We start from the raw sequence: 72,089 nt of genomic DNA, 5'->3' as shown, positions 1-72,089 counted from the left end.
TAACAGTAAATATACAATGTAATTGTGCTTAGATACAAGTGATGAAATTACCTTTTTAGACTTTCAGACACACTGCTGCACTTCAGTGTATAAAGATGATTGATAAAGTAAATACTTTCTTGTGAATGCCTTATTCAGGCAAAGCTAATTAAATTGCTGTTTAAGTGGGAAATGAAACAACATGCACACAGGAATTTTGTAACTAAGAGACCTAACAAACTCCTAATGGAACCTAAGTTCAGTGGCCTGGCACAACTGTTTCTATGATACAATGATTCTCACTGTGCTGGTCAGAATATTGAAGCTGTTTTTTTGGAGCTAACTGGAATCAGGCACCATGTGGGAACCTGAAGAGACCGACCATGCTAATATTCAAGCTGAGGTTGTTACAGGGGTCACAACATCAAACACTTGTGACATAGTGTCTATAGACAAAGAGGCTGTAGAACATCTGGAAGATGTACTGTACATTTCAAACACATTCATATGTAACAGAGGCTATGTCTGTACTTTATTACCCTGGTCATTGCATACCGGGTTACACTGGAAAGATATGAAGACATGTGGGATGGAGGAGGCACATTGGTCCATCCCATAATTCTGAAATCAGACGTGATATTTAATTATTGGAATCATATTGGTGATCTCAACCAAAAGTTTTCTATAAATGGGGACATAAATATTTTGAGAACATTTGCACCTAGGCTGCCATTTTCAACCCTGTTAGCTCTTTCCTGCTTTGGCTGACTGGGGCTGGGTCAGTTGTTTGTGATGTTTGTGATCGGGTGAGAACGCATGGAGCAGAGGTATTTTATCAGATTTAAGGGGTGTGAATATTCTGCCAAATGAAAGAAAATAGGATGTGTGAATATGTATATTATGTAGGCTAGACTCGCACATGGGTATGACATATATGAACGGAGCCGAAGTCTGAGACATTGAAACTGGCCCCACCGGAGTCCAAAGAGAACAATATTGAGGCTCAGCCCGACCTGAACTGACATATACAAAAACACGGCCTATAGGCTCTTTCTAATTGAATTGCTTGTGTCCCATGCACCCTGCTCGGAGGTTTTTTCTTTTTCTCTCTTTCTCTCATCACACACAATGTATCGCCTTACTCTCTGCCCAGAGAGTGTGCAAGCTATGGTTGCTTAGTAACTGCAATTCACATTACAAACTCCTAGGCGCTCTCTTCCACAGGCAACTGCAAGCAAGATAGCTAACTATTTCAATCACTTTTTGAAGTCCATAACACTTGCATTTCACATAGCTACTTGCATAGACTTGTAAACAAAACAGGCCACAATATAACAGAATGCATTTAATTGAAGATTTGCACAGAATTATAAATTGAATCCAAAATACAAACACAACCAGACAACCAATTCCCAGGGTTTGCATATTTATAATTAGAATGTTCAGGACATATAAATCGAAAACCTAGTTACATTCAGCTTAATTACAATAATAATATAATCATATGAATTTATCACGTGCAGGGTCGCCAACTCTCACGCTTTTGTTGTGAGACACTTTAAAACCCTGTCTGATGCTATCATGCTATCCAAACACGTCACATTTGTTTGGGTAGCATATTAAAGACATGATGTATCTGTTCGCTGGTTCATAAACATTACAGGGAAACTGCTGATTGGCTACCTATTTTTGACAGAACACCCCCCCCCCTCCTTTACATGCATCATCTTGAGAGTCCAGACAAACGTTTTTAGTTTGATGAATATTGATCAATCTATATTGAGTATATTGTACACTCAGGTTTTGATATATCACAACTTTTTAAATGTTTAGGACTGAAGGCCAACAGAAATGATCGTTTTCAGAAATTTAGGGGGACAACATGGGATCAAGTTTGACAATTACATTTCCATGTGTGGGATCAAATAAGTGTGACTCATCTCCCCATTAATCAACCGCAAATTGGTTTCATTGACATAAACACCATCCTGATTCCACTGACAGCTCATGACATGGAGACAGTAACTTTGGGACTAGAACTGACAAAATCAGTCCAGACTGTGTTAACAGTTTCAGAAAGAATATTGTCACATTATTAGGGCCTTCCATCAGTCAGTTTAGAAATGACTTTACAGGCATCATAATTATTTTGTTCAATGAATTTTGATCAAAGTATATATAAAGTTTCATGTCAATTTATCCGACTAAATGCCGCTGGACATTTTTGTACTCCCTGGTTTCAACATATCATTATACGTTTTTGTATGATTGGTAATGAAAATATGAGGATTTCAAAAATCATCTAGTTTTTTATCTTGTAACCCATGATTTAGGGGAAAATGTTGTGGGATCACAGGCGATTTCTGCTATTAACAAAAAGTGGGTGAAATTCCAAATCGGTGTACAAAAGATCTTTCACTTCAGTCAATATGTCATGAAAATTGCAGCTCTCTAGCCCAAAGTGTTTTGAGCTTATTCCCATTGTATACATTTTTTGAGTTTGGAAGGCACATATAGTGCCACCCTTTGATCAATCATGGTCTTATGAAATTATCTGGTGTGGAGTCATGCCTGTTTGTTGCTTGAAAGTTGCAACAGAAGTTTCAGGCCCTTGTGTTTTATATCATTGCATTCACATGCACATAAAATTTATTACAAGTCACTAATTGTAAATGCATAAACAATATGAGCTCAAAGGCCTGCCATTAATTTCAGTTTCAGCCAGTCAGATATGTCAAAATATGCATGGGAAAGTTAGCAGTACTAGCCTTTATGAAAGTCAAAACATGAAAACAAACCAGAGTTCACAAACCTAGCTAGCATTACATATTTCTCATGCCCATACAATTTTAGATCCAACATTAGTGGGCACGCTAGCAGGTGTAGGGCTCTATTTTCCGGCCGGTGCATTGCGTGCTGCGAGCCGTCACACTGGTGAAATGGCATTTCCGTCATAGATTATAATGCGCCTGAGCCGTTTGGTAATTCCAGACTTGCCATGCACTGAAGTGGGATAGTCGCTGCAATAAACGTAATATCAACACAAAACAAAATTGTAGAAATAATTAGCATTAGGGCTAAACAAGTAATACTTACAAATTCCTTCATGTACTCATTCACACCAACATAATTGAGCAATGTAACTTATCTTCCTGCTGGAAATTTTATAATTAGCTTCTACAAAAAATTATAATATTCGTGCAAAGAAAAAAGAACAATACTTTATTTATAACTACTGGTGGTCATAGAATGTCATTACCCACTCAAGAAGATATTTCAAATAGGGGAGTACTGGCAGAATTGTAACAATTTTCCTTTTTTACTGAAGTACTAATGCAATCAAAAACAGTGAAACAAAGTGCACTACAAGAGCGTACATTTGCTGCTACAATAAGACAAGCTAAGTTTGAGGTTATCACAAACAGGTTGTGTATAATAATGTTAGTAGTAGTCTGATGTTACAACTGGGAAATGTGTGCGGGACATGCACCAGAGGTACAGTACAATTGTAACAATGAAAAATAACAGCATAAATCCTTATATCTGCAATATTTACAGGACACATTTCTGTTGGTTCACAGGAGCACACTGTATGGATGTTAAACCCTTTAAGTTGCACCGGCCCGTGTTTTGGCTTGAGTGGGTTTATTTGCATTCATTTTGTTTTTTAACAGTGAAGTTTTCAATCAGTCTGTTCACACGATACACCACTTAAAAGTGTTAAAACTCAACTGTTATATCTCTCTATAAACTATTTTACAATGCCAATGTTTTAGTGATAATGGCTCCTTATTTTGGAACGTGGGATGGCAAAACCAGCTTGTGTCACATACGACACACATCATGATGATATTGGTATGATTGTCAAGAATCCAGCAAACATTCATAGTCATTTTTAATGCCAAAAACATGCATCTTGGAGAAACCTTGGCAGAATGTCCATTTTTCACTTTCAAATTCCCCAGAGAAATTATCATTGTTGCTTCACCGTTGTATACATGCCAAAAATATTGTGTACAAAATAATGTTATCTCTGGTTTGTATATATTCTCCAGAACAAAATGAGCCAACCCACAAGCTCTCTGACCAGTACTGGCCAAGCAGTCCTCAATATAGCCAATGGAACCTGCAACTACTCAACATGGGCAGTGTAACTTCTGCCCAGAACACTACCAGCGAGTGGCATGCTATTATAGTGACAACTGAGAAGAATTTTAGATTATGAAATTATGTTTCCGAAGGTATATCAGTTGTTTGGCTTGCATAAGCTTATGTAGGAAATGCTGTGTGCTGAAAAAAGATATGCTGAAAACATTAGACACGAGTCTCAACATTTTTGAGACTTTATGCCTACAAAGGTTATTTTACAACAAAACATTTTACAATACCTAAGTATAAACAGAAGACTCAGCCTTTTATATGTCTTGGAATAAATCAGTCATCTGAGTGAATATTTCTGAGGAGGACAGTGGAAATGGCTTTAACTCCACAGCATGTTCTCAAAATGAACTTCAATGTACCTCAATACATGTATTAGTAAACTAGATAGCTAATGTATTTATTTTCTACAATCTTGCAGACCTGCTGCTGCCAGAGGTTGTTAAATGAGAGAAAGGAGAGGGAGGTGGAGTGGGGGGGTCAGATGGAAGAAGGGACAGGGAGAGGAGGGTGGTATTATCAGTGGTATACTGGCTTGCGCACTGTATACCACCTGTTAAAAGGAACACCATGGCAATCTTTTGGTATATGTTATAATGTTGCAAGTTTTTAACTTATACAGTAATCCAAAGTGCCTAAATGGGGGTCACAAGTGTAGAGCTGCATCAATAATTCAATATGTTGCTTAGCTAACATTTGTGTTTTATTGTTAGCTCTTGCAAGCAGCTCTCTTACAAACTAATCAAGACCCCGCTCACTTGTGTTCAGAATTAACATTATTCGGAACAAACACAAAACTGATATTCTCCCCAAAAAATAACATACATAGTCTTCATACATTTCATGTTCACAGACTAATGTTAATGATACCACAGTTCTTACACTTGTAAGTTAACTTTTCCAACATTTTCCCGAGAAAGAAAGATGGTGTCAAGTAAAACGGAAGTCTTAGAACCAAATAGAACATTGCAATGCATTCTGGGCAATTTAACTTATCGAAGGTATGTTTTCTTGTTGGCTTTGTTGGAGGGTGGAGGTCTTGAGAGAGCATACATCATCCCTCTGCTTGCTTGAGCCAGAATGGAATCACCCTTCTGGTGGCGGCCATCAAACGTCTGGGTCTTTTTTGGGATTCTTCCTCCAAACGAGGGGGAGTGAGCATGATGAAGCAAGCATTTTTGCTGACTGGAACACAGGCCCTGTAGCCGGTCTTGCTCTTTCTGAGGGAAACCATGAACTAGGTATGGAGCATGCCCCACCAACGGTAGACAGGTGTCCATCAGTGAACTAGACAGTGCTGTTTTTGATCTGTCCTCCATCTGACACAGACTCGCATATTGGGTGCCTATTGGACATTTGTGAAAGTAATGTAAAAAAAAAAAAAAATCAAATACAACAGCAATCTGTCATTTTCCTAATTCTTATTGGCTCAAAATTACATCAAATACATTTAGTATCAGGGATGTAGTAAAGTGTGAATGAAGTTTACCCACATTTTAATGTTGCATTCATCATTTAGACACCTTTCTCGTAGTGTTTACACAGGGAAAACGCATAAAAAATAAAACCTCAATGGTCCAGTTTTATCTACCTCAACAAAAACTGTTTTCAATTTCAACTTATAAAAATGGCTTACCCACACATACAAAGCACCGTCTATAAGTATTTAATTAAAACTAGCAAAATCTAGGCCATTGAAATTGAAAGTATTGATATCAAAATGAGGCCAAGTTACAAAAAAAAAATTGCTGTCTTAACTCACACAAATTAAACAAGCTCTATTCCAAAGCAGTGCTACCCAATGTTTCCAACATTATTTCATGTAATTTGGCCCTATGCTTTTTCATCTTACCATCTGAAGAAATGTGGTCATTCAAACTTTATGTGTCAAACAAGTTTGGTGCTTTATTGTGTGGACATGTGAAGTTGTTTGTGAATTATGTCTGTTTACATGAGATCAAAAGGTACAGAAGTTAATGTTCTTAAGGGGTGAGAGTCTGTGGTCATTGTGGTTATTTCTGTAGGAAACCCTGAAGTGATAAACTCTCAGTGTTGTATAGGTATAGGGCATGTTGCCCCACCAAGCCGTAACTTGGTGGATGACATACCTGCCATCTCAATACCGATAAGCGCACAAAGTGCCTCTCGCCTGTTTATCTCTGGGAGTAAAGTCAAGGGTGCTGTTTTTTGTAGCTGTGCTTACCAAACTGTCTTATTTTTAATTGCCTAATCATGATGTTTATTTAAAAAATGCAACATGGCAGTGATTGTTATATACAGACTATAAAACCAGGCTAGAAGAGTGTTGAAGAGGGTGATCAACTGATTTAATAGATTTCTGTAAGCATTTTAGATAGATGACAACATCTTTCTAAAACAATAGCTGTCAAACATCATTAGCTCACTTTTTTATTGGCTAGATGACAAAAAAGTCTGCTATACTGTTATCATTTTGCTTCAGATCATACCAGCTTAAATAATGCTTAGTTAAAAAGATTTGTTTAATTACATGGCTGGTTGCCAGTGTTGTCTGGAATGTAGTTTGATCATTTTTTTTGGTTCACCTTCCAAGAAGACTCTGTTTTGAAGTTTTCTTTGGTTGACTGGATGTACACGATTGGTGCTTCTCAGAGGACCTGGCTGAAGCAAAAGAATCTATAACACAAGAGGTTTTTAATCTCAGAGAGTGAAACTTTTAATAAATAAGGGCGGTCAAAAGGTGGCATGACATTTTGCTGACATGTGTTTGCACAGGGACCAGTAATGCAGAAGCTGCTTTTCAAAAGATCCCCCACTGGACCCCACCTTGCTGGTTGAGCATGTGGCTGCATCCTAGAAAAGTGAAAGTAAGCTTCTGCTGAGAAATCTATAAATTTATAAACTGCTTACTTCTGTCGAGCAAAAAATAAGCACCATTCAATGCTTAGAATTTGTAGGACTCCCCTGCCCTGGTGATCAACTGACTTAATAGGTCCTGGATTACTGTAGCCATATAATATGATGTCTAGACTAACAAAGCTTATTTATTAATTCACATGCAGACATTCTTATTCAGAGTGATGACACATAAGTACATAAGAGCAGGTACAAAAAGGGCATGTGTACAGAACTGGAAATAGCAGCATGCATGCTCAACAAAACAATATCTATTCAGTGGCAATAGGTACTATAAAGCTACAAAACTTTTTACTGGGGGGGAACCATTCTTGAATTGTCAAGCGAAGTGCCAATTTTTACAACACAAGCAATTCTCAGATTTATAGTTTACAATAAACATTTCCCACTGTAGTTTGCATCAATTGGAAAACACATCCTAGTTGTCTGGAAAAGAAAAATGTCAAGTTACTGAATAAGACCAAATATATGACACTTGAAGCCGGTTGGTCTATGGAAGACCAGGGCCCCAGCAGGCCGATAATCTTCCCCTCCTCCCACCGCATTCATTAACGCCTCTCTGTGAAGAGTGCTTTTTTCCGGCCTTCTGGCAGGACCCGCAGATTTTGATGTATGCCCGTCTCCTGCAGATCCTATGGGCTTTGCAGGAGAGTGTCCCAGCACAGAGACGGAATGGATGGAATTAAAGCAAGGGCTTGTTTTTCAATGCATTACCAATTTCCTCTGGCCTTGGCATTGACACATTTATTTGAAGTGAAGGTGAACCCAGGCAGGGTGGGGGGGTTATAGCCAGCAAGATTAAGAGAAGTGCAACACACCCCCCCTACACACACTTCACAAAATCCCCTCTGCTTTCCACCCCAGATGCATTTCCATGACAGAGTGTCTAATTTAGTGTGTCTGAGAAGGAGTGGCGGGTAACAGGCATGCCTGGGAGTGAGAGTGAACAGATGATGTGAATTTCCCTGAATTGGCATTCTTTCTTGTAATGAAAGGCAGTGTAGTGAATCAGGCCAGTCAAACAGATCATGGCGGGTTTCTCAATACCTCTCTGTCACTCACGCCTTCTTCTTCTCCTCACACCCCCAACCTTTTTGGCGCTCTCCCTGCACATCCACCCCTCCAAATGAGAGAGAGGGAGGAGACGAGAGGTTTGTGTTGATCATTTTAATAGCACAAAAAAGAAAAGTAAACATGAACATCATAGTAACATGCACAATGCACATTTAATAGTAACACTATTAAACAATTGACATTTCACCTGAATGTAGATTTGAAACAAAAACGATTTAGAATAAGAAAAATAACCCCAGGTTATTTTCTTGTTAAATGACACTTCCACATCTGATTTATAACGACTTGGAATGTACAGCCAAAGACTGAATTTGTTTTTAAGAAAGAAACTACTAATTTCTTCAAAGAATTCTGATATATGGACTGTACTACACCCACGAAGACACAGAACAAGTGACAAGTGTATGTAGAATATAGTATGTTGCTATGATGACGGCTTCTGCCACATTGATACTTTGCTCTGAGTGACCTGACAGATTCATCATAATTGACAATTTTAATGACTTACATCGCTGCATATATATATTACATAAAACAGCAGAGTTGCCAATGAAGAGCTGAAATCATTTAGCTGTGTACCTGCTGAGTTGTATTTACAAATAGATATAAGACCAAATCTTAGCTATTGTAAACATCTGTGAATTTCAGTTAAAGTCTGCATCTAGGTGCACTATGATTTTATCTTTATTCCTTCCCCTCTTTCACAGGCATGCTTGTCATACTGTGAATAATACATTGATATGATAATGAGAAATATTATCAGAACCTTCTGATAAATGCATTAGGGATTTGACTTGGTCCACCTTACAGTGTAGCAATTAAAACTACCAATAATGATGCTCTTGATTCAAATTCCATTGCTGTTCAGTAGAGCCCTTGATTACAGATGACTTGCTAAAGATTTTGAAAACTGCTCTCTACAAAACAACAGTGGCTTTCATTCATTTTCTTTAAGTGGTATACATTTTACATAAGATTTACCTAAAATAAAATAAAATAAAACACATGATCATTAAGTTTGCACAACCGGATTTGTGAGAAAATCAAGATCCCTCCAAATTAGGGGGGGATATTTACCATATTGCCTCAGAGACAGTGTATCCCCATGCAAGATATTGCTGACTGGCAAAAACCATTTTCATGTGTCAAGTTGGGAATGAGGCCAGTCACTCTTGCACATAGTAAATGCGGTGTAGAGGTAATACACAGGACTTGTGTTGGCTGGAAGTACAGAGGAGACATTGTCTGCTGTCATGTTCCATCCTTCAGCATGTGTGCACACCATCAATGTAACACACTTTCATTCACTCTGGCAAATAGAAGGCCTACATGTTTGTGAAGGAGATTGCCCACTTTGTCCCCATAATTCAACAGAAACGTTGTCTCATCTCTGCATGAAGAAGAAATTTTGCATTTCTTCTCCCATGGATATAAATAGCTATGTTATGAAATTATTCTGGCTAAACCTGTACAATTGTCTGAGAGGATGTGAATTTGTTGGACAACAAATATGAGGAAAGTGTATATAAATGTAGGCAAGAAAGGATACTAGTGACTATTCTCTGTGATTTGTAGAGTTATTGTACAATATTGATGCAGCCACAATTAACTGACTGAATTTATATATATAAAAAAAAAAAAATTCTTCACTTTCAGAAGTTTTACTTTCATTTACGGAAAAAATGCATGCACCCCAAAATGTCCCAAAATGGCAACGGTTCTTAAAATTAAAGCACAAAAGCCTTAAAAGTGTACTGTTGATGGGAAAAATCAATTGCTGGACTTGAGCTGCTTGCAATTACATTGTCTTGGTGGTGTGGCATCATTGGGTGGGAGATACAATCTCATAGCGTAATAACTTAGCACTTCATCACCTGGCATGAAGTGCAGCCATGATGGATAACTATCCTTTGACCTGTACAAAAAGATTAACAGAGGTCTTGTGGATGTAGCAAGGGTGGTTTAGAGAGACTTTGCTGAAACAGGAAGCTGGGAGGACAAGGGGAGATTGATAATGCAGCCCAAGTCTTCTGCGCTGGCTTTCTGTTCAATCTTCACTCCAGGTTAGCCTCCCCTTTTGCAAGATGGGTTTTTTTTTTTTTTTTTTTAACGAGACACTACCCACCCCCTTTCTCTGCCAGCCCCACAAACACACTACATGCACATTTGCTCAAACACTGGTATTCCAGAATTTGTTTTCACATATTGGCAAGATAAATATTTAAAAGGCCCAGCGACTGTTGAAATAATTGAAAGCGTTTCTTCTGGAACTCAGTTATACCCCCTTGAGAAGTGTGACTAATGTTGCTCTGGTGTTTTTTAGAAAACGAAATGCTTACAGTAAGGACATTGGAAATCCAATGATGTCATCTCTGATTATGTTGCTTCTGGGCCTACTGAATTATTAAGATAGCTTATTTACATACTGGAAATGAATGTGGGCACACATTTCCACACCTATCAGAGGGCTGTGGGATTTTTGCAAATGTTTTTCTTCACAATTTGGGTTACTAATTTTTATTACCTATGACTATGCTTCAACATTTTGGGCTACATGAAAACCTGCAGAAAGAATTCAGGAGTGGATAAGGTAAAAGTAGTTTCATTTGGGAAATTGTGGCACTTTTACACTACTGAATCACCTTCCTTAAGCTGCAGCTGAGAAGGACCAGATCCATATTTGTATTTGCAAAGTGATGACTTTGGGCAAGACAGTGGTCACATGACAAATTATTACCCAGTAAGCAAAACCTGGAATCTAGGCATCTAGAGAGGTGGACATCTTGTTGAGAGACATTTTGACATAAGTGGTTAACCCTAATATATATCCAGTTGTACCCAGATATAGCCTGGCAGCATCCTACTTGGCCTGAAAACTTTCACTTTTTAATCAAATGTAGCCGGATTTCATCTGAATGCCTAGACAGCATCTCACTGACATTTTACTGAGTTTTTACCACAAAAATTTCAATTGGGTAAGATCAAGAGTTGGAAATGTGTTAGAAACTTGTTCTGCAAGTTAAAACAAACAAACAAACAAACAAAACAAAACAAAACAAAAAAAAAAAACACTGCAATCACTTTTGTCGATGTTAGGCTGTTGTGCAACTGAGGCAGCTGAAAGATAATATGAATGTGGCAATTGTCAACACAACATATAAAAGTTTGTGATAGTAATGTCCTTTTTTGGGAGAAAATGGCTGAAATTGTGAATGTGCAGTCTAAATGCTGGATGGACTCTTTTCCTCAGATTTGAAAAGATCCACCTCCTATCTTAACCCCTAAGCGCACATGCCAAATCTTGCCAATCCTTGCCCATTTAGGTGGTACCCTATTTAAAGCTTTATAACTCCAGACGTGAACACCACAGAGACTTGAAAAAAAATTTTGTACAAGATTTGTACAATTTACAATACTAACGCAGATTAGTTTATATTCATAATTTTGGAAGAAATAAAGTGCCACAAATGCAATTGTCTAGACAAAAAATCAAAGATGAATTCTGACTTTTTTAGTTTGCAATGAAATACTGAGAGATTGCATATATACAGCAGGTTAAACTATACATGTGCTGGATCAAAAACTTCTTGACCACAAGTTCATAAAATCTAAGTGTGGATATGTAGAACTACTATAGATAGGCTATATGAAGTAAAATCTAAGCAGTGCACCCAGCGTACTCCAAATCTATCCAAAATGTCAAAATTATGCATTGCTATAAATCACAACATTCACATATTTCACTACAAATCAACTGTTTTGACTCAAGAAACTCACTGTTGCATCATTTTCAAGTGGGAATTACAAGCTTTCCGTCAGTACAGTGGTCTAAAATATCTAGGGGTCCAGAAACATATCCAAAATCTCTCCAAAAATGAATAAATGCTTTTTGTCCATTATAAAGCATATAAATGAGCCCCTTATGAAGGTTAACGATGAAACATTGCTATCAGATTAAAACATAATGCAAAAACATTGTCACACAATGCGGTACATTACCTAAATGTGTAATAATTAACTCTTGTATGTTTTCTTGTATGGGGATGAGGCGACATGAAAACAATTTTCAACCGTGCACCACGTTTTGGCAATGTTCCAGCTCTCACGTCATCACTGTTGCATGCTTCACAAAAACTATTACAAAAATCATACCAGACTGTACTAACTAATGCTTGCATTACAGTGTGAAATATCCACATTATATAACACCACTAACCTATTTAAAGGCACTCAATTTAAAAAATAACGTATATAACCGAAATATTTTGAGCAGTAATACTTACATAGTAATGGTGAAATCTTATCTATGTTCATTAGATGGAGACAGAGACAGAAAATCTATGATACTGTTCTATTTTCTTCTGTTTTGCTCACGAAAACAATGTCAGCTAGGTCTATCAGCAAACATATGGCTTAACTATGCCCAGAAGTCCTCAATAATAATAGTATTTTCCAAGAAATTACAAAAAATCGTTGACCACGTGTGCAGCGTCTTTTACTGCTACCACAGAGTGAATGCATAAGTGAATGCGATGATAAGAAAATTTTGGTTACGCTGACCTAAAAACGCTATTCCAAAAGAAAAATTACCGTAATTTCCGGACTGTAAAGCGCACCTGAATATAAGCCGCACCAGCTAAATTTAGGGAAAAAAACAAATGTGTACATATACAAGCTGCACTAGACTATAAGCCGCAGGTGTTTTAATGTTTAATTACCATATGTAAGGGTTCGTGCACAGAGGGGATTGTCAGGAAAGAGATGGCTGTTTGGGGAAGCTTCCATTTTATTAACATTTCCTACAAACAAGTTGCATATTTGCATAACTTATTCAAGTGTTACCATTTAGTGCAATAGTACGGAACATGTACCGTGCTGTGTAAACTGTACTGTATCACATAGCGTTTCAAACACACAAACTTTCACAGCATTCGAAACGTATTTACTGTGCAAAAATAATAAACGGTGCGCTCCCAGCACACGTACCATAAACAAAGCTTACAGCGCTTGACGAGGCAATATCAATGGCTAAATTAAATGTGTTTTTTAAAAGTGCTAAATTAAAAGTGCCTGTAACACGGCAGTAGGCCTAAAGGTGCAGTAACACGGCTGCTTAAAATATAACCAGCTTACCAGAAAAGTCCAGTCCATTAATCCATTAATCCATTAATCCAGTAACACGGCTGTAACAAGAAAAGTCAGTCATTCATCCTCATCTTCGTCTTCTTCCTGCGTACTAAAACCACCAAAGTCCTCTTCTTCAGTGTCGGAAACGAACAGCCTCAGGGTGGCTTCGTCAGCCACTCTCCCAGTCTCTCCTTCGTCGCTCTCAAAACCAAAGAACTCCTTTTCGTCAGTGTCGGAATCGAATGTCCTCTTAAGGGCCTCAGCCGTGGCGGCGTCCTCCTCTTCATCACGCAGCAGTCTAGCCTTTCGAAACTCGTTGGTGATCGTGGATATTTTGACACTTCTCCACGCTGTCAGGATCCACTGGCAGACTTGAGCAAAAGTTGCTTTTCGCATGCAACCAGTTTTGGTGAATGATTTCTCGCCGCTAGTCATCCACGCCTCCCACTGAACGCGTAGTGCCACTTTGAACGCACGATTCACACTGATGTCGAGTGGCTGCAGATGCTTCGTTGTGCCCCCAGGAATCACAGCTGGAATTGAGTTTGTGCCCTTGATGGCTGCTTTCACAGAATCTGTTATATGGGCCCTCATGCTGTCCAAAAGGAGCAATGCTTTTTTTTGGCGAAAGAATCCTCCAGGTCGCTTCCCGTAGCACTCATTCAGCCACTCCTTCATTACGCTTTCCATCATCCACCCTTTCTTGTTGACTTTAACGGAGATGCCGTTCGGGATCTTTTCTTTTGGCATAGTCATCCACTTAAAAATCACCATTGGCGGAAGCTTTTTTCCGGATGCTGTGCAGCTCAGAACACAAGTGAAATTCGTTCTCTCATGGCCAGTGGTTCTCAACGTGATGGTCGATTCACCTGTCTTGTTAACAGTCCTAGTGAGAGGCAGGTCAAACGTCAAAGGCACTTCATCCATATTTATGATCTCGTCCGGTCCGATGGAATATTCGTCTATCTTTCTTTGTGTGAATTCGCGGAAGTTTGTTATTTTTTCCTCGTAGTCGGGAGGGAGTTGCTGACACACAGTCGTCTGCGTCCTGATGGACAGTCCTTTTCGTTTCATAAATCTGAGACACCAGGATGGTCCACCTCTAAAATCTTCATTTCGGTGGCGACTGTTTTGGCTTTCAGTCGGATCTGCACGGTGGAAACACCTCGGCCGTCTGCTCTCTGTGTGTTCAGCCAATCTTAAAGAAAGTCTTCAAGTTCGGGCCATCTGCTTTTGTTACCTCTGAAAGCTTTTTTCATCTTTTTGCATTGAGCCAGTTCTTCACGCTGGCGTCTCCAACGTCTCACCATTGATTCATTGATGCCAAGGGTACGTGCAGCAGCTCTATTTCCTTCTTTGACAGCCAGATCGATTGCCTTTAACTTAAAAGCTGCATCATATGCAATTCTTTGTTTCTTTTCCATAATGAGGGTTTGTGCATGAAAACTTCCTTTGCGCAAACTGTCTTGCTCTCGTAATGTCTGTCTTGCTCTCGTTCTGTCTCTCGTACTGCATTTGGTTCCACTTTTGCTTTCGTTGTTCGCGCGAACTGCCTGTCTCACTCTTTTCCGGTCTCCAGCATTTCCTGCTGGAGCCCGCCCCTTCAGGTGGGGGACGTGGACCGGCCATAGAGCCCATAGAGTTTAAAGGTGGTGGGCCCTAACCTGTAAAATCCATAGGTTGAGAAGGTCCCCTAGTGGCCGTTAGCTCTAAAAAACCATAGATTAGCCCCACCGTTGTATAAGCCGCAGGGTTCAAAGCATGGGGAAAAAGTAGCGGCTTAAAGTCCGGAAATTACGGTAGACATGTTGTACATCGTTAGAAAGCTTATACTTTCACCTACTGAATATATTAATTGTAAATCATACCAGATTGTACTAAAAAGGCGACAACGCCGTAAACAACACGTGTGGTATTACCAAAGACCATATAAAAATATGGACAAAGTGCTTCATGACGTCACCCACTGATTTGCTATGGTTAGTGCTCACTGGCGCATGAAACCCAAACTAGGGTGCAGCCACATTGCCCGTTGCAACCAATGCAAGCGCAGTGGAGCGAAAGCGTGGAGTCCAAGACTACAGGAAAATCCACCCCGACTACCTTACATGGTAATTAGACACACCCACGTCTGGACAACAAGTGTGGCCTTGCAACCACAGAACCGTACTGTCATAACATTTTAAAAAAAATTTAAATAGAAAAATAGATAAAATAGCTAGCTAGTTATATAGACAGATAGATAACAGAACTCTAGATAGCTAGACAGATATATCACGAGATAACTAGCTACCAAGTTAGCTAGATAAACATATAGATCGATAGCAAGACAGTAAGCTTTCTCCCCCTAGCTAAGTAAATCCCGCTAGCTTGTCTTCTTAAAGAAGCCTCAAAGCTGCTTACAAATCTGATTTCACCAACAACAGATACAAATTATAAAAGACGAGACTATGAGAATCAACTGAAACCCCTGAATGGCCAGAAATCGCATTTTGACATAGAACCTTGTTTATCTGAAAATGTCTCAAATGTATTAACCGAAAGAACTGGAGAGAAGAATCCTTAGAATAGCGGTTAGTATAGTTAAACGTAGCACACAACATTTTTGGACCTTGGACTTTTAAATGGTGAGATCGTATGTAGCTAGCTAATCGGAATAAAACAACACAGCATCACACCTGCCACTGAAGCACTCTGCCTGGCTGCGAGGATGGGGAAATCCGCATATGGTCATACGGTAGTAGGACAAGCCACATTGCACGCACTGAAATTAACCCAGATTTGGGAATTTTGGCAGAATTATTTTAAAAAATCAGACCTAGGGGAGACATTACAAGGGATGGGATTAACTAGTTAAACCATCATTTCTTGTGTAAAAAATTTATTGACCTTGTATTTCCTCATAGAAAATTGGCCTCTGTTCAGGCTTTCCCCATTGATTTAACATTGGGTGGGCGGGGTTTCAAGTTCTTTTTGCAACCAGGCGTTGCAGTTCACGCAGTAGCCACTGGGGTAAAATGGTTCACTCATAGAGGCGAGTTGTTGCCCCTTGGGTATTACGCACAGCTATTTTGGAAGGTACCCAGGCATCACAAATGCATGTATAAATGCATGTATATTTCACAAACTTGTCCAAGACAATATATGACCACTCAGTCTCAAAAGGGACATCTCTGGGGGGGGGGGGGGGGGGGGGGGGGGGTGCTTGTTAAATGAACGACCAGAGTGACAATGGTGGCGATGTGAAACTTCGTATTAGGCATAGTTGTCGTATATCGTCTACTAATGAAACTAAAACAACGTGTTTCTGTTTTTAACTCATACTTTGGTTGCAGTAGCACTGAAAGTCTGAGTTCAGCAATCTCGGCACACCGTCGTGCTGACCACTAGGGGCTTTGTGCTAAGAGGTTAAAAGCTCCAAGTTGAAAAATATACTTGTCAAGGGTGAATTCCACCATATTTTGAATTCATCTGTTTTTCTTTTGCAGGGATCCACCAAATCATCAGAAGACGGGCAAGGTATGTAGAAGAAGAAAAAACAGAGACTCTTTTTAAAAAAAATTACAATTCAGTAAAACAATACTACATATGCACAGCACAGTAACACTCTTCTTTACTCCCTCTTCTACTCACACCCGGCGATTCAGGGATTACGCAGACCACATGCTCTGCAAGAGGACACACAGCCATACACACAGACACATCCTAAAGAAAAATACAAAAAAAAAAAATAGCTGGGGGATGTAGCGTCGGCCTGTCCCACTTTGCCAGACCTAGAAAAATCCCAAACAAAAAGAAAACTCAGATCCGCTCCCCACGATCTCCACTGCTGATTTGCCTCCTCTCCAACTCCAAATCTTCCGTTTGGCTGCAGTCCCAACAATACTCAGGCAGAGGGAAGCAAACTGCTGTCAGCCTACAATCACCCCATCACCACACACACACAAAGGATTCTGGTCCAGGATTTCCCCATTGCCGTTCTTCACTACTGCAAACTGCTGGCCATGTTCATTCATTTTGTTTCATCTCTTTCCCCCCCCAGGTTTTCTGTCCATGCCTTGTCATATCCACAGGTTGGAGACCAGCTAAAATTCATCACACATTCACACCATTCACCCCTAGTTAAGAAGAGCATTGTGGGGTCATGTGATGGTGGCTTAGGTTGCACATTGTTTCTGTGGAGCTCCCTTGCCATTGGAGCAGTAATCTTTGATTTATTAGTGTTAACATGGTTTTATCTAATGAATTTGTCTATAAAACTTAATGTAGTATGTTCCTAGAAGCTTTCTGGTCAAAGTTATTTGCGAATATGATGAAGTCGTGGGTGAGAACTGACAAAAAAGAATGAGATTGTAGCCAGGAGCCAAAAATAGTTGAAGGACATGTAAATGAAGCAGAGGGCAGAATTCAGGCAGCTGAGGTCGCTACTGCTAGCTTAGACAGCCAGCTGAGTGCTCTGGGTGACCTTGAAAATCATGGGTGACGGAAAAAAAAAATCCATCTCATAGGATTAGCCAAAGACACAGAACAAACTTGTTCAAATGAATTATTTGAAACTTAGCTGCCAAAACTGGAAAGAGCTCATTGCACCCTAGCACCTAAACTTGGACTGAATGGAAGGCACACACCATTATACTGTGCTTCCACAACTTCCCTGACAATGTGAGGGTAATGGCAATGGTCAGGCATGAAGCCAGAGGGGGAGGTTCACCTACCTATGAGGGAAGCAGACTGCTCTTCTATCAACATTTCTTGGCATCGGTTGTGCAAGAGCGTAAAGAGTTTGACTAGAATCAACTGGGAACTAGGAGTACAGTACAGCATTATTTACCCAGCCAGGTTTTGGGTGATGGTTAAAAACTTATGAGTAACATCTGGACTGCACTATGGCAGGGTGAATTGAACTGTTTATTGTGTATCATTGTTAACTGTGAATATTTGTTACTATACTATCACCAGTCCACTCCTTGCAGATATTTCACTTGTTATTGTGGTTAGTGGTTGTGTAGAGTTCTGTAACTTTAGTTGTCATCACTGTACAGTTAACAAATTACCTGCTGAGAGAAACCCTTGTGAACTTATCATGCAAGAGTACTCTAGTGTTGTTTTGCAAAAAACTGTTTCCCTAAGAATTCAGGAAAAGCTTTTTTTTCTTTCTAACTTACTTTGTATTACAGTTATAATGCGTGTTTTTTGTATGTAAGCTGACAATTGTCTATCTCACAGGTATTGATGTTTTTCCATATTTTTGTATTGAGTGCAGCCTTTTGCCCTGGCTGAAAGGATCATGCCCATATTATTTAGCTGAGATATTAGCAGCATGCCATGCTCACTTTATGTACTTACCCATTCAATTATATGGCCCCTAGTCAGTTAAAGGCATGCATGTGGAATGTAATCTGTGGGTTATTAAAAAAAACTGAAGTTTTTATTTAAGCAAGAACAAATATTCCTTTTACAAGAATCTCATTTGGATGATGCAAAACATTAAACAATCCGACAGGGTTGGTTCAGACAAGTTTCTTTTCTTTCATGACTAGCAGTGGAGGCACAGGCATTTTGATTAATAAGAATCTGCCATTCAGACTACTGAACAGCATAAAAGTCAAGCATGGCAGATATCTTATGATTAAGGGGATTTCACATGAAGAAGAAATGTCAATATTTCCCCCTGTAAATGTTTTGCCTGTGATGCTTTTTCTGTGTTTGGTGAATCGGCAACAAAAATGGTCATTGTGCAGGGAGACTTTAACAGCTTGATGAATCCATCACTTGAATTACATCACACTCTTCCTGAAACTCTCCACTAAGTAGACAATCTATGGCTCTTGCTGCAGTTTGCGAAGAAATAGGTTGAATGTTAGACTGGATGTTTGGTGCATACTCCACCTAATGGATAAGGAGTTCATTTTCCACAAATTCCATACATTTCATTTTGTGGCTAAAAAGATAATTCCATCGGTACTATCATGTAAGATAGGCAACATTGTGGTGTCTGATCATGCCACTGTGTTTCTGGACATAAATCTAGGATGGAGCTCAGTAGGCGGTAGGCGTTGGCGGTTTAATGCAACACTTCTCAAAGATAGTAGTTTCATTTCCCACCTCACTTCTGAGCTGAGGGTGTTTCTCTCCATCAATTCTCAACCCACAGACAACCCCTCCCTTCTGTGGGAGACATACGAACCTTATACCAGGGGAATAATAATATCTTCTACTGCTAAGAAAAGACACAATTAGAGTTTCCTTGAAAAACAACTTGCGGATGCAAAAAAGGAGTTTTGTGCTATCCCTCCTTACTTGAAAAAATAACTTTTATGATCTGCTTTAGATTCTTTAACTAAAAAGGATACAACTGCTTGCTTTCAAGGCAGAAGTTATATCAGTATGGAGATAAGCCAAATGAATTCCTTGCCCTCTGTACTACAGTTAATATAGACCCTCTAATTATTGCGTTCTTTGCAAACACAAGTGGTACTAGATTTTTGGACACACAGTCTATAAATAACATTTCTAGAGTTTTAGTTAAATCTGAACAAAGCTTATAAACCAATAGATGCTAATGGACATATTTTGTTCTGGATTAACACTCCCTGCTATCTCAGATGATTTAAGGTTGGCTTTGAATACTTCAGTATGTAAGGATGAAGTGATTGCTGTCCTTCATACAATCAGGGAAAGCCCCAGGTCCTGACATACTGAGCTGTGAATTATATAAAGAATCCAACACATACTTATGGATCCCCTTCTTGATATATTTAATGATTCATTTGAAATTGGAAAGTCCTCAGTCTTTCCAAGAGGCTGCTATATTTTTCATCCTCAAAAAACAGAAGATGTCCTGAAGAATGCTTTGCGTTGTTGCCGTTCTCGTTGTGTTAGTGTTAATCAGTTTAACCTTCAGGGTCCAAGTTGAACTATGCGGTTGTTCCCTGCACTTGGACCGGTACTTCTCTCTAGGGGTTTCGACATACTTGTTCCTGGTTATGGTTATACACTTTGTTGTACGTCGCTCTGGATAAGAGCGTCTGCCAAATGCCTGTAATGTAATGTAATGTAATGCATCCTGAGGTAGCAGAACGGAGGGGTCTGGCTGGCATGTAGGGTTTGAATATCTTGTGGAGGTATGCTGGGGCTGATTCCTTGACTGCCTGGTATGCTAGGACCAATGTTTTAGATAACACTGTACACAGATAATGTCTTGAGTTCCCTAACTGAACCCAGGACATCTGTTGCATACTTTATTGAGACAATTAATCTGTTTGGCTCCTTTTCTGGTTACAGAAGGTCAAAATAAAGTCTCTCCCTTTCCATTCAGATGGTCAATATCAGGGTTTGTACCACATGTTTAAAGCCAACTTTGACCCACTTTTGGAGGCTATCAGGGTTTTGGTGGGTTAGGACCCTAGTGCAGAGTAAAACAGGAGACTCAAAAGGTAGGGTATAAACAAAGACTTTACTTTCAACAAAAAGCAAACACAAACAGGGAACAAACAAAAGGCGACAATGGGCAAAACCACAAACTCAAAACACTTGCAAAACTCTAAACGAGAAAACATGCAGAGGACTCAAGAAACACGGAACATAGGTAACTCGAAAAACTTGGAACTTGGGAATCACACAGAGGGCGGAAAACAGTGAACAGAAACAGTCAGACAGAATGCAGACAAGCAGAACACAGGCAGGTCAGAACACAGACAGGTAAAAACACAAGCAGAACACAAGGGACCAGCACCCAAGTATGAATGAACACAATAATACAAGCAAACGCAGGAGAAAGCAATGAGGAAAACAAACCAAAGAACAAGGATGAGAAATGCTTCCATCTGGCGGCCAAAAAAAAAAAAAACTGGAATAGAAGGCAGGATCCTGACAGGAGATCATATGTCAACAATTTGTTAAAGAAACCGGTTATTTGATCTAAAGATCTAAATACCTTCAAGAATCTCTGTGAAAACCCTATTACATGCACTACTGCCAAAAACATGTTTTTTTGTTTGTAACCTAGAAGGCAGAGTTAAATTGACTTCTCCTACAGGGTAACCCAGACGTATTACCTGGTATGGTAGATTTAATGTTTGGAGCTCGTATGGTTTACTGAGGCTAACCAACCTCTTTGAGACTTCCTCTTTATTGTCTTTTGAGCAGTTAGCCAGCAGCCATACCACCACGCACTCTGCTCCTGCCGACTGGCTGAAGCTAAGCAGGTGTGGGCTTGGTTAGTACTTAGATGGGAGACCACCAGGAAATACTGAGTTGCTGCTGGAAGTGGTGTTGGTGGGCCAGCTGGGGGCAATCTTCCCTCTGGTCAAATAAACCCCAATGCCCCAGTATAGTGATGGGGACACTGTGCTGTAGGAGATGCCGTCTTTTGGATGAGACGTTAAACCGAGGTCCTGACTCACTGTGGTCATTAAAGATCCCATGACACTATTCGCAAAGAGTAGGGGGTTCCCCGGTGTCCTCGCTAAAATCCCAGATCTGGCTCTCGCAAAAACTTGCCACCTAATCATCCCCTGATTTAATTGGCAAAAAAAAATGTTCCCTCCCTCCAGTGGAGCTGCTCAGTAGCCAACAACAGAGGATTGTGGTTGTACTGGGCAGATCCCAGGTGTGAATGTATATGAGTGTGAAGCAGGGCATTCCTGCAAAAGAGCATGCTCAGTGAACCTACCCAGGTTAAATAAAAAAATAAAAAAAGTTACAGCTAAAGTATACTCTATTCAGATTTGTTAGATTTATGCAGGCAAGGAAAACTAGTGTTTTATCATCAGAAGAACAACACTACTAAATGTGGATAATTCAATTTCTGAAGTAGATGGTGCTTCTGCTTGATTCCTCAAGGAAACTGGTCAGTCACTTTTATAGTATCTTGGGCTCAACCTCTAAAATTGACACAGGATATAAAACAAGCCTGGAAGAGAGATCTTATCATGGCCATTGATAATGAGGAGTGGGAGTCAATTTGGGAGAAAGGCAAACACATGTTGGTGTGTAACAGATCCAAATCAGCTTAACCTAGAATCCTGCATTGTCTTCATATTTACGTGTACCCAAGGTCTCAACATTATGTCTGCCCGAAACATTATGAAGCTCACTGTAAATGTCTTAAAACAGTTAAGAGTACAGTAAAAGTTTTTGAGACTGTTGGAAGATATTGTACATTATTTCAACACCTGGCAAGCCGCAACCTAAATATTTTTGACACAACAGATATTGAAAATGTTTACTTTCTAAAATGTGAAGTACTCAGGCTTTTATAATAGGAGGCTTTATGGAATATTTCATAATAACTTTGGACTTTATTGGGTGGGCTTGGGATCAGTCAATATGGGCCCATTCCCACCTGGGCCTTTGTGGCTGTGCCCCTGTTGTGATTATAAAAGATACTGGTAGGATTTTAGGTAGCTCTCTGGAGCTGGCCCCTTGTCTATACTGTTAGGACACCCAGCATTGAGCTTGGTGATGCAAAGTTGAATAGATTAGATAACATATTGTCTTATATGGCTAGAAAAAACATACTTTTTAAAACAAACATATCTGTGGGTAGCGAGAGGATAGAACTACCTGGCTAACTGCAACATCACTAGCTACTGTATGTCACTTGAAAGCTTGCTAAATGCTTTTCTGTAAATTAATTTTAAATTTACAATATCTCAAATACAGTGAGTTACCAGGAGGTAGCAAGCTGTCTTCCCTGCTGTTTTAATGTCACACTGTATGGCTAGGTAACTAGTCATCTCAGGTTACATTAATATTTTGGACAATATAAAATGCCAAGGTACAAAACATAGAAGGTTACATGAACCATCATGTGCATGCATCAATACTTGTAACCAAAAATCTTTAGCACTTTTGTGGGTTGTAGTGCCCCATCAAATATATATATTAAATAAACCGTTGTCTAACTATTTCCCACTAAGGCCAGACACTATACTTGCCTTTCCATGTTGAAATTATTTTCTTTCACATACAGTATAATACCACAGTCCTATATCATATGCTAAGTTGGCATGCTAATGCAGAATTCACACAAAAGCTGTGCCAGTTATGAATTATATTTTGCCAGCATGTGTGCTCTCCAGAAAATAGATTTCTCAGAAAAAATAAGCAAATCAAACATGAATTTTGACAGCATGACAGGAGGAATATCATGATGGGAAATCTTTTTGGCTTTGAAAGTTTCCTGTAACCACATTCCTGTCAAGACGCACAACAGGGTGTGTACGATGTTGACAATGAAAATGCGCATAAATTGCAAACAAAAAACATTATTTTGACTTTACTAGTATTGTGACTATTGGAGTTATACTGGGTCTGGGCATCATAATGTATATAACTGAAAGATGTATAGTTAAAGGAAGGGTTACAAATTAAGGAAGTGCTGCATGAGAATCAAGTAGAAGTGGGACAAAAGCAATTGTTCCATAATATGGATACATACTTATGTGTGCTCTCCCATTTTAATGGGATACGGAAGGTTGTTTGCTAATCATCACCTTTGCGTTGCTGTCCCAATTTGTTTGTGGCCTCTGCTGTTTATGGCGGGTACCAGTGAGGCGGCCTCGGCAAGTTCACTGGGCTTCAGGTGTCCTTAGTGCTCAAAGCCGTTAGAGGAACACACAAGCACATTATTCCCCACTGGCTTATTATCGTCATATTAGCAATTCAGATTTGTTTGAAGACTTCTGAAAATTTTAAGCACACTGAAGAGAGTTGAGATTAATGATCATCTAGGGGTTCACATCTGACATGAACTGCTTTGGAGTTTAATACAAATTGCAAATCAGGTTTTCCTTTGAGCCTAAATGTCACCTTTTAAAATGCACTTTGTTGGAAAGTTCTATCGGTTTTGTGCAAAGGAGAGAATAACATCATTTTAAGCATATATTTAAAGAAGGACAAAAATAAAAGGGAGAGGGGAAACTCACTCTTTAAAATGCATTTGATTTCACAAAAGTCCTGATTAGAATATTTCTACAAATCTTAATTGGGGACTTATAGGCCCTGCGGGCAGTGGTAGACATGAGATGCATAGCAACCTTCATCTGTTCACAAAACACTTCCTTCGTTTATACATACATAAGTGCTGTCCTTGGATGGAGTGTTTTGTATTTGAATAGGTCAACAGTCTAAACAGTAACAGCTTTGAGGAACTTTTTATAATTTAATGAAATAACAGCAATAGCAGAAGATATTTCAAGTCACTATCCTGAGGTCTATACTGTATACATACAGCTAATGGTAACAGATTCCTTAGCAGAATACTGATAGCATTTTCAAAAATATGCATTTGTTTGGTTACAAGCAGATGTTAGCAGAATCTGGCTCACCAATAAGGTAATTTGTTCTGTTTTTATGATTACTGTAAACATTAACAAAATACAAGTGCCTCTTTTTAGCTTTATTGATAGAGCGACATAAAATAAATAAACTTTCAAATGAGTGCATGAGACGCATTCTACTTTCACAACCATGTGCAACCAAACTGTTCTAAAAATATTGGTGTTTCTTAATTGTGAATATGCACTTGGAGAAAATTCTGGCTGTTTGGTCAAAAAGTCAACAGATGACTCAGTTCGAATGACACGGAATGACATAATTTGTGACCAATTTTTTTTTATTGCTTTGCCAAAACCAGAAATATTGTACAAAACGCCATCCAGTATATGGTACAATCAGTGCAGAGAAAAACCCCTCCCAAAATTATTTTGGAATAACACTGGTACAGAAAAAGTACAATTGCTGAACATTAAACATGCTTTATGAGATAGATATGACACAGGGTTTACATTGTCACTTATTCAAGACCTTTATGACCATTTTAGCAAGCATTGTCTATGAAAATTGGGTTTGTAATGGTTTGCTGTGCATCACATATTTCCCTCTATATTTTGTAGATAATCCACTTAACCAAAAACAAAAAAGATTCTGCTTTTTATTCCTTATATTTAGACATCTTACAAGAGAAAATACACATTCTCAGCTCATCTAAAGTCCGAGACTTATATTTTGGAGTACCAAACTACAGGCTTATTTATACTGTATACAAAATAACATGTCTGTAAATGGTTCCCATTGCTTCCCATGACAGTTTGTGGACTAAACATGCAAAAATGAGCAATGCGCATGAAATGTGCAGAGCAAGTTCAGTCAGGAAGCTCTTGCTGCAGCCAACCAACGATCGGTCTCAGAAATCACACACTCACGTGTTTCTATAATCAACCAATCACATACACACATTTTATCATACCCATCCAATCACATGCACACATAATGGAGCACCTTTTTTAAATCAGCAGTTAGACCTCTCCAGTGCTGCCAATTGCCTGCGCTGCTTTTGTAGGCTGCGCTTGCCCTGCACAGAGTTATGCTCAGAGTTATTGCTCTAACAATAGCTGCTTCAAATAATTATTGCTTTAATAATCGTTGCTCAAAAGTGTATGGACTACCTGTCGAGTTGTTGAGCGCTGTGTTCCCTTTTCCGTGGCATCTTATGCTTCTAAGTGATGCCAGCTTTCATGTCTTTCGGATATTGTTGCAGAACTTAACTCACTCTCCCTGACTATATAGCCTGCCAGTCAAAGGAAGGGAGCGTTATATATTCAAGTATTGTTTGGTTTTTAAAATTATAGGACAAATGGGTAACCCAGGTATTTATTTACCCCTTTTTTGGTTGTCATAGGACGATTTATTAGTAATCTTCCAGCCGGTTGTTATTAGCGAACATAGTTAGCACCCAATCACGATCTTGGTTTTTTAGTTACCTATCAATGCTGCTATCAGGGGTGTCAAACTGAATCCGAAGGGGGCCACTGTGTTCGCGGGTTTCTGTGGTTTCCTTTCAATCAGCTGCCGATTAGGGCCTTGAGAGCAAGGTGTGTGGATTTCTTAGCCAATCAATGACTTAAATGAAACACTTGTGCTGAGAACACCCCCAAAAACCAGCAGACACTGCGACCCTCCAGGACTGGAGTTTGACACCTGTGGTTTATATGAATCCTGGGGAAGCCTGACTTAATTTATGTACATTCAGTTTTTGACATTGGTAGCCTTTACATATCATTTGAATTGCTGATTCCCTTCGGAAAAAATACCAAAGAACAGGGCTTCAGTTTCTTGTTAGCTGATATGGTATCGGTGCTGGTAACTCTTGCCATGTTCCGTTTCAGTGCATCTGGAACATTGGAGTTCCACTTTGCCATTGCTAAAAAAAAAAACTAAAAAAAAAATTTGTTTTATTGAATTTGTATTTTTGTAGGAGGGAATTGTGTGGATTGTTTGTCTGAGCTGACAGAAAGATTCTTACAGAATATTTCTCTACATTCAGTTACGGAGATGTTCCATTAAAAGCAAAGTACTGAAAAAGTCAATGTTTTAACAGCAAATTTATCAATGTTGCTTGTTGCCCCACTGGACCAAATAACAGAGCAGTAATCTCAGTGTAATAATCCCAAGGCCTGTACTACCTACCTAGCTGAATTTGAAGAAAATTAGAAAAATCTTGAACATTTATCATTGCAAGGCTTCTTTCCCATTTGTTAAAGTTCTGTCTATTTGCATTTACTATTAGTATGACTTGTAATAGGCATTACTAATGCTACCAAGCCACTATGTTGGATTTTACCCAACACTTCCAAATGACCTTTTATGTGACATCCGCTTGATTATTTCTTAGTAGATTTCCTTATTTGGATCCTGTAGTTGCATTACTGCAGTCAAAAACATTTCCCAGGCTAAATGTACTATGGGTGTAAGACTTTAAGGCTGCTACCTCCCTTAGAGTTCCTCCGTCTTCTGTTAAATAGTAATCTCATACAAGCTTTCCTGCTCATAAAGAAACTCTCTCGCATGACTGACATGTTCTTTTTCATCAGAGCATTACCAAACGTAATTTTCTTCTCGGTTGGCCCATTTTAACTTTGCAATGACCGTAATTCAGTTTGCAAATGAATGAATGACTAATAATAATAATAATAATCCATCCTATTTTCTAATAAAGTGAAAGTGTCAGTCGTAACCACCCTGGTAGGGACTGAACAGCTGGACACACGGACATTCCAGATGACTTTACAAATGGAGAGAGAGAGAGAACAAGCAATTAAACAAAAAACAAATAAAAAACCTTCTCCTGCCACCCTGGTGGAGGAGGATAAAAATAAAAAACTAAAACAACAAAGAAAAAATAAATTTAACCAAAAACAGAAAACTTTTGCTTGCGGCATATTCTCTCTCAGAGCGGCATGGGATCCCCCGTCTCAGACGCCTACTATGGAAAGAAGAACACTTTTAAAACCTGGATTTATTCATAACACATTCCAGGTGTGTGTGTGTGTGTGTGCCTACTTAACCAGTCGGTGTGGTCCTCCAATTGCCCTGAATTCCTCTTGCAAATCGAGCCCTGCCACAGTGTCCTAATGTTCCACCTATGTGTGGCCTAGCGCACATGTCATCACTGTTGAAGGAAAAAGTCAGTGAAGCTCCCAAATATTCAGTCAGGTTATTCTGTATTAAACCTTTCTCTGGGAACCTATTTGTCTGCTGCAGCTAATTGCATAGGTCAGAGATAGTGAAGTTAACATTAAAGCCCCTTGACTCTGCCTGGTCATCCTATTTCAGTGCTGCCTTTCCTGTTTCACCTCTCCTGGTTAACATTCCCATAATATGCACTTTTATACCAAGTTAACTGCTTTCAGTCTTGTAAAATTCCGCTCTCTCAAAGTCATTATTGCAGGCATTCAATTTAATCTTCGCTATGCGGTTCCTCATAAGCCTGTGTTCAAGATAGATGCTAGCAATGCCTGTCCAACCCTTGGTTATGTACTAAATGCCATCTTCTCTTCCAAAGCAGAGGGCTGCCTCATAGCCACTTCAATTGCCACTCCTTTAAGATTGGTGCAGCTACCATGGCAGCTCTTAAAATTCCCATGGCTACACTCAAAAATCATGTCGAAAGTCATCTGCTGATTTTGAATGCTACACTAGTCTAAGTATCAAGAGTATCAGTCAAGCTCCAAATATAGCCATCTAGATATGCTTGCATCTGTTGCTAACATTTGCTAGTTGCTGCTTTTAGTATAATAATAATAATAATAATAATAATAATAATAATAATAATAATAATAATAATAATAAATAGCTTCAGGTAGTGCTGGGCACTGACTCATTTAAAAGTAGCATGTCCTTTTCTGATCCCGCTGTCACCAAGTTGCATCTGCAGTGCTTAACTGGGATATTGATTTGGACTTCCTAATTTTCAGGAAACAGAACATAGTTTTCTGTCACTATCACATAATGTTAGCATGTCCAAAGTCTGATCCATAATTGCAATTTGCATTCCACTTCTGTACTGGAGGGATATCTGTATGGTCTTCCTGAACGTTCAGGAAATGGCAGGTGCTCTGCTGTAGTTTTCTGTCACTATCACATAATGTTAGCATGGCCAAGGTATGGTCCAGGATGACAGTTTGTGTCTGACTCTGTGCTGGAGGGATATTGGTATGGGCATCCTGGTGCGTGCACTGTAGTACCTGAAGCAGATCCATGCAGCGCAAAGTGTACTTACATGCAAAAATGTACTTACATATCCATTATGATATTTAATTTAAATAATGTGTTGTTCTGACAGAAAAGAGATCAAAACCAAGCCATACACTTTTTGCTGCAATGCGACAATAACAACATGTGGACAGAAGCCCATTGTTAATCTTATATTACCTTGCAGTATCTTATATCTTTGGCTGGTACTTCTATTCATTTCATAATTTTAATTGTGTGTCTTCATTTTTTGTTCTTCAATTGTGTGTCTTCATTCAAATAAAGTTTGTCCTTAACTTTGAGTTACAACTAACTTCAGGTGGTGTTTTTTTCCTCAGCAAACACAGTTTGCTAAGTTCATTTTGGTGACCTTTGGATTCCTGCTTGCAGTCCAGTATTGAGGACAAAGGTCAGTTGACTTTTAGACAAAACAGGCTTCCCACAGAACAAGGTGTTATGTGTTATTTACAATGGATGCAACAGATACTAGACTAATACCCATTTAGTGTTTGAAACATAACTGTAGAGAAAATAGAATGAAAAAATAGAATGAAACCAAGCATTCATTTGGAGTTTGCAAGACATCAAGATGAGTAATACAATTATGTATTAATTATGGAAATGTTTTCTTTTGCATTGGAGAGCATCATTGTTTGCAATTGCATTTTCCCATGAGAAATATAATTAGCTCTTCAGGAGTTAATTGATTGTAAGTGCTTGATGCATTTCCCAAATGCAGGGATTTAATATATGTAACTGCAATTTGGTCAGTCTTTAATAGGCCTTAAAATAGCAATGTACCATTCAAAACAATATACAAAACATTACATTATATTATACTACATTTGCTTTAGTAATTGTGAAATCAGAATTGAACATTCTAAATTATATCTTCACCATCATAATAGTTGAGCTGTGATGTCTTATGTGCTTTAGTGTCAGGTAGAATTTTCCATCAGCTTTGAGAGCAAGGCAAAATAAATTTATATTTGACATGTTTGGCAGAAGTCAGTCAGTGGCCAGGCTTGTGGTTTGATGTCAGGTGGACGTGATCAACCAAGTGAGCACTTGCTGATATTTGTCAATGAAAGGTCATAAATTATTTGTTGGGAAATTTAGCTCAGAACAAACATGCCATGGAGCTACTCTAATACCTTGCACCACCTGTAAATATCAGAAAAGATCTGTCATGTCTGCTCCACAATAAGGCCGCCAGCCAGTGCAATAATGGAGCTACCTGTACTAAACAATCCATTGCCACCTGTCGCTGGTTGGATGACCACTCTGCATGTGGATGGGTTAAGGTACAGAAGGGGTTTACAATTATTTGTTTTAGAATTAAAAACCACTTTATGTCCCATCTAATCTCCAAGGGGGTCCTGACAAAATATGCGTTGCACAATGCATTTATGCATCATCTCTGTACAGAAGAATGGAAATAAAGAGAAAATAAAAAACTCACCTCAACCAGAGGCACCCAATTCCTGATTAATTTTCCATAATAGTTAGCAAGAGCAGTCTGTGGTAAGATAAGTTACAAGAGCATTTTTTAAATGTAGGAGGGGTTGATTTGTATATGCCTTAGGGAGTAATTAGCGATTAGTGGAATGAGAGTTCTTGTAAATAGATGGGGTAATTTAAGTGTATATACTTAAAAAGAGACTGGTACCAATGGAGCTGCCATCTATTTTGGAGCAATGGCCATTGAAGTTATTTGTACAATAAGCGATGTGTTCAAAAGGGCAAGAAAGAACAAATCCAATTAAATGATTGCAAAATAAATCCAAAGCTCCAATGATAATTTTGTCTTTGTGTTTTATTGGTCAATAATATCTCTATAATCAAGATTGGGTGACAACAATTGGGATATAAGATTTTTCCTTACATTCATAGTAAAGCATTGCTTTGACCCATACAATATTCTGACACAGCAGTTGATATTTTCACATAGATAGTCAATATGTTTCTTAAAAGACAGTCCTGGGTCAACCCACAGACCAAGATATTTTAAACAGTCAACATTATTTAGTAAAGTACCATCAATTATGTGAATTGCTCATTTTTAGGTAGCAGGCTTAAGCTTCATCTGGTCCAAAACAGCATATTGTAGAACTTTAAGGTTCTACAGTATACTGATTAAAATGACTAAGGACTAGTTTATTGCTAACAAACATGTTTTTTTGGATTGTTGAAGTAATTGTGGAAAGCTGTGATTAATTGACACATTTGTGTTGGCAGCATAGAATATGTCAGTCAGTGCATAAATGGACTGTATAGCTTTTACATAATGGGGTAAATTATTAATAAAAGCCTAAAATTAACGAGGTCCCGAGACTGCAACTTGTGGTACACCTTTACCAAACTCAAGAAGTTCAGACTAATGCCTTACAATGTATGCACATTGTTTCTTCTCACTAAGATCAGGGGCCTGTATCACAAAGCAGGATTACTAGATAACTGCACTGTGTAAAACCTGGAACCCTCCCAAATCTGGACTGCAGCAAAAAGAACTGTTCCAGGTTTTACTCAGTGCAGTTATCCAGCTAACTCAGTAATCCTGCTTCATGATACAGCCCCAGGTCACTGCACTCTGGGCAAAACCAGTGTTTCTGAATTTTTTGTAAAAATATATAAAGATCAACTTGATAAAATGTGTTTTGGCAGATTAATTACAAGTGCATTTGGTAATTTGCTATGATCTGAAGCAGAGGTCAAGACATTTATCATTCTCATTATCGTGGTAGCAGCGGAATTATTGGGTCTAAAGCAAAAAAAAGGTGATAATATTTCAAATTCCACGAGACAGTGGTGAAATTGGGTGTACACTAATTAAGACTGTAGATATTTTTATAATTATTGTAACACTTATTTGTGTCTACGATTTTTAAGATAAAGAGTGTTTCTACATTTGTATAGTTGAGTCACTCATATTTCCATATAATCAATCATTTTAGTCACAGCTGCTTGTAGTTTGAGCGAAGTGGTATTACTTCTTGAGCTGGGATAAGAAATAAAAAAAGAACATTCCATTCTCTTCATTCCATCCTGGCTCTTCCTTTACCCAGTATCCAACAAAAACAACCAGAAGAAACTAAGCCTAGTTGCTAAATTGAAAGCAAATGAGTGTCAGATGTGTTACTTCAGTGATGTCAGTGAATATCTCTGGTTGCCCTTTAGTCAAGTTATTACCCAATTAATGTCATTGCCTGACTGAACGCATAAGTGAAAGGCTGAATACTTGATTGGTGAAAATTTACAGGTGAGAAGAAATGAAGTGTAAGTAACTGAAAATTTGCTAACCTGATTTGTTAATCCGAACCTGCTTGGTCATAGTAAATTTGAGAGAAAGCCCCTCATGCTCTTTAAAAAAAAAGCTTCGGTGGCATAATTGGAACAGTTTATAATCTTCTTTGTTACAGCAAAGAATATTTTGCTCTTTTTAATTTTTTATTTTTTATTTTTTTAGTCACCTGCCAGTCATTATTCATGAGAATTTAGATCAGGTGCATCAATCTCCAGTTCTGGTGGGCAGCAGTGTCTGCCGGTATTTCTGGTTTCCTCTCAATCAGCAGCCAATTAAGGCCTTGTGAACAAGGTGTGTGGACTCTTTAGTCAGTCTATGACTTAAATTAATCTCTTGTGCTGAAGCACACTGAAAACCAGCAGACACTGTTTTGTCACCCTTGATTTAGATTACAGATTTCAAATCCCATAGTCCAAAAACATGCAAGTTAGGCTACTTGGAAAGTCGAAGGATGTTTCACACTTGGGGCCCTATTTGCTAAGGATTTAGGGGGCTTTCATAGATGCTAATGAGATAAATAGCATTTTTCCATATTTGGTAAGATGCCGCACCAGGGGTTTGTGCTGGTAAAATGATAAAGAAGCGCATTCCCTAAAATTAGTGTGTTTGCTCATGAGAAAAATTTTTGAATCACTTCTGCATGCTTTTGTCTCCCATACCCTATCCCCCATACACATGGGTTCAAGGGACCCATTCTTCTCCTCTCTCTCTCCGCTTCAAACAGCTCCACTGTCATTCCTTTGTGCACTACAATATTGTGGAGCATGCAGCAGACCATAGACACCGGTGCCCCTTTCTCTGGGTTGATCAACAGGGCTCCACCAGTAAGGTCCAGGCAACGAAATGGACCCTTAAGGATGCCAAATGTGCATTTCATCAAATTTTCTGGTCTGGATGTGCACCTCCTTGTAACACTCTGTCTTTGGTGAAGTCAGATGTTGGACAAGTGTGTGAAACCCTGCTCATAATCCAATGTTACAGCATTGAGGTCTGAGTTCTAAAGGAGTCATTGTGTGAAAAACAAGTGGTCTGAGATTTCATCAATGCTAAACTGGCCCAGAAAGAGAGCCTCTTTCAAGTCCACTTACAATGAGAACACACAAAAAAAAGACTTTTGCAAAGTTAATTTGGTAAAGGACTAATTTCTGTTCATTTAAACAGAGCTACTACTACTAGATACTATCCATGAAAACACCCATGATTGGTGTGACTGAATGGTGTGATTGACCTGCTTCTTGCTCAATGCATGCTGGGATAGGCTGCAACAAAATTCTGGCCAGGAACAAAGCAAGTTAAATAATGGTTGAATATCCTAATATCCTGATAAGTATATTTTGTGCACAATACAAAAACACCTCAGATGTTACAGACGCTCACACACGACACACATACACTCACACAAATAAAAAAGAAAAAAAAAATGAAATAAAACATAGCATATGACATGCGATTGTGTGAAAGAATTAATAGAACAAATAAGTTTTCACATTTTTTCCTTCACTCTCAAAACTATTGTTCTTTCACAATTTATTCAGTTTTCAGACAGTATTCAGACTTCAGTGATATTGAACTTGCCAAACTAAAATCAGAAGGGAAAAAATCTAACTCTTGTATTTATTTTAAAGACAGGGTTAAAGACAAATGATTGAATCCATGTCTCGTGAGTACATTCTCTTTTTTGTGAGTTATATTTACAGTTTTATTTTTGGTAGAGTGAGCTGTGAGTGAGGAAAGAGACTTAAAAAGGCCCCACAAAAACAACCGTGAGCTGAGAAAGTACAACCAGTGTTCTGAAAGTATGATGCAACTTACTAAAATTAACACACCCTAGCAGGAAGCACGGCGTGCCTCATCTGCATTGTACTGTTTATGCAAAACCAGTGCTGCTTCAGAAATGACCAGGGGAAGCCTTTCATTAAGGGGATGTGTCTGCCACTGTGTAGCATGTGGGAGATCCTCTACTGGCTGACAGTGCGGTTATACAGACAGATGGACGGTTAGATAAAGGCCGTTTCCCCACAACGGGGCCCTTTCTGCCCTCAGGCAGAGTGAGCACAATTCTCCAGATCCCCGCTGGCGATAGTGGACCGTTAGGGCGCATTTTCATAGAAACCAAGGGAGATAAAATAACCGACACTCTGTGTCCAAGTACAGAGGGCACAATGGCAGCCTATTCAAAGCAGCAGGCCGTTCCCACCTGCTCCTTTTGAACAGGAGGGAACATTCAAGCAAGACATTGCTGAACTTTTATTTTGGTGTACTGTGTTTGAAATGCTTATAGTGAAGGTGGCCATTCAAACTTTTTTCCTCAAAGTGTGGATGTAATTATAATTTCAGTACAGCGCTTGTATTGCATATCTGAAGAGCACTCCTGAAAGAGTAGCATGTGCAACAGTTCTGAAATGGCACTCTTGAGATATGGCACGTCTCATTTCCACAATACATACAATAACTGCTGTTTACATGGGCTAATTCTGTTTTGTTGTTTAGAATTGGAATATGTGGAGCCACAAAAGGAGTGCAAGAAATATAGAACTGTGATCATATAAAGATTCAATTAGCTTTTATCTGGCAGGCTCCTGAACAATATTGTATGTCTCTCCTCAGGGCCTTCAGATAACCATTAAAAATCACCTCTCAAATAGCAATAAAGCAGTCCAGGGAAACTTTACTTTTATTTTATTTAAAATAACAAATGGGTAATAAACAAGTGTAATCAGGAAGCCAATTTAAAAAGAACGAAATAGAATAGTGTGAAAAAATGCCTGACAATTTAATCATTGTAAAAAATAACAAAATGCAAACAAGATAAAACAAACAAACTGGGAATCAACATATTTAATATCGATATATTTGATATCATGATGATCCATATTTGATATAATCACAATATGGATTTTGTTACTTGTGGATATAGTAAGAGCACACATATGTAAGCTATTATGTTTGTTATGAAGACCCTCTTCATATTCAGCGTTTATTAAACTACAAGATAGATGTATACTTACATTTTAAAATTTATGTATAAATGTATGTATAAATGGGAAAATAGTAGTAGTAGTAGTTATAATAATAATAATAATTCCTTTGTATTCTGTATTGATATTCTGTATTGATATTCGTTTCAAATTCACTTTCCAATGGTAACCCACTAAACAGCTGCACACCTGATTGGCTAATGTAAATGTAAATGGCATGCTAATTACAAATATTCTTTTTAAATTCCCAGCACCGACTCCTCTTGTAATGAGCAGTATTAGAACTTGGTCTATTTTCAGGAGAGAAAAAAACATTCATTGAAATCTTCTAATGAATTGATATAAGGCTTTCTTTGGTTCATTATACCTATAAAAGGTAAGGTTTTAAACCGTGGTTAATTTATTTGTGTCCTCTTTCCTGCATCTTAGGGAATGTGCAGTACCATAGACGACATATGGGTGTGTAGCCTGTACGTGTGTCATGCCCTAAACTCATGTGGGTCTATTCTACAGCCAAGGTGGGACTCGGTGTGACAATGTTAAAAATGCTGTAACATTTTGTTTTGCTCACCACTTACTGTATTAGCTTGCTGGAAGGCATATATTCCACCAGCAATACTTGGTGTCCTAACAAGAATACAATACAAATTGATGGTCCATGCTAACTTTAGTTTTATATCAAATAAATTCCAGTAGCTTGATGGCTAAATCAGCTTAAATTTAATAATTCCAGTGCAAACATCAAACGTGAAAGTAATGACACTAATACTTTGCAATGTTCCTTGAAAGTTGGCTCACATATGAAGCTAGCTAGTAAGCTCACGGTACTTTCATTTGACATCAGTGTTCAAAGATCAGAAATATAGAAAGGATGAGAAGATGTGAATTACTGCTGAAAATGCTTGCAGCCAGTGAGTAGTGACAACACAGAATAATTGTAATCCTCGTATATTTCAGTCTGTTACCCAATGAATTACTGCCAACACGTTGCCTTCCTATAGTGTACAAAAACCAAACTTCCCTTTAATTATATTTAATAGGTTGTTTTTCTTTTTCAGAAATATGACAATAGTAGTGTGAAAAAACAAAAATTACTGCATTGGTTGCAAAAAAAAAAAAATTGCATTGCATTATTTTTGTTATTTTTGTCAGCAACATTGTTAACATTTTTCATTAACCGTATACAGTATATATAGTATTTTAATGTTGCTTACTATATATAATTGTTTATATGATGCTATAGAGTAATTTTACACATTATACAAATGGACTATGTTTGTAAAATTAAGGGGGGCTATGAAGCATTTTTGAAAAATGCACATCTAAATCAGACCAGGAAATGCTTTTCCTCCATGAAAATTCATATAACATTGAACAACTCCCACACACTCTTAACTTCAAAGAATGTCGACTTAATTGCAAATAAAAAAAATAAAATAAAAATTTAAAAAAATAGGCAGAAAATTGAAACAGGGTGGTCTTTTAAAAACTAGATTTGTTCTATTTAATATTGTATGTTTTTTGAGTTGTCATTATACTCCAGCCAGGTTTGAGTCCCAGAGAGTGTTCAAAACACAAAGCATCACATATTTAAGTATTTGTGAAAAATAAATAAATAAATACATACATATTTGAGAGATTGAAAGATTTGAGAGAAAGTCAAGCATAATTTAACATGGTAGATGAGTGCTGCACTGATATTTTGGAGAAAGCAATGTGGATGGTGGAAAATGGGATTTCCTGAGGCTGCTATTTTCATACTTGTTTTTAGCACTTTCAGTGAGGGGTGTGAGGGACAGCCAGTCAATGGCACAAATTCATGATGTAGAAGTACATTAATAATCTGGACACCGGTAATTCTAGAGCATTTTATGGGGGGCAATTATATCTGTTATAAGTAGGGCCAACATTTTGTCTCCCCTTGTTTTCTTTCATTGTATTTCAGTCTTCTGGCAGCTAGAGGTCGCAATAGCCTCTTTGTCAAGCCCGTTCTCAAACAATTACCCAATTTGTATCACCTCAATTATAAAAGTTGATAAAGTAATTGCCACTAATTGAGCACAGATTATGATTAACAGCGATGTTTGCAAGCAACACTCATGTTAGATTCAGTTCAATTACTTACTACCGTGGACATGCTGCAGTATTTCTAAATGTTGTACAGGCACATGAGGTTTGTTAAAAGCAGTAGGAAATGCCCACATTAAAAATGAGAGCAGTTAACTTACACAAAAAGTTAAAGGGACAATCTCGAAGATTTCAGTTCTGTTCTCTATGGCGGTGCCAATGGCGAGAAGTGGTAATTGCAGGTGTGTTTTTGGACCTCACTTCCCATAGATCCAACCGGATCCAACCAGTGTCGCCTGTGTGACGTCAGTCAGTTGGCACCACAACTATAACACTTACTATTTACTGAATAAAGAACGGTTGTTATAAAAGTAACGTTATGTACATACTTATTCGTTGTCTAACATTAGGCTAACTCAAGATGTCTTTACACTGCCGAGCCGGGTTAAAATGCCGTAGCAAACCTGGGGTAGAATTAGTGATGATCAATTTCTGCAAACGTTCTTTATCCACCTTTTGCCTGGTATGAACATCTTTACACTGCAGAGAAGAATTTGCGGGATTCGCTGTGGCTCGTGCAATTATGTATCTCGTGCACAATAAGCAGTCTTTTTCGTGAATGATTGTTGTGTGGTATTTTTGAAACAACTGCCTTGCAAAATGTTACCCCTGGTGTTTCTGGTTTTGCTAGCTAAACTGTTCGAGTATAAAGCTGAGCTGGGTGTTAAATTAGCAATCAGAACAAGAAGAATAAAACAAAAACAAAGGAGATTTCATCAAAAAGGGCATAAAGGCTGAAGGAACATATGAGGAAGCGTAATAAAATAATAACAATGCTAATCCATACTGCCGTATTCTTTTATTTAGTTTTCTCCTGCATGACGTCTTCAGAAATCAGACCCGGCTCTGCTCCACATACCCCGGCTTTATTCCGATCATTATAATATATTGATGAACTCGATGGCAATGTAAATAACGGTAACGTTAAGGCCAGTTCAGATCCATGATTCGCAACGAGGCGAAACGGTTTTACAATGTTGCAGAGAAAATTGCAGCGGTGTGAACTGGCTAGTAGCAGAGCCGTTGCCTGCCCTGAGGTTTTAAAAGACTGTCCTTGTCAAATCGCCAAGTGCAGTTTTAGAGCGTTTACAATCAGACGTCTTGGAATTTTGCAAGTTGCACCCAGTCTCGTTGCGAATCATTGATCTGAACTGGCCTTAAGTTAGCTACACTGCAACGTTGCAACAAGGTAGCATTGCATTCGAGAGACGGTTTGTGAGGTCGGTACCGGTACCTGATATGAGAGATTGATACTGTGCGCAACGTTGTCTAAACTAATGTTGTCTTTCTTGACATGGTCCGGTAGCTAGCGTTAGCTGTGCAAATAGCTATGTAATTTAGTAAAGTTACATTGTCATTAAATGTAATACGAAATCTACATCAACAAATAATATGATCTCTCATGTTACACAATAACTTTTTAGGGTTCCATAACTCCCCCAACCCCCCTTTCCCTGTTATTGTAACGCATGCAGACACCGGAAAAAACAGTACGCCGCTCACACACAAGTGAGTTAAAGAGCGAGCCTGTTGCATTAGTTCCGCCTACCCTCTCTGGCAGACCAACCACTGATGGGTGATGAAAAACGCGTCGCTAACTGTGCGCCGCTTGTGATTTTTTCCCAGGAATGTCGCCACAGACACCAAGTTTTTTAATCATGAATTATGATAATAATAATAGTATAAATTAATATAAAAATAGGCTCAATCACCATTGTGTTACCCAATGCAGCGATAGATAGTGACTTAAAATACATTTATTTTAATGAAAATCTTCGAGATTATTACTTTCATTTATTATTCAAGTAATCAAGACTTTAATCAGGTGTCTTCGTGCTGGGCTACAAAAAACCCTGCATACACACTTGCCCTTTTCAGATATGATTGGATACCCCTGCTTTATATGAATGCATTTTTCTTTTTACTACAGAAATACCCAGTCCTTGGCCTGGAGAGCCAAAAAGTCTGCTAGTTTTGTTTTTTCCTTAAGATTTGTGACTGATTCAGACCCAATAAACCAGGTGACTTTAGTGATCTGTGCAATCAACTGCTTTAACTGATCATTTGCTGTGCTATTCAAGTTCTGAGTAACAAAAGAAGCCACCAGACTCTATGGACGCTCTCCAGGAACAGGAGTGAGGATCACTGGCTCAAAGGCATGCTTTTCATAGCATTTAAGCTTCCAACCATGCTCACTTTCCTTCATGACTCTCCTTTTATTAATTATTAATTGTTTTTATAAATGCCTAAATTAGAAACTTAATCATACAAATTGCCACTTTACTGTGCTGTTGGAGTGTGTATTGGGACCCCTGGAGGATAACCATTGAAGTGCATGTTTAAATCCCTGCTGGTCACATGGTGGAGACAAACTGGTGGCCGGTGGAGTTATAATACTTATTTAATGTCTTTTTAGTGGTAAATGATTTCATGCCCAACACATTGACAACATGGGAAGATTAATAATGAAACATCTGTGGTCATCAGATAATGAATTGTTTAGAAGTCAGTTGCATCAGTGTTGTCCTGCATCACAATATTCAGATATTTTTGGTGTAAATACAAATCAAATCGGTCAAATATTGTCTCACAGAGACCCCCACAGCAACACCACAATACTCAACCAATGCATTTATTTAACCATAGCAATAACATGGCTGGTAATTCAAGTGTTCTTTTATGAGGAATGTTTAAATGTCTCCAGCTTGGCCACACACAGACCATCATGCCTTTCCATGTCCGCAAGTTTTTGAAAACTCTCTTTGTGTCAATACAGTCACAGCTTCTCCACTTCGTCAACTCTATAGTAGAAGCTATTATCTGAGCTTTTATCTGCCCACTTTCATCTTGTTGTATGTGCACTCTCTGTTAAAAGCAACTTGCACCATGTGTTTACCTATTGAAACACTTTAAAAGAAGAAAACATTAAAGCAAACCTCAAAATAGGGCCCTCAAGGTTTGTATGTGCAATCAGGGCTGGAAAACTCACAAATACAAGTGGTTGCCAAATCCAGCAGTCCATACACACAGATGCTGCATTGTTACTCTTTGTATATTTGTAAAGAATATATCATCATACATTTACTGAAAGCTTTAGTCACTCATTTTCAAGACATTAAAGTAAAGACAGGCAATTTTTCATTTGAAATTAATAAAAATGTGATGTGACAGCTATATTCTTGGTCAAGAAAGGCAAGCCAATGGAATTGGCATTCATAAAATGTAATCTGTTGGGACGTACAGGGCATACATGGAGGCTAAACAGTCTTAATATATGAATATTTCACATTTATGGAAATGGATATTTATGATTTAAGTGTATAGTTAATTGTTTAATATCCCTCTTTGGCTAGAGCTAAATAGCTAGCCAGTCTATTTGCTGGTCTTGCAAGAAAATGTGATGGCAAAGTAAGCAAAAAATAAATAAATACAATTTTATAAATATGATCAATGTCACAACCCAGCTCAAGGGACAAAGGAGGGAAACGACACCTGATTAAAGGAGTAAACTGAAGGTTTAACGATGAACTTGAAGTAGTAACCAAGACAAAAAAAAGGCATGAAGTGTGTAAGTCAGTAGGATCAGTAATGAAGGGAATGGTTAGTTGTGTGTACAAGTGCTGTCAGGTGTTGTAAGGTGTAAAACCAAAAGAACATTACAAAAGTCACACAATCCAGTACAGAACAACACACGCTAACGTGAAGAGTAGGTCAGAGAGAAAGAGGAGTTAACTTCGGCTGCTTTTATAGAGGTGAGTGGCACTGATTCCGCCCAGGTGTTACACATCACCACCAACAATCCCAATTTCAGGTAGGTGTTCTGTATCAGCATAATGAGCCCCCAGCAGGTAGGCAAGGAGACAGCACACACATGCAGCCAGAGGGCTGTCACAGTCAACCAAATAATCCACACCATTTCCATGCATAAGCTTGGCATTTCCTGATGGGAAGTCTTGAACAAAATGAGTTGTTGCATGTGGGTTATCTATTACATAAACCTGCTTAATCTGTGTAAAACTGAGAAAGAAACATCAGAATAACTAAGGTCCCTATGAGTTCATTTAGTTTCCTGAGAAATTTAAGTTTTTTTGGATTCAGATAGCTATATAATGTTTATGTAAAGCTTCATGTCTTTAATATGTTTCAGTGCTCTAGTGTGATTTCAGTATTTATTTAGGACCATTTCTTCCATGGATTTTTGGCAGTGGCCATAGTGACTTGATGGCATTCTGCCTATGCCAGTAGATATTGTGAGGTTACAAATGTTTATCTGAGTTTATATAAAGTTGGTTCACAAAATCCCTTACAAAACAACACCCTCTAAAAGAATAAGATTGTAAACTTTGTTAAAATCCTTACTTATGCACACAGCTGAATTTTGTGTTATTTTTTGTTTTATATATTTTTTCTATTTAACTAGCAACACTCCAAATCAGTTAATTATCCATCAGCATATTCAAGACTTGATTAAATAAAAGTATGCTAATTTATTAGTCATATGGAAGACAAAAAAAATACGAATTTTTACATAACGTTATAAATTTCACATCACTGAATCTTATGATGCAACACACGGCCAAGTGTGGCATAATGTGGACAGAGATTCTGGGCTGGTCGGAGCAGCAAGAAGAGAAGGATTTCTGCTGAAGTCAGGAACACACCCTGAATTTGAGGCAGCACATCTTATTGTGATTAAAATGGTTAACGAACTTCATATGCTGTGCCCCAACAGTCCTATCTGAGGTGCGCACGGGCTTGTGCACTCCCCTCTCCTTCAGGAAACCTTTCAAAATCAAAACTGAATGCTGAAACAAATCCTGCAGCTGTTACAGCTATCGTGAGTTTAATCGACATGGCTGAGGTTTTCTTAAGCCCTTCAAAATGGGAGGTTGCGTGACTCCATTGGGCACTTGGTGGCCCCCACCCCGAAACCCTCCCAGCTAATTTGTGAAATTGCAGCAATGCAGAAACAGACCCAGAGAATTTATTTAGGTTTCTGCCTGCCATGGAGACAGGCTTCCTTTCATCTTGGCACATGCTGGCAAAGAGGATCAGAGCAGGCGCTTGAAATGGTGGGGTTCTGGCTCCTTTCTTCTGCCGATGGTTACCCTCAAACTCTGTCTGTTTTGGTGCTAGTGAATAAACCATGAAAGCTAATGAAAGAGCTAATGATTTAATTTGTGTAGCTTGAAGGCAAAAGGGATCCAAAAACCGTTGTGACTAAACAGGATGCAGGCTTTGAACAGGATGTACATTTGGAAGGGGTCATGTACATAAAATTCACACATTAAAATCAAATGCAGGCATTACATGCAAAAACATCAAGGAAATATAGCTGTGGAATGACGAAACAAATAAACTTCTTAGAGCCACAGAAATGCCACATATAGAGTCTGATGTCTATTCAGTCAGTCAGCTATAAGCTGTTCAGCTATCGACTGTTGGTATGAGAGAGGGCACTAAAAAAGAAAACACAGAAGTACTCACATACTGTAGGAAAGCTCAAAACAATGAAGGCAATCATACACTTCTCAAACTGGGTATTAGATACACAACTGAGATGCTCATAACTGCTACACCAGGCATTAGTGAGCAGAAATATTCAGATGCTCTCAATTTAAGGTACTTCACTGGAGCTGTGACATGTCATGTGACTGGACAGGGTAGAGAGTGCCATCCATTTCACATTAATCTGAACCACTGGCTCACATTATCAGCAAAAAGCAGGACATATCAAGATATTTAAGAAGTTATTTTACTTGTCATCTCCTTATTTTCATAACATTTGAACACCACACTCAACTCTTGCAGTTGTCATATTAAAATAATTGTCAGAAATGTACGTTTCTCATTGAAAACACATGTAAGGCATACATATGCATGCTTTCTGAGAATGTGCTTCTTAATTTTTCGACACTTAGTACATAAATACAGAAGCCTGCCCATGACTACACATTGGCCCCATGCTTCTGATTGTTTTGAGCCACACCTGCTGTTTGATCAAAGTTTGGCATTCAGCACTACCCATTTTAAATTCATTTTCCCTAACACCATCAAGCCCCCATCAGACATTCACAATGAGGAAGGTGTGGTGTGAATTAGGAGATGTGGGGTGCAGTTTTGATCGCTTAGCTCCCTAATGGTGTCACACCTGGTGGCATATTCTGACTTCTCTTATGTGTGCTTTTCTGACATAGAGTGATTAAGTACTTTTCTTCTGGATGTTTGTATTTATATTTATTGAGTGGATAGGCTTCCACTTCACAGACCCAAACCTGAGCCAAGGTTTCATGAAAAAAAAAGGGGTGAAGCATCTGTGTTCCAGTGTTCTGTGTATTCTGATGTTGACCCCAGGACTGATTCCCTTGTGACCATGTTACGTGCCTTCGAAGGTGTAATAAGCAATGCTCAGATAAGCCTCTAGTGGATTCCCAGGTGGGAAAACTTAAACTATAATAGACACAAATGCTCCAAGGAAAGGTGTCAATGGTGGTTTTAAAAAGCAACTTACCCCCCAAGTTTGTCCTTTAGCCTTACTATAGCCTTGAGGGCAAGAGGGCAGGATCACAAAGGGGATCGGCAAGTCCATAAGCACGGCTGTGCTGGTGGGGTAGAGCGACTAGGTGTACCGAAATGGTGACCAGCAGGAAAGGCAGCCCGTCTGGTTGCAGCAGACGGAGACAGTGGGGAGGGAGCCGTGCGGCGCGCAGGAGAGAGGATAGTGGTCATCATACTGGATTGGGGAAGCTCTAGGACCCGGGTCCAGAGCAGTGAAGTCCAGCTTTCCAGTGGTAGGAGGAGCCACTGTCGTCCCATATTCTGCCTTCCAGCTCACCAATCCTTTCACTGAGGTGGATACAACTTGCGCAGTCACCACAAGCAGTAAGCAAATGCAAAGCTGGCTGGCAGGGTTCCACAATGAATTAATATAGCCACTTTTCTTTATGCTGCAGTTCTTTGAAGAGGCTGTTATTTCTATAATGTCAAAATCCTGATCATGGCATAATTGTAAAAAAAATATTATCCAGACAGCTTACTTTCTTTACATACAATCCATTATACAAATGGACATTCACTGAAGTAATGCAGGTTAAGTACGTTGCATTGACAGTCAAAATGTCATATTCATCATGTCATGGCCACTATAAATTTTGAAAGAAGCCTTCATCATCAGTGGTTTTCTTAAAAAGTAGAAATAAAAATTAAGAGCACCAACCCAAAAATCCTCCTTATATCTGCAATAATTAAGATATTTAATCAGCCAGTGAAGTGCTGGAAACTGGAGGAGCTTGATTATGTATTTTCTTCTTTTTGTAATTGAATTCTGCATGATTGTATTATATAACATGCCTAATACAGGCAACAAAAATGCAAAGAATTGCATGCATGTGAAATAATTTGCAGAAAGCTGTAAAACATTTCCTTTCTTTCTCTTTAAAATGTTCCATCCAAGCACACTATGTGAGAAAAAACAAGTTTATTGGCATGGAATAAGGTCTTAAATATGAAGTGGCTCATTTCAAAGTGCTTACATATACTGTAGGAAAACACTTGATTTATGAGCCTGTATTATGTACACACTGTTAGAAGCTTGAGCTTGGTGGTAATCCCCTTCAGTTACTGTTTTATTGCAAACCTTTATTTAACCAATGTGTGGGAACATTCTTATACATTATGGTTTATATGCTTCATTTCTGTCAAATCAAGAGGATTATAATAGTGTCTTGAAAAGAATGAAATTAAGAATCTCACATCAAAGACCATTCAAACCATTTGTTATGCCCCTTGAGCATACAGCACTACTTGATGCGGGTTCAATTAGAGGTTAATGTAAAAGGAGCTCGGTGTAAAACCTGGAGTTTGCAATCAGCACATGTTATGAGTGGTGTTTTCTGAAATGACCCACTACATTTTGAAGAGTTACCCCCTTAATTAAAGAGAAAGATGCATACCTTACTGTCAGGTTCATTGCTTTGTGCCTACTGCTTCATGATAATTCACATTTTTTAGACCCAGATCCGCTGAGCTACTCACCACAAATTATTTTATAAATTGAAGACATCTCGGGCCCAAGCCCACCTGGCTCGAGTATCCATAGCTCACTCCCTGTCAGCCATTAGCTTTGTTAGCTGAATAATGTTGATTAAATGTGGGTTGAGAATCACCCCCTGAGAGCTATTTAACAAAGACACTAATGATAAACTTAAAAAGAACACTTCATTATATGTCTGCTTGTGTAAATATACATCTATATATTCCTATATATAAAAATATAATAATATATTTATCAATGGAAAATATGCATTGTGTAGCTCACTTGCTGAATGTACTTCTGGCAGTACTACTTTTCAGGGTTTCCTGGTTGTTGTGTATGTAATGACCAATGCATTTTAATTTTGCTATGGGAGAATGGAAAACAGGAAACAAATTGTTAACCGGTTTCTGATTTGACGTCTAAAATTGAGAAAATGGGAAACAGGGTTTAAGGACATTTTTGTAGCGTATTTTTACACTAACTGTCCATTCAATACGATAGTACTCTACAGATAAGCTAAATTAACAGGGCTGGCTAATTTGCTTGTCTGCACGCACATACAGTTATCAAACTGGCTCATGTACAGTAGCCTAGTACAGTATAATAGTTATTAAAGCCTTACGTAACAACTAAGCCATTCAATTTTTATTATTCTTGTATTATATTTGCTACTTCCATTGCTATGGAATTGTACTATTACCACTAGCTAGAGTAGTAGTAGTAGTTGCTTTTAACCAAAATTGAATCTAGGCTATGATCTCCTATTACTGTATCCTGATTCCTGAACTGAAAGTGTATTACATTAATTAGCCTATCCAGCTTCTGCCTGTAATGTTGTCTACAGTATAGTACAGTATACAAAATTGTTATTAAAGCCTTACATTACAGCTAAGCTGTTAGATGTTTATTATTCTTTTATTATATTAGTAACCACTACTACTGCTACTTCTATTACTATGAAATATTACTACTAGCAGCAGTTTGCTTTTGCTTTTTTGTGTTGCTTTTTGACAGGTTTATCATATATCAGATGGATGTGTGTGTGTTTTCAAGTTCATTTCAAGACTGCACAAGCTACAGTTCATAAACAGGACAAATAAATCATTTTATGAACTTAATATTGCCTAAAGGGTTCTTTGCCATTTTACAATTTTTTACATCAAAAAGGAAATAGGATAACCATTGTTTCTCGTTTTACAACTTTATACGTCAAATCAGAAATCAAATAATGCGTCGTTTCCCGTTATCCATTTTCCCACTGAGAAACAAAAATTGATTGGTCATTACGTACACGGGTTTCTAAGCTCTGGCTTTCTCCATTCTGGAAAATCGGTCATGTGATCGGCCACTTCAGTCACCTGCAGACTAGTGATACTAGCACTTCTATGGAACAGGCGTGGAGCATGTATCAGGGAACCTGTTCAAATGGTTTGTTGTTTAGAGACAGTTGGCTTTCCCATCACAACCTGCAGGTTCACTGTTTTAAGGGATTATCAGGGTCGCTTTTTCTTAGTGTGGAGGGTGGATAGACTTCAGCTGACTTTATAACAGGTTGGACTCACATCTAAAATGGTGACAGAGGGTATATCCCAGTCTCAAAAGGGATTCCCCAAGTGAAGTTTTTGCGGGTTGACCGAAAACTGGATTGAGACTCAGCCATACTAAGCACACAACCTCATCTTTAGTTTGTTACCCATTAAGAATATATGTTAACAAAAGTATGACCCTGATTGATATATGCATATAATGAGTTTTTTCAAGATGTCATCTAAGTGTGAAAAAATGTTTAAAACCTTCCTTTTTGGTTTCAGTACATTGTGCACCAATGTCAAAATAGACAAGATACTAAACATTGTTGAAACAGCTGAAACAGTGATGGTTGAACTCTTTAAATTGTTACTTTGATCTGCTAGGAATGTATTTCAGTAAGAAAAGCATAATTTCTCAAAGCTTCGGCCAACCTTTACAATCCCAGAAACCACTGAAATGTTGATTTATTACCAATCCCAATGTGGCAAACTGCATCCTCACTGCTTATTTACCATTTACAACTTAAACTTTATGGGTGTAGTGGCATCTCTCAAGTCTTTAGCAGTCATTGTAACGATATGTATGCTATCATCCTATCAGGGCTTCTCTGATAAGATGCTAGCTGCATGTCTGCTGTAATTCCCCTGCAAGACACACTGATAGCTGAGGGAAAGAACACGGATGCTATATTTCTGCACAGTTGGCTCGGTTATACTTGTGTTAATAAAATCCCGACTCTCTTTTTCGTCACTGGTGATTTGCATGATAGGAATTGCTTTAATGACAAAAGAATTAACGAGGCTCATCGATTCCTTCACCCCCTGGTCACATCTAGTGTAGATCAGGGAATAGATAGTGAGGCACTACGGAGAAAAGTTGCGACCCCCCGAAGGTGTTGTGCCCTCAGACCAGAGTTTACTTTAATGGATTTTTTTGTGGGGGGGGGGGGGGGGGGGGCGTCAATCTACACTTGGAGTCTGCTGCCCACAGAGCACTGAAAAAGCTCAGATCAGTGCCAATTAACCAGCCCATGGAATCTGTCAAGAAAGCACCCCGTTTGCCTTCACAGCTAGCCGCTTGTTCGTTTAAGGGTCGCGGAGGACGCTCTCTGCTGTGTCGAACACGTGGGAGAGGAATTAAATCGCAACACCTCAGTGTGATACAGGAAGAGAGCCATCGAACCATATTCAAATCCTTACTGACGTCTAAAGCGGCGAACCGCTACGCCACAGTCTGTTTAAAACGGAAAAAAAGAATTGAGATTCTGCTCGGAGGCTTCTCGTTCACTCTGAGGTTCTTTCACACCACTTTGAAAACGCATGAGAAGGGTATATAAATTACAACTGCTAGAAGCTTAATCACAACAACAAGGAGAGCAGTCCTGCATTCCTCACTGTAACAAACAGGGCAAATCTTTACATAGCCCACCCAGAAGCACACATGGATATTCAATAGCAGTCTTCATTTGTGAGTGATTCTTACAGAATCATTTTTGCAGTGTTCAATAGTATTGTAAAGGATGCCTAAGCAAGGTTATACCAAATGATCATGCAATATTGATGCACATGAGGCACCATGATTTTAGAAGGAAACAGACTTCCATCCATCCATTATCTATACCTGCTTATCCTGAGGAGGGTCGCGGGGGATGCTGGAACCTATCACAGCGTGCATTGGGCGAGAGGCAGGACTACACATTGGGCAGGCCGCCAATCTATCGCAGGGCAAGGAAACACAAATTTTAAATAACATAAATCAATAATATTCATCTACTCACAATAATGTGATGCATTACACAGATAAAACCTTGAAGAGATGTTTTTTTCCCACCTTGCTCATTTACATAAGAGCTGGATGCATTTGATTTTTTTTTTTACGGTGATTCATTAACATTACAGTGACAACAAAACTAAAAAATTTGTTCAATTCTATTTTATTTGTATAGTGCTCTTTACAGAGAACTGTCACAAAGATGCTTTACAGAGTAACAAGTTGAAAAACAGAGCAAAAAGAGCAAACCGAGCAAACACCAGACCTGAACCCCCAAATAGCAAGTACATAAAAAGTCCCAGTGGGGAGAAAACCCTCAAACGGTGGCGAAAAAAAAAAAAAACTCCCCAATGGGAATAAATCTCGAGAGGAACCCAGATATAGAGGGGGAGCCCATCCTCCACTGGCCAGCCTGGTGTAAAAAGTTGGAAGTTACACAAGGCTTCGAAATGAAGAACACAGCAGTATACCCTGATAATAGTTGTACAGGTTTGCTGTGACCACTGTTCGGCATGCACATAGTGAACCTTGGTGAAAAAATGAAGAACACTGTGTTAAGTTATAATGGTGAAAAATGTATTTCAATGGATATACAGCAAAATATACAAGACTGCAGTCTTAACATCCAAACAGTGAAATAATCTTACATTTCTCCTTTTTCTTTTCAGGCAAATGAGAAATCTTCTTTTTTCTTTCACTGGAAAAATATATAGGAGTGTACTCTTGCATCCAAAAAGTGAAATTAAAGTAATACTCATAAATGTGTGCTTTTTCAATGCAGATGGATGAGAAATAATCTTCACTCAGCAAACTTGCTGAAATAAATGCATGGAAATGTGTTTGAAGACATTTTTGATTAAAAACCTATGTTTACATCAGAACAGTAAAAAATCTGCTTAAATCCTACATTTCTGCTTTTTCTTTTCAGGTGGGTGAGAACTCATCTTTATTCAACAATTGTGAAATAAATGAATGAAAATGTGATTGAAGGCATTTCTGATGAAAAATTAATTTCACTGGAAAACAGTGAAATACATAATTGTGACGGCTGCAGAGGGAGCCGCACAGACAGGTCGCTGTGCTAAGCCCAATTCACCCCATTTATCATACATTTCCAAGTACATTTATACATATCATCTAAAATAACTCACCACACGGTTTCTCTTTTTCACAATCTTTTATTTACTTTCGTTTTATTAAGTGAGTGCACGCACTTAGTTTAACGTTAAGTTCACCATAATGTAATTGTACCGCGGTTTGTTTGTATTACCTGCGTTTAAGTTTCATTCCTGCAGACAGGTCCACCGGTTGCGGGCAGAAACAAGGAACATTTATTTGGTTCCTAGTGGGAGGGCTGATCAGTCCACTGCATCCATGTCCCGAGGGGACCACAGGACCCACGGTCATCTTAAAATTATTATTAAAATGTATTCATTTTTTTCTTTTAAAATTATTATTCAACAAATGCAATACAAATATTAACTATTATATGTATATTTTGTTGTCATTCCTCAAATACATGTAATAGCTATTTTACATATTTATGTCACTTTTTTCTGTATTTTGGTGCTGGCCACCATTATATAAATGAGTATTTTGGGCCCCTTGGTCTTTCTTGTTTTGGGGTGCCAAGGCAAGGTGTGAGTCTGTTAAGCTAAAGGTTCCGTAATTGCTAATCTGCTGTATTTTAGATCTCTGTATTTTAAGAGGCAAGAGCAGATCTAGAGACATTTTGTTATTTAAGCATTTGATACTTCTTTTGTTTTTTGTTTTTTTTAATTATTTTTTTTACATGTTGGTTTTTTTTTCCCTTGTTGGTTTGAGACATTTTTTTGTGGTCAACCTGTGCTGGGAACAATAAACCCCTAACTTTTGCACCGCTACTTCTGTCTCTGCGCCCTTCTCTGGTACATCCATTACAATACTATACACAACATAATACATTCACAGGGTGCTGTTTGTCTTCTGTGACCTCATGATCAGCTGTCAGTATGCACTGACAGCTGTGTGTGTGTATGTGTGTGTGTGTGCACACGTGTGTGCACTCGCATGTATGTGTGTGTGCACGCACGTGTGTGTATCAGTGTGTGTATGCCGCTAGTGATGGGGGTGATTGAGCATCGTAAACAACAACTCCCCTGAAGCAGTGGCTGCGGGGGTCAGAGCCCATCCTCCTCCCTTCCAAAAAGAGAAAAAAAAATGCAAAAAATAAAAATGCATGAATTCAAAACTGGAGCAGACCACACTCATTTCTGAAGAGTGCATTGACCTAATGTAATCACATAGAGTTAGAGGAAACCTTGCCTATAGAGGCCTCCTAGATTTTCACATTAAAATGCATGAGAAATCACCTTCATTCAACAATCATGGTGAAATACATGCATTAAAATATATTTGAAGACATTAATGATGGAAAATTCATCCTTACATCCAAAGAGAACAATATAATGAACTCATCATCATAATCATAGCTGTACTCAAGAATTGTACTGAAACAAATTAATGAAAACATGTTCGAAGACACAAACGGTATGATGAAAAATCAATGGAAAACTAACTAAATACATAGAAGTTAGGGGTGGAGGGAGATGCCACTATTTGTATTTGTATCTGTATTTGTTCAACCAAAAAATGATTTGTATTCGGATAAAAACTGGACATGGGCATGGCTAAAAACGGAAGTGTGTGGAGTTTAATGCAAAGCTGTATAAAATGCCAAAATGTCCAGATTTTTACTTTTATAATCTGGCACTGCTATTGTTGAGATATTAAAGCATTGAAGTCATGATTTTACAATGACATAAATAGTAATGCAGTTTAGCAACAGGTAATTTGCCTTGTTGTGTTTAACAAACAATGAACCATATGTTATATAGCCGTAACAGGCTTTTATGACACTCAGCTGAACAGTCAAATCAAATTTAAAAAATAGGCAAATGTTTTTATAAATCAAAACATAGTTACTCATGCTGATTCTGAGCTGAGTATTTACTGCATGAACTCGACCACCATCTGAGGGACACTGAAGTCAATTATAAACAGAGAAAGTAATGTTGTAATTAAAAGAATAGTTCCTCATCTTCATTATGAACTACTCTATGACATGAACTCCTAATGAAATAAAAGCTACAGAATGTAGCTAACATGTTTTTTCGTTATCAATCAACCTTTATTTTTGATTTTCATACGATTGGATAAATTAAATAAAACATCAAAAAGCTTCCCTTGGTGGAACACATCTTCAGTTATTATGCTCTTACTCAAATTTCCTCAAGTTGTATTTTGTGAAGACAAGCTTCTGCACATGAGCTGGCAATGGCATCAGATGTATACAGCATTGATTTATACAGCAGTAACGACCTAATTTGATAAATATTAGGAAATCATATATCGCAAAACCTTTGCAAAACACCATTTTCTTGAAATAAAGGACACAACTCAATTTGAGTTGCAAAACCTGCTATTGACCTCTTTTTAGATGAAGCTGAAAAAAAAATTTATGTTTGTATTCATGAAATATAGTGGTTAGTGGTATAGTGGTATAGTGGTTTTGTTACATAGGCTGTGGGAAAATTTATCGAGGCATATTACAGAAACCCTGAGAAAAGTGCATATTTTTCAAAAGTAATTTCTTTGGTCATAACAAATTCAGCACATTTCTCCATACCTTCTCTTTGGAGAGACTTTTTTTCTTATTCAAAGTCTCAGTTTCGGAGAAAATCTATAAATGTGTTGGTGGCGTTATCACCGAGGAGGTCTAAGCCTATCATTTCCATCACTACAGCGCCCACCCTAAGGACGATTGCAGTGGATAAATATCTTGTGATTATATGACCGAAGTAAGTTTTGACAGCTCTTGATTGGAAAACTTGTATCAGTAGTTTCCCAATCAAGTAGATGGCAACACGTTCGCACAGTAAAAGCACCTGTTGTGTATTGTTGAGGGGGTTGTGTTGTGAAGAAAATGGCTCAAACTGCCTGTATTTCTTGACTCAGTCAATTTTTTCGAATTTTAGAAATGCAGTTAGTTTAAGCCCAAATATTTAGGAAAGTTGTGGAAGGAGGAGGATAGCCTATAGCATTTACGGCATTGGATAATTTTAATTATAAAGTCCCCAAAGTGTTGCTCTGGCCTATATCTAGTGTTAAAGGAAACTCTCACTCATTGTCTCTCTGCTGGTGTCTGTGTGTTTAATTGAGAAACTTGCTGACTTCTAAACGCGTCGCATCAAAGAGATAAGAAAAAAAGATCCGAATGTGAATAGTATTGGGCAAATTCGGAAGGAGAAAACATTTGAGGAGAACACATTATCCGAGTGTTGCCAAATACAGTATTTGTATTTGGCACCTTCCCTAATAGGAGTATACTCTTATGTTACAGAAGTGAAACAAAAAAATCCTAAATCCAATATCTGTGCATTTCCTATTCAGATGGATGAGAAATCATCTTGATGCCGCAATTACAGTGAAATAAATGCATGAAAATGTGTTTGATGACATTTATGATTAAATATTTATTCTTACATTCAGTGAAGTGAAAAATGGAAAAATTCTAAATATTTGGCCTTTTCCTTTTCAGATGGATGGGAAGGCATCTTTATTCGATAACCATCACAAAATTATGAAAAAAAGGATCTAATTCCCAAGCCCTACTAATGCCAAGATGTTGTTGCTGTCTTATGCACTACCACAAAATACATACATATCTTGTGTAACATGAAAGGGAAAGGGAGAATGATCTGCATCCTGTGGCAATGTAATATCATGGTGGCAGCTACACATGAGTAGTACTGCAACTTTGTCTTTTATATTTGTCCCATGTCCACTCCTGTGAAGCATTTAATGTCCCACAGAACGTGCTGCCTTCCTTGTTAATGGCTGTCTATGGCAGCAAAGTCTGTATATATCAGGTAACAGGTGCAGATGCACACAGACCTCAGGGATGTCAGTGCAGCGGCATAATTAAAGACAAGTTTGCACGCTCGTGCTGAGATAAGCAGCCCTGTCAGTGGGCAGGTGGACGGCCTCACGCTGTTAATACTCATTATTGTGAGTGAAGTATTGATGTGAAAATACCCTGGCTTTTGAAATTTTCGTTTGGAATTGGCATTTAATTGAGCAAGCCACTGAGCAGCAGAATCCCATTCCCCGCTACCTCGTACGGCCAGAACTAATCAGCGTGAACTGGGAGCTCAACAAGTATCCGCGCTGACAGTCTCAGTGTGTTATTAACATCTTTCAGGCCAAACAAAGCGAAGCCCAATCCATTTCCTACTTGCTTTCATCTGAGCCCTGCCCCACTCTACATGCCACATATCTGATTAGGAAGTGTAGCAAATGTTTATCTGCATGCAAACTGGACTTGGATGGGGAAAAAATGGCCTTTTCACTTAAGATTACTTATGGTTTAAAAAGAACCACATGTGACATTTTTAATAATGTGCCAGTGTTACAATTTTCTCCTGTGTTTGACGCTCTAGCAGATGTCACAATTCCTGTTTGTTTGTGCATTGATCCCTTGGGGAAGAAAATATTAAAATATTTTTAAAAATCACTGGGATCCAAATATGAAACACATTCCATGAAAAATTAAAGAAGTTTTAATCCAGTCTCAGGAGATGGGAGTTTATGAATAAAGGCACTGATTTAAAAACTGTGACATGACAATCAAAGCACCAAACTAAGCTAGGCTCCCAGGATCAAGCGGTTGTTTGTTCAGTAGATTACTGTTTTCATGTGTTGGTTTGTTTTGGAGCCAAGCAAACAATATAATAATTTATATTCACAATGTCATTAAGACTTACAATTCTTCACAGTCCTTCCCCTTCCCTATTAAAAATGTCTCTGCATTCAGTTGGCCAGTTAGGCTTCTAGGAGGCCCTTGAAGGCCCCACACTTCTGAAGCTTTAGGGTAAGATCTGCATAATGGATTACATTTGATAAATTTAGCTGACCTATTTCAGATCTGAGGCCTGTTCATTCATTTACCCGTCAGTTTAGAGCGCTGGATTATTTGGTTAAGAAACCAATGAGGTAGTTCTTTTTGATAGGTTAGCATTTGTGCTACAGTAGTTACAAACCTGTTGGCTAGAAAATGAAGATATCTATTCAGAAAGTTATAGGAAGTTGTAGGTAGTTGCCAGTTTCTGTCAGGAATAAAACAATGGAATTTTAGCCCACACCAGTATGAACTTGCCAAACTGACTGACATATTATTTATATCCTGTCTTAATCTCTGTCACTTGTGCTCCAAGCCCTGCTGGCTTGTCCCCAGTCTATATGGGACTGTAACACTGTCACTCTGCAGGAACAGATATCAGTTATAACATTATGCATTATAAATAGCAATTTATAGCAGGGCTGCCCAACCCAGTTTCACATCACCAGGGCAGCCATACTCAACAGTGAGTAATTTCCAAAAAGCAATGCAAGTTCAAAACTCCACCCATGATTTTCTGAGAACAGTGGTTCTTACACTCATTCCTGGGGCACCACTGTGTATGCTGTTTTTTGTTCCAACCACAATAACAATTCCAGAATTTGAACACGCTGTTAATTATTTGGGGGTATGCATACTATAACCAGCCTGTTAGGAGGTTATAAAAGTTGTTGATCACTATAGACTGCTAATCAGCCTGTAAAGAGGATGAAGCTAAGTTACTCACATAACTCAGGTGGACGCATGCTCTCTTACACTGTAAGTCACTCTGCCTAAGAGTGTCTGCTAAATGAATGAAATGTAATGTAAGGTGATAATGTTATCTAGCAAACTAGTAAAGTTAGCGAACAAGTAGTCTTGCCCGATATAAATCAAAATTAAACTAAAGATGGTTATAAATGGTTCAATTTCAAATTTTCTGTTTTTTGTCTCGTGGAATAAATAATCTTTAATAGCATATGCCAGCGTCTTGTATCATGCTCCTCAACATGCAACCAAAGTATTATTCAAATAAGAGCAGCACAGCAAAGGAAGGTTGAGGCAGCATTTATTAACCTAATGATGATGGGTAGGTTGTTTACCTCCCCTCTCATCTCACAAACGCCATTGAGTGTAAGGAATTGTGGGAAATTTAGTGGCAACACAAAGCAGAGTGAAAGGCACGCTGCAGATGCAATATGCAGTAAGTAATGCATAAAGACAACCACAACTGAAAGAAGAGTGAAGGGTTCAATAAAATACAATAGAAATTATGTCGAAAATTCAATTTGACAAGCACAAACACGCAATTGAAACCACAGGCATTCTACTGGCAGTTCACTTACATACAGTGGATTCCCCTGTTTTTAACAAACTTGGTAAATGGACTGGACTGTCCAAAACATGCAAGTGTTACTTCACTTCGAAAGTTTTCACTACATGAAACCTTATATGAAAGCTTTTGTTTCACTCTGCAGTCTAGTACATGAGCTGTCCACTCACTTCCTCTGATGAGCACATTTCATGCACAGTTGGTACAGGCTAGAACAGGATCAAAACAAGCACGTTCCTTCCATCAAGAGCCTTCGTCCCATTACAGCACAATGGTCAAATAAATGCTGCCTTGTGAGGCTGCCAATCACAGTTTGGGATTTGATAACAGACTGCGGGACACATCACTACGCTGATAGTAAGTGCTGTATCGGGATTAGCCACTTGATAACCACAGCCATACCTTTTAGTATGGGAACAGCCATGGGGGCCTTAAATTAGGGCAGCAACGGAAAATTGTCAAGGCCTTCATAAAGAAGGAATATCCCTCGTTATAAATTATTTAAAATTATCTGTTAAAACTGCTGCCAGTAATTTTTATTTATTTATTTGTTGTTTTTTGGTGCCTGCCCAAAATTTTGTTATCAGTATAAAGCTTATTATGAATAATCTATTAAAATGTCAATTTGTTGCTTTTCTGTTTGGCAATTATATGTGCAAGTTTGATTCAAAATTTGCATCATACTAAAAGCGGATTCAAAAACAGTCGTCTTATTAGTTGCAAGATATCAAGTGTGCAATTATCAAGTGTGCATGGCATTTCTGAAAGAACTGCATCATTAGCCTAGTAATTAAACTAATTTACTTTGGTTCACTAATAAATTGGAATATGAATGGGGAAACTGTCAAATCTTTGTAAGAAATTTGTTAAATACATATTAAGGTTTTCTCCAAATATATTTCACAAAAATGTGTGTAGGAGAAGCCTCTTTGCAGCAACCATCCTATGGTAATTATTCGTACTGTGTCCTTTTTAATTAGTCTTTATTTTCATCCTGAGTTGTATGGAAAGGGAATATAAATACTATTTTAGAATAAATTATTTAGCAGCTTTAAAAATGTGTTGGAATATTTCTTTAAGCTGTCCAAAATATCCCACAGCTACTCTTTTTCTGTCTAATGATTTGTTCTGTGACATTATCGGTTATAACATATAATGAACCCAGAAATAATGAACCTTGTGGGGGTAATAATAATATTTTTTGACAATGCTTTGGAGACAGAAACTTACAAAACTTGTCATATTTTTAAATACATCCCTTCACATGTGATTATAATATTTATCATACTACTACTGGTACAACAACAACAACATCAACAACTACTACTGCTACTCCTACTACTACCACTCCTACTACTACTACTACTACTACTACTACTACTACTACTACTAATAATAATAATAATAATAATAATAATAATAGATTTCTTATCTTTTTTATTATGAAGTTTTCACTTAAGTAGTAGTCTTTATCAAATATTAAGCATATAATTATAACTGCTAGTATTTAGAAGTAGCACTCAAATTCATATCGGCACACAACCATTTAAAGTGTTATACTCAATTAACCATGACTCTGAAAGGAGTACCATGCCTAATTGAAAAATGAATGGGTACATTCTTGTTTAGCACCTACCTGGATAATATACAGAAAATATGTGCATCTGTGGTGCCCCCCCCCCCCCCCCCCCCGCAAGTTATTTCCTATTCAATACATAATAAGAAATTGATACCCATAAATATCTATTTTCATATGCTTGTTGCCTTGTTGTTACAGTTACTTCTGCATCCTTCCAGTTTATGTGCTATACAATGCACACTTATTTACATAAACACTGAAATAAACACTGTCCAATCTAGTTACATGTTTATTGTCATTTATTACAGCCTAACTCATTATTTTCTCTAGGTCTCCAGGAAATACACCACAAGTATTTCTTTATAACCTAGTCGCTACTCTCTACTCAAAAGATTTACTAAACCATTTAATTAGCTAATTACATTCCATTCCAATAGATATTAAAAATGTAAAAATGTAAAGTTTTTGAATATGTTCTCATCAGCATTTGGAGGCAGTAGCATTACATTGAAGTACAGTGTTTAATAGCTAATGCAGGTTTCAAGATTTCAGTACAGTCACATTTTCTATTGAAAAGTAGCATTTAGCTTACTTAAGGGAGGTTTGGAAATGACATTAGTTTAAATATACCAATTGTAGCTGTAAAGACTCTCCAATATTTCCTAAACTTTTTTGCAAAGTCCAATGTTTCTGCAAGGGACATTTATTAGGTTGCTTACCAAGATTCCACCTGTGACCAAGGATTAAACAGTTTCCAAACATTCCACAAGTAGCACAGTTTTATACTACGGAGTCTTGGTGCCTATAAGCATTCTCTCTAGAGTGCAGTGTCTACTTACTTTTCAAAGTTTATACAAGAAAATCAGAATAATCTCCAGTTTCTATTCAAAACAGTTGCTGATCTAACTAATAATCAATAAGCAATCATTAATTTGTTCATTCATTTAATAATTCATTCGGTCCAATTCCTAGAAAACATTTGTGTGAGCTGTTTGCATCTGTTGAATGCTTGTTGTTTGATCTGGTTGTCAGGTTGGTTGGGTCCCAGCTCTTCTTGATGTGCATATTCTTCGGTAATGTCTGACTGAGTTCTTTTGAAGAATTTGACTGCGGTTTGATGGTCTTCCAACTCTGAGCTAGTAGCTGCCATCTAGACTACATCAAGACATTGTAAACAAACAAAACTAGCTAACTAGGTTCTATTAAAAAAAAATAAAGGTAGTTAGCTTGCTATCAGACGTGTGTCTCACCTACTAACTAGCAGACACTACTGGTACTACTGCTGTTACAGCATTTCGGTGAGCCACAGTTATCTGTGTTGGACAGATTCAGACAGACAGTGATGTAATTGGCTTACTGCTGTCACTGGGCAGCACGTTCCTATGCTTGTTGGTGACAGACATGGTGGTATCTCAGAAATGTGCTACAGTATTTAGAGTTTACAAAGAATTGTCCGATAAACAAAAACAGTGGCTGTAGGTTAGAGGAAAATGGACAGACAGGCTGTTACGTTCAGAGTAAGGACCCACACGCAGACCAGGGAAATCCAAGAAAACGTTGTCTTTATTCCGTGCGAAGTTCGAAGCCAGGTGATCAGAGATAGTGCGGTACAGAATCGAGTTTCCAGAAGAAAAGTAAAAAGACAGGCAAAAAGTCAAAAACCAGGAGATCAGAGATAGCGAAGGTACAAAGGGGCAGGCAAAAGAGAAGTCAAAGAAAAGCGAAGGTCGAACCAGATCAAACAAAACCAAAAGGGGCAGGCAAACTCGAAGTCGGGCAAAGGGGTGTCGCAAGAATCTCAAAATACAAAGGCTTACAAATAATCGGCACAATGAATCTGATCAACGTTCTGACAAGAAACAAGTGGAAAAGACTGACATTTATACACTGGGGAAGATAACAATCAAGGAGGGGTTAAGTGAGTGAGGGCGGGGTAACAAACAACATCCAGGTGAAGAACATTAGGATAACTAATTAAATGACAGGGGACTGACAAAACGCGGACTGGAATCACATAGACAACAATGATAACAGACGGCCTGGGTTTAGCAGGTAAAACACGTGCAGAGAGAGAGAGGTGCAGTTAGAGCAAGAGACAGGTGCAGGCAATTGCAGAACTCAGCGTTAGAGCAGGCTAGAAAGAAAAGGGGCGGAGCTACAGCGCAGCATGGAAAAGGGGAGACTGGTTAATGTATTAGTATAGTGATCTAAACTATCAAAAACCCAAAACTAGTGTGTGTTAGTCCATTAGTAATATTCACATGTTAGTATATTAGTGAGGTTAGTACTTTACAATCTATAAATTAGTAGGGATTAGTAGAAATTAGTAAAACTAGAAATCAGCAGGAAGAAAGTAAAGCGAGACTGGAAAGAAGGGGGGAAACCACGAAAACCCGGAACCACCCGAATAGTGAAATCACACAAGTACAGGGGAGTGAAGCAGCTCAGGGAACACAGACACAGAGACAGTACTGGGGAGACAAGTGACCGGAAATACAGACTACAACAGTACCCCCCCCCCTAGGAAACGCCTCTTGGCGTTTTCACCGGTGGCACAGGGTGTTTAACATGAAAGTCCTTAACAATTTGCTTATCCAAAATGAAGCGAGAGGGGATCCAGCTTCTTTCCTCGGGGCCGTAGCCTTCCCAGTCCACCAGGTACTGAAGGCCGCGACCCCGACGACGAACATCCAGCAGTTTGTTCACGGTGTAGGCATCACCACCATCAATGAGTCGGGGGGGAGGGGGGGGCTCAGGGGCAGGGCAGAGGGGATGGGTAACAACGGGTTTTAAGCGGGAAACATGAAAAGTGGGGTGAATTCTGCGCATAGTGGAAGGTAACTTTAATATAACAGCAGTGGGGCTGAGGATTTTAACAATAGGAAAGGGGCCAATAAAACGAGGAGCTAATTTCTGGGACTCAACATGTAGGGGAATGTCTCTGGTGGTGAGCCAAACACGCTGTCCAACTCTGTAGGAGGGGGCTTTAGAGCGGCGGCGATCGGCCGTCACCTTCATCCTGGCGCTGGCGCGAAGCAAGTTGAAGCGAGCGGTCTTCCATGTCCTTCTGCAGCGCCGGATGAAGGCTTCCGCTGAGGGGACCCCCACCTCCTCCTCCTGACTAGGGAACAGAGGCGGCTGGTACCCTAGGCAGCACTCGAATGGAGAAAGTTTGGAAGAGGAGGTGTGAGAGTTTATGGCATACTCTGCCCAGGGTAGCTGATAAAACCATGAGGAAGGATTCTTGGAGCAGAGGCATCTAAGGACGGTTTCAATAACTTGATTGGCCCGCTCGGTCTGGCCATTGGTCTGGGGGTGAAATCCTGAGGATAGACTAATGGAGGAACCCAACAGTGAGCAGAAAGCTTTCCAGAAACGTGCAGTGAACTGGGGGCCTCTATCGGAAACTATGTTAGTGGGGATGCCGTGTAGTCTAATAACGTGATGAATGAGTAAGTTGGCGGTTTCTTTAGCAGAGGGAAGCTTGGTGAGGGGAACGAAGTGAACAGCTTTAGAGAACCTATCAACTATGGTGAGGATAGTGGTGAAAGTGTTGGATGGGGGTAGGCCTGTGATGAAATCTAACGCTATGTGAGACCAGGGGCGGTGTGGGATGGGGAGGGGTTGTAACAGACCTGAGGGTGGGTGGTGAGAGGGTTTGTTCTGGGCACAGACCAAGCAGGCAGCCACAAAGTCCAAGATCTCTTGTTTCATGGAGGGCCACCAAAAGCGTCTCTGAATAAAGGTCCTGGTTCTGGTGGCCCCCGGGTGGCATGAAAGTTGCGAAGCGTGGCCCCAAAGGAGAACTTGAGAGCGGACTTGGGCAGGGACGTAGAGACGATCCGCTGGGCAATTACTTGGACCAGCCTCATCCTCCTGGGCCTTACGAACCCTCTCCTCGATGTCCAAGTGGATGGCATTGATGAAACAGCTCCGCGGGAGGATGGTGTCAGGTGAGGGATCCTTGGTGGGTGGTTCAAACCGGCGGGAGAGGGCGTCAGGTTTGGTATTCTTCGACCCAGGGCGGTAAGCAAGGGTAAAGTCAAATCTGGAGAAGAAGAGTGCCCATCGGGCCTGGCGAGAGTTGAGGCGTTTGGCTGTGTGAAGGTACTCCAGGTTCTTGTGATCAGTCCACACCAGAAAAGGTGTTTGAGAGCCCTCCAGCCAGTGGCGCCACTCTCCCAAAGCCATCCTCACCGCCAACAGCTCACGGTTCCCAATGTCGTAGTTCTGTTCCGTGGGTGTCAGGCGGTGAGAAAAGTAGGCACAGGGATGGATCTTATTGTCTCTGGGTGAACGCTGAGAGAGAACGGCTCCCACCCCAATGTTGGAGGCATCAACCTCTACGATGAACTGGGCAGCAGAGTCAGGATGAACAAGGATGGGTGCAGAGGTGAAGTGGTTCTTGAGGGCTCGGAAGGCTGTTTCAGCCTGGGCGTTCCACTGGAATCGGGTCTTAATGGATGTGAGGGCGGTGAGTGGGGCTGCCAGAGAACTGTAATTACGGATGAAACGACGGTAGAAATTGGCGAAGCCCAGGAAACGTTGCAGTTCCCGACGACAGTCTGGCTGAGGCCATTCCACAACCGCCCGGATCTTCTGGGGGTCCATCTGAATGCTGCCGGCGGAGATGATGTACCCCAGGAAAGAAGTGGTGTTACAGCTAAACTCACATTTCTCCGCCTTGACGAATAAGCGGTTCTCCAAAAGTCTCTGGAGCACCTTGCGGACCTGGATGATATGTTCCTCCTTAGTTTTGGAAAAGATCAGGATATCATCCAGGTATACGAAAACAAACTTATTTATCCAATCCCTCAGAACATCATTGACCAGTGTCTGGAAAACAGCTGGTGCGTTTGTGAGCCCGAAGGGCATCACCAGATACTCCCAGTGTCCGGTAGGGGTGTTGAAGGCTGTCTTCCATTCGTCGCCCTCTCAAATGCGCACCAGGTGATAGGCGTTGCGCAGGTCCAGCTTGGTGAATATCGTGGCTCCTTGCAGGAGTTCGAAGGCGGAAGCCATGAGGGGAAGTGGGTAACGGTTCTTGACCGTAATGTCATTGAGGGCACGGTAGTCGACGCACGGCCGGAGTGAGCCATCCTTCTTCCCCACGAAGAAGAATCCGGCCCCCGCTGGTGAGGATGAAGGACGGATGATGCCGGCAGTCACGGACTCCTGGAGGTATTTGTTCATTGCTTCCGTCTCCGGCCGAGACAGGGAGAACAATCGACCTCTGGTGGGAGTGGTGCCGGGCTTCAGGTCAATGGCGCAGTCGTAGGGGCGGTGAGGAGGCAGAGAGGTGGCTCGGGATTTGCTGAAGACCTCTTTAAGGTCCAGGTACTCGGGAGGAACCGCCGACAGATCCGTCGGCTTCTCGGGATGAGGTGACTCGGGAACAGAAGAATGGGCCTCTCGCAGACAAGATGCTAAACAGAATGGGCTCCAGCCCAAAATCTTGTGCGAGTTCCATTCCAAGGTGGGGTTGTGCTTCTCAAGCCAGGGGTGCCCGAGAATGATGGGTGAGTGGGGAGATTCAATGATGTGGAGCCGAAGCTCTTCTTGATGGTTACCGGAGAGCCGAACCTTGAGTGGAACGCTGGTGTGGGTGATGTTTGCCAACTTCTGACCATTGAGCGAGTTGGCCACTAGGGGGCATGATACCTTCTCCAAGGGGATTCCCCATCTCTCGGCGGCCCCAGCGTCCAGGAAGTTCTCCTCGGCCCCGGAGTCGATGAGAGCGGTGGTCCCTTTGGTTCGTCCCCCCCACTCAATGGTGACAGGCAGGCAAGTCCGGTGTTTTGAGGAGGATTCAGTCGGAATCATGCCCACTAGTGCTCCTCGATACACTAGCGGGCGTTGTCTTTTAACGGGCAGGCTGCGACATAGTGACCTGGTTTCCCACAGTAGAGGCAGGACCTGGTGTGCATCCTTCTATCCCTCTCCTCCTGGGTCAGGCGAGCACGGTTGACTTGCATGGGTTCCGGGTCCGGCATCATGACTGGAGGAGGTTTGGGGTTGGTAGGGGATGCAGCAGTGGTCCTGGACCTCTCAGTGACTGCTCGGTTGTAGACACCTTGACTGCGAGCCCGTTGGCGCTCCTGGATGCGTGAATCCACGCGGATAGCCAGGGCAATGAGATCGTTGAAGTCCTCGGGTAGGTTCCGGGTCAGCAGCTCGTCCTTCACGCGCTCAGACAGGCCATTGAGGAAGGTGTCGTATTGAGCCTTCTTCTCCCAGCCACTGGCGGTAGCCAGAGTACGAAAATCGATGGCGAAGTCCGACACCGTCATACCACCTTGGCGCATGTGCAGGAGTTCTTGCGCCGCATCGTGGCCGTGCTTGGAGCGGTCAAAGACCCGTTTCATCTCTTCTGCGAGTAGCGTGGAGGTCTGCACGCAGGGAAGCCCCTCCTCCCAGGCAGCCGTTCCCCACTTCCTAGCTCGCCCGGTGAGCTGCGTGATTATGTAGGCAACTCGGGCCTGCTCAGTGGGGAAGGTAGCTGGCTGTAGCTGGAAGATCAGCCGGCACTGGGTAAGGAATGGGCGGCAGCCACCAGGTTCTCCGTCGTACTTCTCCGGAGGAGGAAGGTGGGGTTCACGAGCACGTGCAGGTGGGATGTCAGGCGTAGCGGGAGCCGCAGGTTGCTGGGGAGCGAAGCCAGGCGAGGAGGCCCGGAGTGCAGATGTCAGCTCTGCCACGCAGGAGGTTAGAGTCTGCAGCTGGTGAGAGACCGACTCCAAGTGGGACTGGTGGCGTCCCAACATGGCTCCCTGCTGCCCAAGTACAAATTGTACCTGGGCAGGGTCCGCTGGGTCCATCCTGGTCAGAACGTACTGTTACGTTCAGAGTAAGGACCCACACGCAGACCAGGGAAATCCAAGAAAACGTTGTCTTTATTCCGTGCGAAGTTCGAAGCCAGGTGATCAGAGATAGTGCGGTACAGAATCGAGTTTCCAGAAGAAAAGTAAAAAGACAGGCAAAAAGTCAAAAACCAGGAGATCAGAGATAGCGAAGGTACAAAGGGGCAGGCAAAAGAGAAGTCAAAGAAAAGCGAAGGTCGAACCAGATCAAACAAAACCAAAAGGGGCAGGCAAACTCGAAGTCGGGCAAAGGGGTGTCGCAAGAATCTCAAAATACAAAGGCTTACAAATAATCGGCACAATGAATCTGATCAACGTTCTGACAAGAAACAAGTGGAAAAGACTGACATTTATACACTGGGGAAGATAACAATCAAGGAGGGGTTAAGTGAGTGAGGGCGGGGTAACAAACAACATCCAGGTGAAGAACATTAGGATAACTAATTAAATGACAGGGGACTGACAAAACGCGGACTGGAATCACATAGACAACAATGATAACAGACGGCCTGGGTTTAGCAGGTAAAACACGTGCAGAGAGAGAGAGGTGCAGTTAGAGCAAGAGACAGGTGCAGGCAATTGCAGAACTCAGCGTTAGAGCAGGCTAGAAAGAAAAGGGGCGGAGCTACAGCGCAGCATGGAAAAGGGGAGACTGGTTAATGTATTAGTATAGTGATCTAAACTATCAAAAACCCAAAACTAGTGTGTGTTAGTCCATTAGTAATATTCACATGTTAGTATATTAGTGAGGTTAGTACTTTACAATCTATAAATTAGTAGGGATTAGTAGAAATTAGTAAAACTAGAAATCAGCAGGAAGAAAGTAAAGCGAGACTGGAAAGAAGGGGGGAAACCACGAAAACCCGGAACCACCCGAATAGTGAAATCACACAAGTACAGGGGAGTGAAGCAGCTCAGGGAACACAGACACAGAGACAGTACTGGGGAGACAAGTGACCGGAAATACAGACTACAACACAGGCCACAAATGCTCAGATAACAGTCACGTACAGTAGTGGTGTGCAGAAGGATATCACTGAAAATACTATGCGTTCAACCTTGAAGCGGATGGGCTATAGCAGCAGAAGAAAGATGAGGCTACAGTGGGCATATGATCACCAAAACTGGACGATTCAAGATTGGAAAATTTCAATGTGTGGTTCATAGATGGTAGGGTCAGATTTTGGCCAAAACAGCATGCATCTATGGATCCATCCTGACTTGTGTCAACCATGCAGGCTGGTGGTGGTGGGGTAATGGTGTGGGGAATGTTTTCTTGGCACACATTAGGCCCTTTAATGTGCATTGAACATCATTTGAATGAAAGAATGCAAAAGCATTGTTGCTGACCATATGCATCCCTCTATGGCCACAGTGTACCCTTTTTCAAATGAATACTTGTAGCATGATAATGCGTCATGTCACAAAGCATGCATCATCTCAAGCACGTTCCAGGAACATGACTGTGGCTTCAGTTTATTTCAATGGTTTACACAGTCCCAACAACTCAATCCAATAGAGCAGCCTCTGGATTAGGTGGAATAGGAGGTTTTCAGCAGGAATGTGCAACCAAAGAATCTACAGGAACTGCTATTAAGTCAGCTTGAACCAAAATCCCTAAGGAATGTTTCCAGTACCTTGTTGAATCTATGTCACAAAAAATTCAAGCTGTTGTGGAGGCAAAACAAAGAACTGCCAAGTTCTAAATAGGTGTACCTAATAAAGCGACCACTGAGTGTATGGAAGTGGATGTGTTCATTTTGTTTTTGATTGGTTAGCATTTTCATCCAGCACTTGTCAAAAAGCATTCACCTTGCCATTTTCATTCTGTATTTCCTATATCGTCGCTCAGAATTTTCCATTCATTGATATAAAGCATGTCATGGACCATGGTTTGCACCTTTATATTACTGCGCTATAAATTAGATCACGTTTCTGACATTCAGGCACTAAGTGAATCTTAGCATCAAACAATTTCAAAAATGTGATCTTGGAGGATGCATATGACCTTTTTCAAATTAAAATGTAATAATTCCTGTGCTCCCATGCTTAGTGCATCATTCCCAATAAGATTGGATTGTGTTTAAAACAGTGACTATCTACCATAACACGCTTGCAATATGAAAAAACAAGATTGAAAAAAACTGATTTAACCATGACGTATACTGTACATGTAGCCTGTCTTTATGTTTACAAATATGGCTGGGACTGGATTTTAATAGGCAGTCCCAAGCTTTGAGACTCACTGGATCGAAGGGGCAGTTTTTCTTGTAATGTGCAATGGCATGTAACATTTATTCATTCAAGAAAATAAGAATACTATGTTGAGTAATGCTTACAGTATATTTCGGACTGTCAGCATATCAATTCTATAAAGTATAAGATGCAAATTTAAGTAAGAATACTTCAGTCAATGTACTGTACAGTGCACTTGTTCTATCAGACCTTTTAATGCTCTTTTATGTTTGTTTATCGTCTTGCTCTTACACAGCATGTACGTATAATTTCAAGCTTTAATAAATATATATTCACAATAACACTGCATTAAGATCAATCGAGTCAAGAATATTGTGATCATTTAAACGTATCAATCAATAACAAAGGCTGAGAGCAAACAAAGGAAATCTGTATTAATTTGATATCAACTTTAACTTTTTACATGAGTTTTAAACATGCTTGGGTGCAAAAAGAAAATAATTCATATCACACCTCACAAAGAGATCACTCAACCCCACCTTCCTCCTGCCCACTATTCACTCTGGACCCTCCACTGAGAGACATTCATACTTCAGACTTATTTTCAGCTTCAGATATGGCCTGTCATATATCAGTATGGCTGTCTGTGCATTCACAACACTCCTCCACAGAGATGGAAGCAGAAGCCAGGAGACATTTCTTTCTCAGATAAAATCTTGCCTTGGAAACCTTATATTCATAACAGATCAAGCCTAATTTGCAATGGTAAATAAATCACACAGTCAGCAGGTGGCATTGTCAACTGGGGCTGTCTCTGTGCTCATACTCTGAATATAATTTTATGATCCACGGTTGGACGCGAGGAGAAGAAAAGGTCCACAGCAGAAGATTTAGATGCTGTTGCCTTGGTGAGTTAATGTCACCAAAACCCGTCAGCTCCCAACTGCAGATAAGAAAAACAGATGTGATCTGGAATAGAATGACCATGGCCTGTGTTCATTTAGGCTAGCTTTCAACTCGCAAAATAACTTTACTCAATGAAACCATTCTTTTCCCCATAAATGCTGATAACTGAATTCTGCCAAATTGTATTTATGATAAAAACCTGATGTATTCAATCAGCATTTCTCCTTGACTCTTATTATTTATTTGATTATTGATTTATTTATTTGATTATTATAAACACTTCAAAATACTTTGTAAATTATACTTTTTTTCCTTTTAAAAAATGTAATGAGATAAAAAATTAGGAAAGTGCCAAATTGTATGCGTACATGCCAACATGTGTTTTCAAATTTGATGACGATAAACACTGAATCAGTCTTCCCTGACACATTAAGACTCTAAGCATTTTTAGACATGCAATGCTTTTTATACCTCCTAACTGTCTAATTAATTTGATATGGCTAGCACAAGCTAAGGATGAATGCTAATAAATTCCCTTTCAGGATTTATTTTGTTTATTTAAATTGTGCTAAAGTGGACTGCCTTTGTTTAGCAACTACACTAGCTCGGTGTTATAAGTCTGTTTCATTCATTTTTATGGGTAAGAGCGCAGCTATCATAAGTAGCTAGGTAAATACACAATGTTTACGTACTCGCAAGTTACATTTTCAGATTGTATTGCTAGCTAGCTAGATATAAATGCATATATATATATGTGTGTGTGTGTGTGTGCTATCAAATTGCACAAATTGTATTTTTGTTTATCTCAGCCACTACAAATTAAGTGAAGCTGAATCACTTTTATTTCACCCACAAAAAAGAGATTCCAATAATACGTTTCAGGGCTTCAAATTAAAACAAATATTTTTTCAGAAACACTTTTGTCATTTTCAACCAGTCAGTTTTTAAAATTTGCAGCATCTCTGTATATCTATCTATCTATCTATCTATATATATATATATATATATATATATATATATATATATGGGTGACAAATTAAAAGAATAACTTGAATAAATGAGAATAGAAGGAATGCAGATTCTTCCATACAGGTGTACTGCATGATACAATTAAGCAATTAACATCCTATTAACATCCATGCTCTGTGGCACGTATAAAAATGCTGAGCGATTGACTTTGATTTTGGATCTTTGTGACTTTGTGACTTTGTGACTTTGAAAGAGGGTTCATTATTCATACGGATGGCAGGGCACAAAGACTGATAAACTGGCTAGTGTTTCAGTAGGAACAGTGACTAAAGTTACATCTGCATTTGGATGTATGGGAAAGAAATCAGCAAATAGAGTCGGAGATTATGGTCGAAAGCACACATTCGGTGACTGTGATGCTCGTGTATTAATGCGATGTGTAAGGAAAAACAGAAGAGCCCCACTCTCCTTCAGATGTCGGAGAATGTCAATGCAGGACATGATCTGACTGTGTCGGCAAGAACAGTTTGTCAACAACTAGAGAGAGATATTATGGTAGGGTTGCAGTGCTTAAACCCTCATTACTAAGACAAATGGAAATTTGACAGTTCAGTGGTGCAAAAACCATAGGCACTGGTCTACAGAGATGTGGAAAAAAGTGATATGGTCAGATCAGTCTTCCTTAACCATATTCTCAACAATTCGGCAAATGCATGTGTGGCGTACACCAACAGTACAGACCTAAAATAAATAAACCGCTCCAGGCTGTCCCGTTATTGGAAAATAATGTACTTTGGAAGTAGTTATACATCACCACCCCAATCCTATATTATTTTCCAATAACGGGACAGCCCGTCGTGGTTTATTCCTTATATATACATATATAATATATATATATATATACACACACACACACACTCTTATTAGCAAACACTTTTATCCAGAGTGAAGCACCAGTATACGAATGAATACATTTTTTTCTATATGTAGTCTCCTGTTTGAAGCTTCTACCTTCTGCGTGTTAGCATAATACTCTACCTACAGAGCCATATGACTACTATTATGTTGATTATGATGTAATGATGCAGTAAATGTATTACCTGGAGTTATAAGTTGAAAATTATCTTTATATCTTTAAGAGATCATAGTAAAATAACTCAACACTCACACTGTAATATACACTGCAATGTAGGATCTATCGATTAATCATACAAGTTGTATGCTACAGTATGTCTCGACACAGTTTGTGGACAAGCTTTGTTGAAAGAGTGATACAAGATATGTGGTCCTAAATGGGACACATGGATATGTTGGAAATAAAGCATGTTTTAAAAAAGTGCAAATCTGTATTTTGCCTCCAGAATATCCAAAATTGCCAATATACTATATGGAACACTACTCTAAGACTATGAATTTAGCTCTTAAGAAATCAGGCTAGTGGTGAGTACATCTTGTTTGAAGTAAAGTAGACATATACAGTGCTGTAGCAGTTCTCAAAATCTGTTTTGATACATCTTGATGGATAGCAAGCTGATGTTAGCGTTAAGGCTAATAGATTAAATTTCCTGTCTTTTGAGGCTTTGCAAATGCAAACATTTCACTTTAAACATACTTTATTAAGTTTAAAATGTAATTTTCTGTGATTAATTAACACATATTTGTCATTTGTTCCTTTATTACACACATCAAACCAAATTATAAATTCAGAATGACCAAAGCCCAGGAAAGCTGTGAGATCAGCAGGAATTTCAGTGGCTAGAGCATACACTCATGCTTCACAGGACGTGATATGGCATGCAATGAGATTATGGATGTGCCTAAAATGTAGTATTGCTATAAACACAGCTGGAAATGAGTAGAGAGGAGAACTCACGGCCTTTTAGTTCACTTCCCTTCCTTTCACACATTCACTCGGTTAAGCAGTGAGAACCCTTTGCCTGACTCTGTAAGCCATTTAGCTCAATGTAGTGCTTAATCACTGGACAGAAGATTGTTCCAGGTTTGGATTGATCTACCTTCTCTTAAAAGCCTTTGAAATGGTTAGAAATTGGTTAAATTATGGAATCTGTGTGCTTCATTAAACAATTTGGGCTGAATCATAACTGAATCATAACTCTCAAAATCTTTTTTCCTTGCTCAACATCCAGGGATGGGTGCCCCTTTGAGTAGATGAACAGCCACTATAGTCTCATGTTCAATTCCTTTCCAGATGACTAATGTCAGATAGACATTGGGGATTCTCTTATCTTATATATAGAACCTAGCCAAAGAGAATATAAATTCATTGCTTACACATTTTTTACATTAAATTTAGCATTAACTTCGCGTTATAAATGGTATTATAACTTTCTCTTTTATTAGAGGACCTGCGTCAAAAGCTATATTTTCTTGAGCTGGGTGGCTTGTGCAGTTTGGACACTATTGCAGTGCATGGATGGAGCCCATAGTCTGGTATTAAATCCAGGTCATGCCAGCGCAGGATGGTGCAGCCCCATTGGGCAATGTTCAATTGGTGTTAGTGTTCTGCCCATGGAAGGCAGGGTTTCAGTGAACCAGGAAGACTGAATCTCATCACGCAACAGCCACGCTACTGGTCGACTGGGCACCTGCAAGTCCGCCTGTTCAGCTGTGCATGTGTCTCCCTCCGACTGATGTCTGTGTAAGCCTGAGTTGGGGACTGTGGTGTGATAAGAGGCAGCAACTGACATCACATTGTTTAGAGGAGGGAACATTCTTGTCCCCATTCTCCTAAATCAATAGCAGAAGTTTCAGCACAGAGCAATGCTTTATACAAATGCTTTATACCATTTATTCCAAATTTGGGAGGAAAACAGGATTTTATTCACAAGTAATACCTACATAAAATAATGGTACACATTTACTCACATTTACTTACTGCAGTGTGGAAGCCCTCTTAAACCCAAACACATTCAGTTGCTAAACATTTGTATTCATTATACATAGGTTTATAAGGATTCACTTCTTTTTTTCAAATTAAATGCAAATTAGTGACCTGCATGTATGGCCTCACCTTTCATTAGGTATAATTTCATTTAAAAAAATAGAATTAAATGTAACATGCCCTGTTTAACAGTGGGACAGAACGATGGAAGACAATGACTTGTTTTGGCAGAAAATTAAGAGCTTAGTGAATATAATGTTTCTTGATATTTATTGATATAAACCATTCCAACCTTAAGTGTATTCGTCTGACTAGTCCTATTTACTGTGTATTACACATTTATTTAGATTAGAATTTTAAAAAATCCAATTGCTTTTTTGCATTAGTAAATATAAACCACTTTGCTGTGTTGTTCACATTCAGTGGTTTTCCTTCAGTGGTTTAGTTCCGGTGTGTATTGTTGTTCCGCACATATGATGTTTTCACTCATGGGCATTCAGTCTTAATTTGGATATGTATGAATAGCAATTATCACACAAAAATCACACATTTATTTGATGATTAAAGAAAAAAATAATCACATATCACACAAGCAAATTGTCATCTGTGCTGGCATCCACCTTCTGTGGATATGCTTCTTGTAATTCAATCAGAAAGCTCATGAATCATGTTTTTTTTTTACAATCCGAAGTTTGTGCTTGAAGATTTCTTCCAAGTGCATGCCATTGTTTATTGACTTATATGAATGAATGTCATCAGTAACAAACCAGAAAAAAGAGACACTGCAGTTATAAATATGCATGAAAATCAGTATGCAGTTGGATATAAGAAAGAGGGCAGGCCCTGTAAGGCCCTGTAATCTCTATTTATTGCTTTGATTTATTTTAGGGGGGGTGGGGGGGGGGGGGGGGGC

This window comes from Anguilla anguilla, chromosome 1, assembly GCF_013347855.1.
Source record: "Anguilla anguilla isolate fAngAng1 chromosome 1, fAngAng1.pri, whole genome shotgun sequence".
NCBI classification, from domain to species: Eukaryota; Metazoa; Chordata; class Actinopteri; order Anguilliformes; family Anguillidae; genus Anguilla; species Anguilla anguilla.
This window is presented reverse-complemented; position numbering follows the sequence as displayed.